Source organism: Cupressus sempervirens, chromosome 10, assembly GCF_028749045.1.
Source record: "Cupressus sempervirens isolate cs-2001-9-10 chromosome 10, ASM2874904v1, whole genome shotgun sequence".
Classification (NCBI taxonomy): domain Eukaryota; kingdom Viridiplantae; phylum Streptophyta; class Pinopsida; order Cupressales; family Cupressaceae; genus Cupressus; species Cupressus sempervirens.
In genome coordinates this window covers 391427127-391499215 of record NC_143127.1, presented here as the reverse complement: position 1 = coordinate 391499215, position 72089 = coordinate 391427127, and the positions used below count along the sequence as shown (strand labels likewise).

Below are 72089 nucleotides of genomic sequence, written 5' to 3'. Positions count from 1 at the left end.
ATTCACTTGTGTTTTAGCCGACCTTGCAATTGTAATTATTGGAATGGTATATATGTAATATATTATATCATTTGCAAGATGAATATGATATGGATCAGGGTATAAAAAGAGACATGTAATGTTTTGAAAAGTATAAATGCGAATCAGCAGAAGAGAAAAATATTCAGCAAGGTCTACAAGGAGTAGTAAAGATTTATCAGTCACAAGAGGTGATCTATACTTCAAAGATCTAATCAGCAAATCAAGTTTGTAAGTAGATCTACTATTTCATCCTAACAGGTGAATCAGTTTTGTAAATCCTTTAATAGGGTAGACTTAACAGTCTTTGTATAAATCTCCTAATAGAGTGCATACTTCAGTGTATGTTTGTAAATCCTCTAACAAGGTGGACCTAGCAGTCCTTTATGCTCCTAACAGGGTAGATCACCATAAGTGATCAATGTAAGCCTTAACAGGCCAACTTCATATTGCAGTAATGAAGTTTTGTGGGTATCATCCCCACCCCAGTTTTACTTTCTATTTGGAAGGTTTCTGGGTCACCAAATCACTGTGTACATGTGTTATGGATGTTTGATTTCTCATATATGCAGTAGATTAGATGAATAAATGGTGAATAGTTAAAATGTTGAATTGATCAAAGTTTTGAAGATACTAATTCACTCCTCCCCTCTAAGTAACCTATCATATCTTGAATATTTCCAACAATTGGTATCAGAGCATTTTGGTTCTCAGGACAAAGCTTGATAGCTTGAGCAAAGATCAAGGACAATGGAGATATTTAGACTTGACAAAGCTATTGAAAATGAAAAGCTAGATCTGAAAATGGCCTTAACTCAACTCAAAGAAGCAAAGAAGCATCTTTCTCAATCTCTGAAAAGAAGGAAGGAACTTGCAAGACAAATGAATGATCATGAGTATGTTGAAGAAAAGATAGAAGACCTTTTACCATCAAGCAGTTTAGATGAAGCTAATGAGGCTATTAAGGAACTCCTAGCAAAGAATGGTTCTCTACAGAAAGAAGTAAGAAAGCTTAAAAGAGAACAAGAAATCCAATCAATTAAGCTATGTGAAGTCTTGGAACAAAGAGACAAGGCAAATGAAGACTTAGAGGCAAGAAATAATCAATCCCTTCAGCATGAAGATCTTGTAGATCAACTATCTAATGCAAATGAAGAAATTATGAACTTGAGATCTGAAAATGAAAGCTTGAGGAATAATATGATCACTAAAAGACAAATCAATGAAAGCTTAAAAAATGACTTGAGATCTGAAAGACAAATCAATGAAAGTTTGGAAAATGACTTGATCACTGAAAAGCAAATCAATGAGAGAATGATGAAATCTCAAGTAGACATGACTCAATTAAATCAGCAAAGTGAGCAAAATCTTCATAGACAAAAAGGCAAAGCTGGACTTGGTTACAAGGAAGAAGGTGAAACCTCCAAACAAGGTGCCCAAAGGAATAAAAGACCTACTTGCAATCATTTTGGTAAGCTAGGTCACACATCAAACAAGTGTTGGAGCAATGGAAAAGGTAAATTCAATGGTAAATGCTACAATTGCAATCAGCATGGTCATAAAGCTAATGAATGCAAGGAAAAACCAAAATTTGAAGGCAATTGTCACAAGTGCAAGAAGCATGGTCACAAGGCATTCCAATGCAGATCCAAATCATTCAACCCAGCTAAACAACTTGTTAAAGGAATCTTTGGATGGGATTACAATACCTGGTGCAGATGTCATTATTGTGGAGAATATGGACACATTGGTAAAGACTGCTCAAGGCATCACTTAAGGAAAAAAGACACAATAGTAAGATGTTATACATGCATTGAACTCGGTCATATAGCTAAAAACTACATGAATATAGGAAGAGTTGAAGATGAAAAGAAAGCTAAAGCTGAAAACATTCAAAAGAAAATGAGGCATCAGTGGATTCCAAAATCTACCGAGCAAGATAGTTCAAGTGATGGCAATGTCACTCAAGAAGTGGGTGACTCCATCATTTCCAATTAGATTCATAAAGGATCTAGAACTGTGTCATCAAGCTATATCCAGAGTAGTTCCAAATGCAAGAAAGCAAAATGATCAAATCAATATTCCAGATACAAAAAGAATCAAAGAAAGCATATCTTTTGTCGAGTTGCATCTACCAAGGAAAGTCGGTTATAGACCTTACCGAGCTAGGTCGGGAGCAACAAAAGTTTTATTCAATCATCGTGTTGCAAGCTTCTACTGAGCAAGTGAATGATAGCCTGTCAAACACTATGTCATCTCAGCTACCTTCATACCAAGCATTTATGGCAAAAAATTTGTCAAAAGGGTAGAATTCGATTTCATTCTTCATCGTGATTTTAGAGCTAAGAAATTTCAAGCAAATTCCAAGTGACTCCAAGCAAATTCAAGAAATTTTTAAAGTGGAAAATCTATTTAGAATTTTCTTACACTTACCGAGTAGCAATGGCATCCGGGAGTAGCAGCAGCACCAAGGCAAAAAGAGGTTCAGAAATGCTAGTCAAAGGTGTGGAGTGGAAGGCACCAAATTTCAAGCTAGCTCCAGCAATCACAGAATCACTCGACATGAATGGAGCTCAATCGCAAATTCCACCTAAGGTACTTCTTATCAATGATATTCGTACTCATTTTAGCTATTATGTTCAAGAAATTGGAAACCTAGAGATGGACAATGCCCTAGGAGAAATGAGTGTAGACGGCTCTCGAAAACTCGAATACAAGCATCTTGAAACCAAAGGCTTGACTCATATCTCGCATATGCCAAGAAATTTCCAAACCAAGTGGATTAGGTATATTTTGAGTCAGGTGCACAATGGGAAACTATGGCTAGAGTAGCCAGTGTTAATTACAAAGAAGATGATTTACAAAATCACGGGTCTGCCTATGCTTAGCAAAGAAAAAACCACCAAAACCCTAGGACAGGATGAGTTGCAGAAGGTAACTTTAGCCGAGTGGGACGGTAGAGGTTTGAAGGTTAACACTGTATCAGATGTCAAACTAAGATTTGGCATTCATGTCATTGCCCACAAAATCTATAGCTCTAGTCGACTGAACAATGTACCTTGTGAGGCTATGGATTTGGCCTTCAAAATTGTAAAGAAGAACCTTGAATTTGACCTATCTGAATTACTGTTGAAATAATTAAACAAGAATATGGAGAGTATAAGGACTTCAAAGAATAATCCTTGCAAATTCAGCTCTCTATTGATCTATTTATTTTTCTATGTTCAAAAATAATTTCCATCAAAAGGAACAGTTGTATGGAGAAAAGACATTCCAATTTTGTATCAGATAAATGAGTTTGTAGCAGAAATGGGTAAAAATTTTGATAGCATCATGGATAATTATTTCAAAGATTTCAAGGAAAGGATGAACAACAGGTTTCAAATTCCTCCAAAATTGGTTGAAGATTATAGAGATGATGTATGCTTTGTGGTTGACTGTGATAAGGTATACATTCAGGCAGTTAGACCCCGAGTTGCATGGGTAAAACCTCTTCCTTGTGAGGTAAATATTGATGAGCCCAGGGACATTGTAGAAGCACTGGTGAATGAACCAGTAGACCCAAAGCAACAAATTTTTGGAACATATGATGAAGCAAAGGCTAGAATTGAGCTTGAAATCAAGCTACCCCATGCCATAAGCAAAGGCAAGAGGAAGATAGCCAAATTGAAAACTACAATAGGTCCTCTTATGCTTATTAAGGGAAAAGGTGAGGATGAAGAAGATGATAAAGAAGAAGAAGGAGAAGAAGAAAAAGAAGAACATGAATCTGAAGAGGAACAACCAAAGAAGAAATGTAATGTAATTATTAACCTAAGAAAAAGCCTACTGTAGTATTCTCCAGAAGAACCAGAAAATGCAAGCAGGAACTTATACTAGTCAGGCCTCCACCCACATTCAAGGAAAGACTTAAACAATTGGAAGAGGGAGTTGGCATCACAAATTTCAAGGCACTGAAACTTGAAACAAGAATTGATGCTAAGAAAATGCAGATTGAGGAATTGGTACTCAATAAGATGGGTAAATGGAAATACTCCCCGGACCAGCTTGCCTCTCAAATCTCCAAAGAACTGTTGGAGAGATTGCAACCGAGATGGGAGTCAGCCACCCAAATGGCTAAAGACATATATGAGAAATCTCTGAGGAATCTTCTACTGAGTCTCACTGGAGTGAAAATAAAGGCTGCAATGAAGAAACATGAAGGTAAAATGATGATTAGATTTCACACATGTTTGATTTTAATCAAAGACATTGAGCATGTTGTAAATGATGCAACAAACATGTGGAAGAACATCTATCATCTGCAAAAGCCTAGTGAAGATCCAGTTGAGATCAAGGATGATGATAGCAGTGATAGTGATGATTTTGATAGCACTCCATCCATCACAGTTACTCCAGGAGAGCTGCATGCACTTATGGAAGAAAAAGAGGAAGAAGACAAGGAGGAAGAAGCAAATGAGGAAGAAGAAGATCCAATAAAAATTGCAACAGAAGTGATTGTATCCCTTCCTCACTCTCCACCAAAGACTATTACATCCACTATGGAGACAACTTCTACAAGTGAGATTGTGAGCACAATTGCCACATCAATTGCTCACTCTTCACCGACCACCTCCCAGCTCCAAGTGTCTAAAAAAAATGTGCCAAGCACTTCATCTACCGAGCCGACTATTACTTCTTCAGCTACCGAGCCAGCCTCCTCAACTCCTTCATCAACAATAAGTGTACCAGTAAGTTCCACAATTTTGATTTCAGAAAGTTCTATAGTTTTGTTAGCATTGTCTACATCTACTTTAAATCCAAATATTTCAGATACTGCTATACTGAGTGTATCATCATTTTTGGGAAGTATTCCAATTTTTGATCTGGTTAATACTTCTATTGGTATTCAATCCTCAAGTCCTATCCCAATTTTTACTACTAGCCCTTCCATCTCCACTATTGTGTATGTTCCTAAGGTCAAACCAGTCATCACAGAAGTCAAACAAAAGCATCCATTAAAACTTTTGATCACTGGAAAGGAAATTGCAGAAGATGTTGACTTAGACACATAGATAGTGATTCTAAAGATTGACTATGAAAATGCTACCATTGAAGAGATGAGGTTAGCTAGTCAACTCATAGAGATGAAAGCTACGCAGAAGCAGTTAAGGTTTGAAAGGGATAAGGAATACAGAATAATTGAGAATGCCAAAAATATAATTACAGATGCTATAGGTGTTGAAGTAGATTCTACTCAACAAATTTTGATTCAGTTAGAAGAGGTTGTACATAAATTTAATGAGGATTCTTTCGGACAAGAAAAACTTATTGAGAAAGCTGAAAAGAAATTTGATAATAAGGTGCTAGAGCATATTGCTCAAAAGATAGCAATAAAGCAAGTTGAATTGTCAACATTTTTGGGAAATTTTGAAAATTCTTTTAATAATGCAGCATCACTTTTTGCTAAACTTTGTGATGTTTTTGGATTTACCAAAGAAATAAAGGATAAGTTAAATAAGATTGACATTGATATGCAATCAAGTGCCTCCAAGCTAAAGGTGGACTCCTCCACAATCTCCCATCACACCAAGATCAGATATTTGGCGGATGTTCAGGTAGAATTATTGAGAGAGGAAGCTAGGATCAAGTCACAACTCATAGACATCCAGAACATGATCCTTCCTATCATGGACACAATGCAAAAACATCTTGTACATTGCAAAACATTGGTCCAAGATCAAAACTTCTTAGTGGCTGATCACTTGATCCAATTATCAACAGAAGTTCAAATTGCTCTCTCCACCTATCAAATTTTGTAGTAGACTTGGGATAGTACTTTTGCTACCATTCTTAAGGTACATCAAGAATTTCTATCTCACTTTGGTGTAGCCATATAAATTGTATATATGTAGTCCTTTGGCATTATTGTCAAAAAGGGGGAGAGATTCAGAGATTCAACATAATAAATAAGGAGAGGTATCACTATAAGTGATAGGGGGAGTTAGCACACAATAAAGATTGCATGTGTACATAAGTATATTTGTATATGCAGCAGTTATACAAAGATCAATTTTGAAAAACCTAAATTCATTCAGTCAGGCTGTGTACATATGTTTTGACTTATAAGTGTTTTGTCACTAATGCCAAAGGGGGAGATTGTTGGCATTAAGTTATTATTTCCATTAGTGAAAACACTTATCTGTATCAGTATAGCTACCGAGCTCATCGCTCAGTCTATAATGTATACCAAGCATTTAGTGGTTACCTAGTACATTCATCACTTAAGCAGTTTACACCGAGCCTCGCAGTTCACACCAAGAATTCTAGTGTTAAGCGAGCTGAGTATAGCTACCGAGTGAATGTGCAATCCAGCAGTATCTACCAAGTTTACAGTGTTCACCTAGCTTCACAGTGCTTACCAAGTGATGGAAGCATAGTGCCTACCGAGTGATGGAAGCATAGTGTTTACCGAGTGATGCAAGCACAGTGTTTACCAAGTAATGAAAGTATAATGTTTACCGAGTGAAAGCAAGGTAAATGAAGGGTTCAGTTTTTACCGAGTGATACTATATCCACCGAGTCTCCAATGGTTACCGAGTTCAAAACTACGTTAGGTGATTAGTATGGACCGAGCCTTCACTTCTACCAAGTGCATGATGATGCCGAGTAATGTAGTGGACGCCGAGTATCAGAAGGTCACCGAGTTAGTTTAGTGAACCCGAGTTATTTATTGTTTGACCGACTCAGTAATATTTTGTTCACTTGTGTTTTAGCCGACCTTGCAATTGTAATTATTGGAATGGTATATATGTAATGTATTATATCATTTGCAAGATGAATATGATATGGATCAGGGTATAAAAAGAGACATGTAATGTTTTGAAAAGTATAAATGCGAATCAACAGAAGAGTAGAATAATTAGCAAGGTCTTTAAGGAGTAGTAAAGATTTATCAGTCATAAGAAGTGATCTATACTTCAAAGATCTAATCTGCAAATCAAGTTTGTAAGTAGATCTATTGTTTCATCCTAACAGGTGAATCAATTTTGTAAATCCTTTAACAGGGTAAACTTAACAATCTTTGTATAAATCTCCTAACAGAGTGCATACTTCAATCTATGTTTGTAAATCCTCTAACAAGGTGGACCCAGTAGTCCTTTATGCTCCTAACAAGGTAGATCACTAGAAGTGGTCAATGTAAGCCTTAACAGGCCAACTTCATACTGTAGTAACAAAGTTTTGTGGGTATCATCCCCACCCCAATTTTACTTTCTATTTGGAAGGTTTCTGGGTCACCAAATCACTATGTACATGTGTTATGGGTGTTTGATTTCTCATATATGCAGTAGATTAGATGAATGAATGGTCAATAGTTAAAATGCTAAATTGATCAAAGTTTTGAAGTTACTGATTCACCCCTCCCCTCTCAGTAACCTATCATATCTTGAATATTTCCAACACTAACAGGGTTAGAATCTCCTCATAGGGATACAAAATCTCCTAACAGGGACTGATATGTATTGAATGTATTTCATTAAGTTTTACAAGGAACTTATATATTAGTACATCATTTTGTGGGTATCATCCCCACCAGGGTTTTCCCTTTGATCAAGGGTTTCCCTAGTTAACAAATATGGTGTTATTGTATATGGTTATCTTCTTGTGGTAATTTCACTTGATGATTACATGTTTTAGATTTAATAAGGATAACAAAAGTTGGTTAGATTGCATAACTAATTCATCCCCCACCTCTCAGTTATCTTGGTGGATTTTGCTTTCTAACACTAGAAGCTTCAATAATTTTGGTTCATGATTGTTGATGTACAAAAAATAATGGTGTATTATTTGGTTACTTCTCATTATCCTCTTATTAGACAATTATGGAAGCATACCCCCTTAATTTATGGAAGGACCAAAACCATACAATTCTTCATAGAATGGAGATTTTGGCTCAACAAGTCTCTAGATCCCTCTACAAGAAACTTATGAGAAATATCTTTGTTACTACTTGTGTTGGAAGATTGGTTTGATGATGATATGTTACATTCATGACTGATTTTGTCATTGATGTCAACATAGCATGTTTGATGTCTTCTATGGTAACTAATAGAAGAACAATAGAAAGATCAAGCTAATACGGATAACTAGTTGAGCATGATAACCACCCAAGGTTATGGGAGATACTTTTGAGTATCTAGGATATGCAGTTAACATCGGAAGTAGAAAGGACAAGTCTAGAAGAAGTTATGTAAGTTTTGGTAATATATGTTTTGAGATAGAGTTTACAAAGGCATGTTCTGGTAAACTTGTTATATCTCTTAGAAAAGTTGATATCTTGAGGATCAAGGTTGAAGACATAGGGAAGACATATTAAGGATGATGTGGCTAAGCTCACTCATCATAATTTTGTGTGTATGAAAAGTTATTCAAGTTACAAAGTGGAAGATTTGTGTTATTGCTAAGTGTAACATGTTCTTCATGTGGTCCTATAATAATTAGTTGAGAAGGACTAACAACCAACTCAAGGAATTTTTTTATGGACTTGGTATAAAGGAAGGATATTTTCCTTTATCATGGTATGGAGATATGCAAATTATAAATGTTCAAAAAGTAGTAGAGAGTATGAAATACAAAGTTGAGCAAAGTAGTGCGGAAGTGAAGGAAACTTCATTGCTAAGGTTTTGCCGAGTGATTTAAGGTTTGATATTTGGAACCAAAGTTCATGACTTGGTCTAAAAGTTTTGACAGTGATTGGTCAGGTTGACAAGATAGAGGAAAGAACAAGAAAAGAAGACAAATAATAGTAAATTACTTGTTTGAGTAGTGAGCTCTTCTTGTAGTTGAAATTGCATGTTTGGGTAGTGGGCTCTTCTTGCATACATTATACCACAACTCCTAATAGGGTTGGAATCTCCTCATAGGGATTCAAAGTCTCCTAATAGGGACTCATTGTACTAAATTTTGTAATAGACTCCTAATAGGGTCCATCCTCTAACAAGGAATATTTATATTAGTACATCATTTTGTGGTGGTTTTCCCTCTGATCAAGGGTTTCCCTAGTCAACATATCTCATGTAATTATTTATGTGCATCTTTGTATGGTTGCTATTTACTTTGGTTGAATGGTTAAGTCTATTTAAAGAAGATAAGAGTTTTAATTGTTGGATAACTAATTCAACACCCCCCTTAGTTATCTTGGTGGACTATTGTTTCTAACAATTGGTATCATAGCCTCGTGACCTTGAAGAAAAAGTTTAACAACTTTGGGAGATCCATGGAAAACATGTTCAGGAAAGATAGTCTGAAGTTTGATGGAACAAATTCTAACAGCTAAAAAGAAAAGATGAAGATATATTTATTGTGTGGGTTTGGGATATTGGATCTTGACAAAAACAATGAAGAGAATCACTAAAGAAAAGGACTTGGAAACTTGCATCGGGGCAGAAAGAGATATTTTCATGTGTGACATGAGAGCTAGAGAAGCGCTATTGATTGCACTTCATGAAATTGAGTACAATTAAGTAAAATCACTTGATACTTCACATTTGTTTTGGAAAGCTTTGGAAAATAGTTTTGAAGGTGATGAACACTCTAAGAAGTTGAGGCTACAAAATTGGATTTGTGCATTTCAAGATACCAAGATGATGGAAGATGAATCTATAAAAACATATATGGGTAGGATATCATAAATTACTACAGGTATTAAAGCCCAAGGAGGAATCAAGGATGATGATGAAGTTATATGGAAGATATTGAAGATTCTAACACCACCATTCATGTCAGTAGTTCAGATGATATAGTTGTTGATATCATGCACCAAAGATTTCATAAAGGAAACATTGCTTGGAAGACTTGAAGCAGTTGAGAATGAACTTAGACAGTCCAGAGAATTGACTAAAATAGAGACAACCTCCAGTGCTTCAAGTATTCGACCTAACTTATCAAGGAGCACTAGTTATAGAGGAGATTTTGCTAGCAACAGCAAATCCAAAGAAGACAAAAAGATACATGAAGCAGTAGCCCTTCTATTAATAAGATAAAAAAGGAGGTAAGAAAATCTTTAAATCATAAGCCTAGAAAAGATAGAGATTATTTGTATGCAAATGAAGATTATGATTATGATGTAAAAGCATTGAGTGCTAGTGATGATGAAATTGGATTTGTGGCAATTAAAGAAGAAATTCCATAAAAGGTAGCTTTGGTATCATAGTTTGAGAAGAAATCTAATTGGATAATTGACAGTGGCTATTCACATCATATGATTAGTGACATGGACAAGTTTTTTGACTTCAAAAGTCAAGATGGAGGAATTGTCAGAGTTGGAAATAATGCAACATGTTAAGTAAAAGGTATTGGATCTATAACTCTTGATGGTAAAACTAATAGTGAGGATGTATACTTTGTTGATGGTTTAAAGAACAATCTTTTGAGTGTTGGACAACTAGTAGACAAAGGTTATTAGTTGCAATTCACGGAAAATACATGCATGATCAAAGTTAAAGATGGAAAGGTAATTGGAATAGGAACCAGATCTAGAGGTAATATATTTTAGTTGAATCATATTGAAATGACATGTTTGGTTGCAAAGATAGATGATAGTTGGTTATGGCATAAGAGATTCTATCATATGGATTTTGATAGTATTGTAAGGACAAGTAGAATTTTTGTTGTTAGAGATTTGCTAAAGATTGTAAAGCCTACTAGCACAATTTGCAAGGAGTGTGTTTTGGCAAAACATAACAAAGTTTCTTCTACCGCCAAAAAGTTTACCACTGCAACAAAGTTGGAAATTGTACACATAGATCTTAGCAGTCCTACAAAGACAAGAGGATTCTATGGTGAAAGGTATTTTATGATTCTAATTGGTGATTTTTCTAGAATGATGTGTGTTGCATTCCTTGAAGAGAAATCTAAGGCATTTGACAAGTTCAAAATATTCAAGAATAGAGTTGAGAATGAATCTGGTATGAAGATTAAATGTCTAAGATCAGATAGAGGAGGAGAATTTATTTCAAATGAGTTTAACATGTTTTGTGAAGAAAATGGAATTAAGGGACAACTATCAACTCTGAGAACCCCTGAATAGAATGGCATTGCAGAGAGAAGGAACAAGTCTATTACAGAAGCTGCAAGAGCCATGTTAGCAGAGAATGATGTATCCAAGAAATTTTGGAGAGAAGTTGTGAATACAATAATCTACACTATGAATAGAGCAGAAATCAAGAAAGACATAAACAACACACCTTATGAACTATGTGATGAGACTAGAATATGGTCTATTTTATCATTTCATTTTCAGTTGAATTTGCAAGCTTTATAAAAACTTTGATGTTTATGATAATTTCAGACAAATGTGTGCGTAATTACTTTCCAAGACTAAATTGAATATGCTATGAAATGATATGTCATTTGATTACAAAATAGTGAGAATGATGTTTAGTAGTTCTCCTACAACAATGTGACATAGGGTAAACTAATTTAGATGACATATTTTGAATTAGTCTTGTTGTATGTTATTACTTTGGAGGCACTAATATTTTGTAGATTAAAAGGTGAAGTCAACACAACTAAGTGGAGTCAGCAGCCTAAGCAAATGGTGGTAAATTTCATTGATGACCTTCCACATCACCAATTGTTTGGTCCATAACAACCCGTACCTATTTTCAGGAAAGCAGGAGTTAGAGAGAGAAATCCAAGGGTTGTGAGCTCCTAAATTCATGTTCTATTTGGTGCCAAAGTTAATACATCTCTTGTAATATTCAATGTCATCCATTGTTTCAGTAGTTGATGGAGTCTAAAATCTAGGAATTTTGTTCCTAGTTTGTGCTTAAATTACTGGAAGTCTGTGTTCTAGGGATATAATTAATTAGTGGTTTTTAGTAGAAGGAAGAAGTTTTCTGAGTTTTTGAGTACTGAATGTAATCTTGTTGTTTATCAGTATGTACATTTATTGTTGCTATGAATAAAAAGATTATTTTAGGTTTCCATCTTTGAGTAGTTCTACTTCACTTCTCTATGGGGGCCCACATAGTAAGTGAATTAATTAATTAGCATAGGATTTACCTTCAGTTAGTAGAACTAGAGTAGACTCTGTCGTTCCTGTAGCCATTGATAGCAGAATTAGTGGACTGTTCCTGCAGCATAGACAGTTGAAGTAGTTCACAGTTGTATTTTCATGCTTTGTTATAATAGATTTGATTCTTAGCTTTAGTGTAGATTTTCAATAGCATAACCATTTGAATTTTTGTAGAATAATTCTTAAGTTGAGAGAAGTTTGAAGCATGTACTTTGCAAACACCATTTCAAGTTTACGTCCTTGGTTGATAAATTAAATGAGTCCAAATGAGTTGGGTTAGAAATAATCAGGATGTCCAATCCTAGATTAAGTAGTCCATTGTTGTCGTATTTTGATCCCTTTCTTTGGCCAAGCATTTTAGATGTCATTGTTGGGGATGGTGTTAATTCAAAACAATCTTTGTAGTTGAACTTTTATTCCCTATACAATAGAGTTTAGTGTTAAAGAAGCATGTTATGCATAGAAGAAGAGACCACCTTAGGATATTCGTTCCTCATAATAATTAGGAAGAACCATCCAATGATGCTCATCCTAAACTAGATGAACTCCAAAGAGAGAACGACGAAGACAAACCTTTTGAAAATTTATTTGTTGATATTCAAGCTAAAATACATTCTTCATCTTTAGAAGAATCAATCCACTTGAATGAACTTTTTTTTGAGCCTACATATCAAGATAATCCACTAGCCATTGTTATATATCAAGCACCACCTCTTCCTCTAGGAATGGCTATGCCTACTTTTCCTTTTCCTATTCCACCTTAGCAAGGGAATCAAAATTTGAAGAACATACTTGTTGCTGCCCTTCCAAAATTCTATGGCTTTATTATAGAAGACCTTGAAACCTTTCTCTTTGAGTTTGACATTCTCTGTAGGAGCTATGACTACATAATTGATGCCCATAAGTTGAAGTTGTTTCCCTCTACTCTAAAAGAGGTTGCTCTAAGAAAGTTCAGGGGTTGGGTGCAAATGTTGTAGCAAACTGGATTGAAATGAGTAATTTGTTTCTTCAAAAATATAAAGAATATTACAGAGGTCAAGATATGAATGGGGGTGACATTTTTAAAATGTCACAAAAGGAGGGTGAAACCTTGGAAGACTATGTTTCTAGATTCTTGTTCAATGTGCAACGGAATACATAGCATAACTTAAATGAAGAATCTAAGAAGCATCTTTTTCTGAGAGGTGTGCAAGAAGAAAGCATGGAAGCCTTGGACCTAATGGATGGAGGAGATGTTACACAAAGGACTTGGAATGAAATCAAGGAGATATGCCAGAACTATTCAAGAGCTTCTGTGAAGAAAGGTAGATGACTAAGGAGCCTACCACATAAGACCAATGGTGGGTCAGGAGTATCTAAGATGGAGTTATCTAACTTACTGTCTTACTTCAAGCAAGATATCATTAATGATGTTGCTACTCAATTGGATACCATGCAAGCCTGAAGGAAAAATGATGAAGCTGATGCTATGCTTACTGAATTTTGCTCTCATTGCAAAGAAAGGAAGAAGAATTGCACATGCAAGACCATTGTAGCCATGAATGCACATCCAATGCCCACTGCGTTCAAAGCAATTGATGAGGATGTAGGAGAAGTGATTAATGTTGCTCAAAGATGACCATGGGCTTAGAGACAAGGTATGCCTCAAGACCATGTAAATAATCTTGGTTATAATAATAATTAGTGGCAAGGCACTATTCCTCCAAATTCTGCCCCGCAAGGACAGAATTGGAACAATACTTGGCCCAACCAGCAACCACACTATAACCAAGCCTACCAACAACCACCTTAGTATCCCCAACAAAATAATCAATGACCTCAACAAAATAACCAATATCCTTAGTGAGGCCCTAACCAACAGCTTATCTACCAGGGGAATTGGCAGCAACCACCTTAGTGGAGGCCTAACCAACCATCTTAGCAGCAAGCCCTGATGCCTCCACCTCAGTAGCAAGCCTTGATGCCTCCACCTCCAATAGCCATTGCTAGCCCACAGAAGCAACCACAACTTCCTGCTCAACTAGCACCGAATCCCAATAATAAGCAATAGGCTTATTCTTTACATATAAATGATATTCATCTAAGGTCTGGAACCAAGTTGCCTCCACCTAAAGGACCTATAATAATTGAGGTTTCTAATACTAAAAATGTTCCAACAAATTAACCAGCTGATGCTTCAATTCCCCCACCTATATAAGCATCTACTCCTCCATATTCGAAAAGGTTAGTTCCTGCAACTCCATCTAAACCAAATCCTGTAGCAACTGATCTCCTAGACTAGCTTAAACAAATGACTATCCAGATTCCCTTATTAGATGCACCTAAGGAGATTCCCCTTTACAATAAAACGTTAAAAGAAGCATGTTTCAAGCAGTCCAGTAGAAAGAAAAAGGATCCTCCTACTATCCATGTGTTGGGACAACTTTCTGATTTAATGTTGAGTAAAGCCTTAACGCCTAAGTATTCTGACCTAGGAAGTCTTATAGTTACCATACACATAAATGGCATCAAAATTCAAAATGTTTTGATTGATTTGGGAGTGTTAATTAATGTCATAACTAGATAAGTCTTGTTAAGACTTAGCATTATTGGATTAAGGGACACTCCTACAATACTTCAGTTAGCAGACAACTCAATTGTCAAGCCTAATGGTATGATAGAAGATATCATTGTAACCTTGGATTCCCTAGATTTTCCTTCAAACTTTGTTGTGTCATCACCTAGAGGCACCCTTGGACAATATCCAATAATCTTACGAAGACCTTGGTTGGCCATTGCAGATGCATGCATTGCATGTCGATCAGGAAAAATGACAATGTCAAATGGTGCCAAGACTAAAAAGTTAACTTTGTACTCTCTTGCACAACCACAACTAGATCTTGACCAAGTTTCTTGGCTAAACCTTGGTTATGATCCTTTAGAAGTTAATTATGTTCAATAGCTCAGGATGCTTGAGAGAAACCCATTTGTTGTATCCCAGGAAGAAGATAATATATTAGCTACAATCTTTACTAATCACTATGATTTTGAGGAGTCCACTTCTGAAAATCCTACTTGATCCTTACAAATTGTATTGCCTAAATGTGATGCACCTCAATCTCCTATAACACCTGATTACCTTTATACATTATCACCCCATGAAATCAAATCTCCATCAATAACAGAGGTTTTAATGATGGATAAGGTAAAGGGAACCGAGACTATTGCAGGAAAAGAGCTAAATATCAATAATAACCTTACTGCATCTCAAATGACAAGTCTCATTAAACTATTGCAAGATAGTCAGCAAGCCTTTGCATGGGACTACACTGACATGAAGGGTTTAGATCCTAGTCTTTGTACACGTAGGATATTTATAACTCAAAATGTAAGCCAGTGAGACAACCCCAGAGGAGAGTAAACCCAACATTAAAAGATATAGTCAAAGTAGAGTTACAAAATCTTCTTAGTGCTAGATTTATCTATCCTATTTCTAATAGCTAGTGGGTGTCACCTCTAGTTATTGTTCCAAAGAAGAGAGGAAAATGGAGAGTATGTGTAGACTACATGGAGCTTAATAAAGCCACTAAAAAGGATCACTTTCCTCTACCATTTATTGATCAAGTACTGGATAACCTAGCAAAAAGGAGATATTTTTCATTTTTAGATGGTTTTAGTGGATACAATCAAATCCAGATCTGTTGAAAAGATCAGGATAAGACAACGTTCACCTGTCCATGGGGAACATTTGCATACTCTGTCTTACCATTTGGATTATGTAATGCACCTACAACTTTTCAACAAGTGGTACTTACATTATACTTTTTGACATAGCTACTGATTGTGTTGAAATCTATATGGATGATTTCACCACTTATGGTGACACATTTGAACAATCTCATGCCAACTTGGAGAAGGTGTTAAAAAGATATCAAGAATACAACCTTTCTCTTAATAGTGAGAAGTGTTAGTTCATGATGGAAGGAGTTGTTCTTGGCCACTACCTTTCCTCTTTTGGAATTCAAATGGACCCTGCAAAGATTGTTGTAATTACTAATCTACCAACAACAACCAAGCAAACTGATGTCAGAAGTTTTCTTGGATATGTCGGTTACTACAGGAGGTTCATCAAAGACTTTAGTAAGCTTGTTGCCCACTTGTACAACTTACTCAAGAAGACAACTGAATTTGAGTGGACAGAAGACTGTATAGCAACATTCCAACAATTGAAGGATGTTTTCACTACAACACTTATTCTTAGAGGACCTAATTGGAAGCTACCTTTCCACATTCATACTGATGCATCTGATACTAATTTTGGAGCAGTTCTAGGACAAAAAGAACATACTGTTGAGCATGTCATTTACTATATTCATAAGAATTTGTAGGGTGTTGAGCTGAATTATACTATCACTGAAAAAGAATTGCTTGTTGTTGTGTATTGGCTTTATATCACAAGCTATGAGGTTTTTGTCTACATCGATCACTCTACTATAAAATATTTGATGAACAAACCTACTATTTCTAGTATATTAGCATGTTGGCTACTCCTCATGCAAGAGTTTAATGTGAAGATAATAGATAAACCAGGTCGAGCCAATGTAGTAGCAATTTTTCTATCATGACTTCAAGTACTTGATGATCTTGTAGCCATAGATGACACCTTCCCTAATGAGCATCTATTTTCAATAGAAATTTATAACCCATGGTTCACAGATATAGCAAATTACCTTGCTATAGGAAGAACACTACCACACTTTTTACCCAAGTAGTGTCGTCTCTTGGTGGAAAAGAGTTTCAACTTCTCATGGATAGTTGGGTTGATGTTCTACACTAGACCAGATCGAGTAACTCATCAGTGTGTGAGGGAAGATGAAACCTATGACATCCTGCGGGCATGTCATGATGAACCATATGGAGATTATTTTGCAGCAAACAGAACAATCTAGAAGATTTTGACATTTGGATACTACTGGCCTACTCTCCACAAAGATGCAACAAAGTATACAAGATGATGTGATCAATGCCAACGCATGGGAAGGCCCACTAAATTTGATAAAATGCCTCTACAACCACAGGTGGTGGTCACACCTTTTGACAAGTGGGGTATTGACTTTTTCGGTCCAATAAAACCCTCTTCTCATGGAAAATCATACATCTTAGTATGTACTGATTATGCAACTAAATGGGTTGAAGCAAAAGCTATGACACATGCTAGAGATCACAAAGTAGTAGATTTTCTATATGAATGCATATTCACTAGATTTGGAGTACCTAGAGAAATTGTCATAGATAAGGGAGCTCAATTCACATCCAACCTAATTGCAGAACTCATGAAGTACATGATCCATCATGGTACATTTTCCCCATATCATCCTCAAGCTAATGGTCTGGTAGAAATAACAAACAAAGAGATAGAAGCAATACTCATCAAGATATTTGTTATTCACAAATGGGATTGGGTTACTTGGCTTCTTGAAGCAATTTGGGCTTACAAGACAACATGGAAGAGTACCACTGGATTTACCCCATTTGAATTACTTTATGGTAAATCTGCTTCCATGCCTATAGAAATTGAGCACAAGACTTTAAAAACTACTTTGAAATTGGATGTTGATCTTTCAAAGGCTCAAGATGATAGGTTACTGCAGCTGAATGCCCTTGATGAATACTGCAAATCTGCCTTGCATAATACTGAGATAATTCAACAACAGCGAAAGAAATGACATGATAAGTTCATCCACAACAAGAAGTTTTGGCTTGGACCGTATGAAATCATTTCTATGTTTGAGAATGGTGCAGTGCAACTCTCTACCATTGATCCTGTTCGCTTTAAACTGCTTGTTAATGGGCACCGCTTAGAACTCTACCATAAGCTATCTAATCGTGAAGAGTTCTTGAAAAAATTCTAGCCATCTATTAATCCTACAATTCCTGCAGCAACTACAGATGAGTTTCCCAATTATTTGTCGTCCTCCCTCTAAGAGCATTTCACTCATCATAATAAACTACTTTCTTAGTGAAAGTATTTTTTCCGTAATAATTCCACCTCACTCCACTTTTTCTTGTCTTCCACCTCACCTCATCCTTCATCAACTTGCATGACGATATGATCTAACAACATGAATTACAAGATTCATACACATACTCAAGTTAAAACTTTTTTTAATGTGTTGTTCTATTTTTAGTTACCTTTATCACTAGCAATTGTAGGAGCCATTGCCTAATTTAGTTGGGGGGAGGGGTATTATATTTCATTCATTTTTTTTTTGTGATCATTAAATGTTCATGCTATTCTTTATATGCCACCACACGATAAAAATAATGATGTGATGTGACAATTACCTTTATGTCGCACATTTTTGCAAACTGGTAAGTACGAGTTCCAACTAAGGTACTTAATGTAGAATTAAGTGATCTTAAATGCTAAAATGTCAATTGCTTAAAACAAGTCCTATCACTTGTCTTCTTGTCTTGTTCCAAGCTTTTCCATTATTTAAATTACTCCTGTAGGCACTCTAGAGGAACAATGGGGGGTGATTTCAAAAGAAGAGAACCAGTTGACCATACAACATTGTTGGGAGACCTAGTTTGCCTACCTATATTTTAAGCTAGGGAGTGGATGAATTATATGTTCAAACTGTTTGCATGGGATGAGGAGCTTACTTTATAATTTTTGCAGACACTAAGGGATGGTTTTGCCACAATCAAAGGAATAAGGGTTTTGTTTTCACCCCAAATTATAGCTGAGATAATGGAATTGCCTCTAGCAAGAGAGGAGTTTTCAAATGCATTAGATCTAGTGTTAGCTAGAGCCCAATTTATAGTGCACACAGACCCATGGCTTTAGATAGACCAGAAACAAGGTACAATCCACACATCTTTACCAGAAATGTTTAACCAATGTGCTATCTATATTGTGAGATATTTTACTTGTGAGGGCAGACATTTATATTTGCATGCCACACATTTCGAAATTTTGAGCTGCTTAAGACATGATGACTACCCTTTGAATGTTCCTCATTTTATGTATCACATTTTGTTAAAAAGAGCTACTATAGTGCAAAAAGGAACCCTGAAAGATGTTTTGCACCATTGTTTTATTAAGCTCATCATAGAAAAAGCCCTCAGGGAACAACTTGGGATATCTTAGGATGATTTTATTTCAAACAAAGTGCAAAACCCTGTTAGGCAACCTATAGAGCAAATTAAAGAGGAAAGAGAACCTTAAGAAAATCTCGTAAACCCAGCACCAGGCTCTTCCTCGTCTAGACCCAAGAGGTCACAGAAAACCCCAAATTCCACTCCTGTAGCTTCTACCTCTAGGTCGGGTCCAACATCTGATAATGGTAAAAGGAAAATTAAATTTTCCCCAAATACTGGCTCTCCTGCAGTTCCTAGGGTTTATAAGAAGAAGAAAGGGAATGTATGGGAAACATCTCTAGAACTTTTTGCACTTCAAAGATAGTAGAAGTACCCCTCAAGTGTAGAACTTGAAGGAGCCAATTGTCTGTAAAACTCGATGAGGGTGTGTCTTTTCAATCCCTTGTGTTCGAAAATGTAACTATTGAAAAAGAACAATCCTCTTCTTCTGACAAGGATAAGATCATCATTAAAGATTGTTCAAATTAAGAAAGTGCAGAACATGTGCTTGCAGCAGTAGGAACATCCTCTATCCAGCTGCCCATCATTTCCATAGATTCAGACAATGACAACAGTGTATATGCCAGAGTTGCATGCTCTCCTCTTGTTCTTTAGAGGAGAGAATTTCATGAAAAAGATATTGGAATAAATTTGGAAATAGTTAATATTGTTGTTGAACATATTCTTTCACAAGGACTTGATGCTTTAGCCTCTGTAGCCTACCAAGTTGTTCCTTTTGGTCCTTCAGCCGCTTCACATGTTAAGCATTATTTCATAGTTATCTAATTAGTTAATTCAGGAGAGAGAGAGAGAGAGAGAGAGAGAGAGAGAGAGAGAGAGAGAGAGAGAGAGAGAGAGAGAGAGAGAGAGAGAGAGAGAGAGAGAGAGAGAGAGAGAGAGAGAGAGAGAGAGAGAGAGAGAGAGAGAGAGAGAGCCTCGACAAAACCATCTTCAATCAAACTCAAGATTTGATTGAAAAGGATATCACTACCATGATTCTTGAATTGATGTCTTCTCGCTCTCCTTCTCCTATTTATACTCTCTTTTTGAAAGAACAATTTATCAATTATCAGATGACCTATGTAATGCAAGGTAAAAGTTTAACATTGAATACTCCTCAGGAATTCTTCCAAGCTTTTCATATTGCCACTGTAGCCAACAAAAAGTTTACTTTGTGAACTCTTTTTACATAAGTTAGCAGTCCCTAACAATAGAGGTTGGAATCCTCTGCTTTATGTGGGTGATATTCAACTCAGGGCATTGATGTCTTGGATCCAAAATGAAGTTAGCAAAGAAAATCAGGCCCGCCAGTATAGAGAATTAGAGTATGAGATTCCACTTTTTCTTAGGCCTGAAGCCAAGGATGCCAGAACAATGTACTATGATTGGTTGAAAGTTGCTCAATCAAAGTCCAGAAATTGGATCATTTCTCCTTTAAGGGAGGCAACCTATCAAGAATATAAAGCTATGGTAGAAACAAATCTTCCTGTACCAAAGTAGGTAAATCAATGGCACTAGATAGGATTGAGTGAAGACCTGTAGAAGAAGGAATCTCATTCTCCATTGAATCTTATCATGGCTACTCAACGAGCACCCTGGTACATTAAGCTAGGGGAAGAAAGGAAAAGCGATTAGATCCCTTTAACTTTTCAACCTCCACTGCTATTGTCCCCATTGCTTGCTAATAAGCAAGATTTAGAGAAATTTGACATGACAAAAGAGCTCTGTAGATGGGAAGGGTACAGGAAGAGTAAAGGCTTTTATTGGAACTATGCTACAAGAGGTAAAGGATAGAGTGTTCCCTCAAATTTTAGGATTGTTGCGAGGGTAAAAAATTTCATGTTTCCTTGAGGACAAGTCAAAGTTTCAGTTGGGGGGAATGATGAGACCAGAATATGGTCTATTTTATCATTTCATTTTCAATTGAATTTGCAAACTTTCTAAAACTTTGATGTTTAAGAACATGATTTTTATGATAATTTAAGACAAATGTGTGCATAATTACTTTCCAGGACTAAAATGAATATGCTATGAAATGATATGTTATTTAATTACAAAATAGTGAGAATGATGTTTTTCTTCCTTAGCTAGGTTGGGTAATTCTCCTGTATCAATGTGACATAGGGTGAACTAATTTAGATAACATATTTGGAATTAGTCTTGATGTATGTTATTACTTTGGAGGCACTAATATTTTGCAGATTCAAAGGTGAAGTCAACTCAACTAAGTAGAGTCAGCAGCCTGAGCAAACAATGGTAAATTTCATTAATGACCTTCCACATCACCAACCATTTTGTCCATAATAGCCAGTACTTGTTTTCAAGAAAGTGAGAGTTAAAATAGGAAATCTAGGGGTTATGAGCTCCTAAATTCATGTTCCATTTGGTGCCAAAGTTAATACATCTCTTGTAACATTCAATGTTGTCCATTATTTCAGTAGTTGATGGAGTCTAAAATCTAGGAATTCTATTCCTAGTTTGTGCTTAAATAATTGGAAGTTTGTATTCCAGGGATATAATTAATTAGTGGTTTTTAGTAGAAGGAAGAAGTTTTCTGAGTTTTTGAGTATTGAATGTAATCTTTTTGTTTATTAGTATGTATGTTTACTATTGTTATGAATAAAAAGATTATTTCAAGTTTCCATCTTTGAGTAGTTCTACTTCACTTCTCTGCGGGGGCTCACACAGGGAGTGAACTAATTAATTAGCATAAGATTTACCTTCAATTCATAGAACTAGAGTAGAATCTACTATTTGTGCAGCCATTGATAGCAAACTTAGTGGACTATTCCTACAGCATAGGCAGTTGAAGTAGTTCTCAGCTGTATTTTCATGCTTTGTTCAAATAGATTTGATTCTCAGCTTTAGCGTAGATTTTCGGTAGCATAATCATTTGAATTTCCATAGAATAATTCTTAAGTTGAGAGAAGTTTGAAGCATATACTTTGTAGACACCATTTCAAGTTTATGTCCCTGGTTGATAAATTAAATCCAAATGAGTTGGGTTAGAAACACTCAGGATGTCCAATCCTGGATCAAATAGTCCATTGCTATAGTATTTTGATCCCTTTGACAGATGACAAGGGTATCCTAAAGGATATCCTTTGATAGATGACAAGGATATTGTATACAAACTGAGGAAAGCATTGTATGGATTGAAGCGAGAACTTAGAACTTGGTATGCAAGGTTAGACAAGCATTTGACAAAGCTCAGATATAGCAAAGGTATGGAAGATAACAATCTGTATTGGAAAGAAACTGATGATGGTTTGATGATTTTGATAATATTTGTTGATGACATTATATTTGGAGGTAATGATGGAGAAAGCAAGAAGTTTGTAGAAGAAATGAAGAAAGAATTTGAAATAAGTATGATAGGAGAAATGAAATATTTCCTAGGATTGCAGATAGTACAAAATAAAGAAAGAATATTTATTTCTCAAACTAAGTACTTAAAGAACTTATTGAAAAGGTTTGGTTTGGAAACATGCAAACTTGTTGGAACACCTATGGTAACTGGACACAAGTTTTCAACAAATGAGACTCCTATTGTTGAGTAAAAGAAGTACAGATCTATGTTTGGAGGTTTGCAATATGTGACTCACACAAGGCCGGATATAGCAAATGCAGTTAGAATTGTTGCAAGATTCCAAGTTGATCCTAGAGAAGCACACTATGCAACAATAAAAAGGATATTTAGACATCTAAAAGGAACTTCAGACTTTGGATTATGGTATGATAGACCTAATGATCTTACTCTAAGTGCTTATACTAGTGTAGATTGGGTAGGTAGTATGGATTACAGAAAGAGCACCAGTGGAGGAGCCTTCTTTCTTGGAGGAAGATTGGTTTCTTGGTTAAGCAAGAAGTAGGATTGTACATCTCAAAGTACAACAGAAGCCAAGTATGTTGCACCAGCAAATAATTGCAATCAAGTTATTTGGATGAAGCAGATGTTGAAGGATATAAGGATAGAAATTAGTGAACATGTTGTTATACATTGTGACAACACAAGCACAGTAAATATGTCTAAGAATCTAGTGTTGCATTCGAAGACTAAGCACATTTCTATTAAGTATCACATGTTGAGAGAAAAAGTTTCTAAAAAAGAAATCAGATTGGATTATGTAAGCACAAAAGAGCAGATTGCAAATAGATTCACTAAACCTCTTCGCAAAGAGACTTTTGAGTATTTGCAAGGTATGCTTGGGATTATGCCCCTCCCCAGATCAGAATAAAAGATGTAAGAATACATCAGTCTAGGGTAACTGAGCATCATTGTTTGTCTCGACTAGATGCTGATGCTTCCTATATGGGGGAGTATCTGTGATGGATAGAGTCATTTAGGACTCTTGTTTATATTGTTGTGAACAATGTCTTTTGACACTTGAGTTGAACAAGTATCAATTGTTGCAGAGTTCAATGCATAGATGTTGGTTTCAGAAACCTTTGACATTGATGTCAATGGGGGAGAAGATTGGCATGAAAAACATCATACTATGGGGAGAAAGATTGTAGGAAAACACTATCTAAGAAGAAAAGTTTGGTATAACAGTTTAGTTCAGGTAATGGGGTAGAAGATTGGCATGAAAAACATCATACTATGGTGGAGAAGTATTGCAGGAAACATTATGCTAAGAAGAAAAGTTTGGTATAATAGTTTGGTATAGAACAAATTGAGGTATAATAATGGGGAGTATGATTGATGAAGAGGATTTGAAGATTCTTTGTCTTTTTGTTGGTATTCTTGGAAGTAGATGTTTTTCATCTATGTTGCCATCAATGCCAAAGGGGGAGATTGTTGGAAGATTGGTTTGATGATGATTTATTACATTCATTATTGAGTTTGTCATTGATGTCAACATAGCATGTTTGATGTCTTATGTGGTATCTGACAGAAGAACAACAAAAAGATCAAGTTGATACGGACGACTAGTTGAGCATGATAATAACCCAAGGTTATGGGAGATACGTCTGAGTATCTGGCATATGCAGTTAATGTTAGAAGTATGAAGGATAAGTCTAGAAGAACTTATGTAAGTTTTGGTAATATCTGTTATGAGATAGAGTTTACAGAGGCATATTTTGGTAAACTTGTTATATTTCTTAGCATAGTTGATATTTTAAGGATCAAGGTTGAGAACATAGAGAAGACATGTTAAGCTCACTCATCATAATTTTGTGTGTACAGAAAATTATTCAAGTTGCAAGGCAAAATATTTGTGTTATCGCTAAGTGTAATGTGTTTTTAATGTGGTCCCATAATAATTAATTGAGAAGGACTAATAGCCGACTCAAGGAATTGTATTTTGGACTTGGTATAAAGGAAGAATATTTTCCTTTATCATGGTATGGAGATATGCAAATAAAAAATGTTTAGAAAGCAACAGAGAATACAAAATGCAAAGTTGAGAAGAGTAGTGCGGAAGTGATGAAAACTTCATTGCCGAGGTTTTGCTGAGTGATCTGAGGTTTGGTATTTGGATCTAAGGTTCATGACCTAGTTTACAAGGTATGACAGTGATTGGTCTAGTTGACAGGACAGAGGAAAGAACAAGCAAGGAAGACAAATAACAATAAATTACTTGTTTGAGTAGTGAGTTCTTCTTGTAGTTGAAATTGCATGTTTGGATAGTGGGCTCTTCTTGCATACATTATACCACAACTCCTAACATGGATTCAAAATCTCCTAACAGGGACTCATTGTACTAAATGTTGTAATGGACTCCTAATAGTGTCCATCCTCTAACAAGAAATATTTATATTAGTACATCATCTTTTGGGCATCATTCCCACCGGGGTTTTCCCTCTGATCAAGGGTTTCCCTAGTCAACATATCTGGTGTAATTGTTTATGTACATCTTTGTATGGTTGTTATTTACTTTATTTGAATGGTTAAGTCTATTTAAAGAAGATAAAGTTTTTAATTGTTGGATAACTGTTTCACCCCCACCCCCGCCCCCCCACAAGTTATCTCGGTGGACTATTGTTTCCAACAACTTGACCTTGGCCTTCCTTTGGACTCCTACTTAGTCAAGTGAAAAAATTGTGAGGAATTGGATCTTGTTTGACCCTTATTCAAGTTTTGATAGTTTTAAAAAATGATGAGAAATAATAAATGGATTCCCCCAAGACCTAGATTACTCAAGATGATTTTTGATGGGACTATAAGATAATCCTAGGGAAATATTATAGCGGGCCCCAAGTGATAAGGAAAAACTTGGTAAGATGGTGGTAATTAATAATAGTAATCTTCATGGAAACACACAAATAATCAAGTTAAAGGGATGACCCTTCTATGGGGTTTTAAAATTGCCCTATAGGTGACAAAATTATAAGGAATTGGGTCTTTTTATACTCTTATTCAAGGTTTGATAGTTTGAAATTTTTTGAGGAAAATTAATAAATGGATTCCCCCAAGACATGGGTGATTCAAGATGATTTTTGGTGGGATTGAAAGACAATTAAAATGAGACCTGAGTGATAGGGACAAGCTTTGGTGAGATGGTGGAAACACACAACAATAATATTTATAAAAGCATGAATAATCAAGTTAAAGGGATGACCCTTCCATGGGGTCTTAAAATTTCCCTCTCAATTGGGATTAAGCTCATGTCTATATAAGGGGATTCTGAACTCATTTTTGATGTTATGCCTGGCTAGAGTAAATTTGTCTATTGAAGGGGTTGTGGGATATATCCACAAACTTATTTTAGGCCTAGCTTTTTTTGAAATTAGTCATGTCTTTAGATAAGGTAATACAAAATTAATGCCATGGTTGTATTCGGTTATCATACTCAAGGTTTGAGATGTTGGGCAAAGAAAATATTCCCTTTCATATAATGTTCAAATGCTTAAGGGAAGAAAGCTCACTTACTAATGTTGATGGATGAAATTTAACATTGGCCACTGCAAATACTAACAGACATGGGATTATAGAGGCATGAATTTTGAAGGCTTAAAGTAGGCAAGTTTTAATTTGAAAATGAACTTGAATGGGAACGAGTGACTTGGAACATTACTTGGTGACATAGACTAGCTAAAGAACCTGGGGCAGTCAAGTCATATTTAGTAATATCAAGTTAATTTACATGGAAAGAGATGGATTGTATAAGTCATGTGAACATGAAGGAGGGTCCTATAAAGACGTAATGGAAATTTTGATAGTGATGCACAATTTCTTAATTAATGAATACATTTTATATATAAAAAAGGTGTCGATATTTATATCTTAGGAAAAATGCCTTCATGAATCATGTAATCTTGTTCACATGAGTGAAGTGTTTTGATAATGAGACATAAAGCTTACAATTCTATTTTTAACTTTATTCTTTTGTATTAGGTTTCCCTAATTATATTCAAGTATATATTTTTGATCCCTGGGTGGACCTATTTGTAGATCTTTTCTTTGAATTTCTTAAGATGGGTGGGGACTACATTTGTATTGATCTTGATAAGCATAATGAATTCAAAATTATGCAACTAAGATGAGGGTTTACATTAGTGAAATTTTCTACCTCCTGATCCTTTTGAAATCAATGAAGAAGTGATAACACAAGCTATTATGTTGTCTATGAAGGATAGAAAGTGGAAGAAAACAAGTTAGGTGGAAGACAATGAAAACCTTGATTGATTCCTCAAAGGAAAAAATACTCTAGTCAAGATGCATGATGGCAATGAAAGGGAGCAACCATTGTCACCATGGAGCCAAGTCTTTTTCATCATCGTGAAATACTTTACCTTAGAAGATTGATTTAAAATGAATTATCTATCACATGCCACTTCTAAATCACTTTAGGAATCATGACCTTATTTCATTTCTATTATTCCTATTAAAATCTCTTAAGATATTTATTAAGGAAGTGGCAAAGGCTTCCAAAAAAAAGGGAAAAAATCCACTCCTCTACTCCAGTGCCTGATTTATAGGTCATATACTTTCACTTGACTCTTTGTCTATTAATACCTATTATTTTCCAAGAAGCCCCTTGTTACAAGTGCGGTTGTTGTTACACCAAAAGATTAACTTGTTAATACTTGATACAACCATTAGACTTATAGAGTCCACACAAGGCATTTAGTTCCTTGTCATGAAACTTGAGGGGAAAAATGACCATTCCACCAACAATCTCCCCCATATTTGCAACCAAGCTTTGCTACTACTTGTTACAAGTGTGGTTGTCTTTGCACCAAATGATCAACTTGTCAATGTCTAATACAACCACTAGACTTATAAAAGCCATAGAGGCAACTAGTCCCTTATCATGAACCTAGAGGAGAGAGTCACCAATTATTTCAACACCCCTAACTCGAGCTCTGCCCACTTGCCAACATTATTGATTCTATTGGCCTAGATAGAAAGAATCACATATGTCATTCCAGTGCTTTAAATTGGCTTCTAGATTAGGAACTCCTAAAATATCCACACCATTTGTGATTGCTCCAAAACTCTGTGGTTTTAAACGAAAAGATTCTAAACCTTTGACTGCCAATATTAGGAAAGGAAACCCCCCAAGTGGAAATGACTAAATTATCCATTCAAGAGGTTATAAGTGAGAAGGAAAATGTGAACAAGAAAGAACACATTAAAAACAAAAGTAATCCACGAGGACCCCATAAGGTGGTAATCGATTGAATAGACAAAGGTAAAAAAACCTAGTTGGTTAAATATGATTTAAAGGAACAGGGAGATAATCAAGGAGTAGTAAACCTATGGGGAAGGGTGAGACAAAGGAGAATATTGATAGGGAAGGAGGTGAAATATAGAAATCATTGATACCTAGAGAAATCTACAACTAAGAGATCCACTCACATTTTTGATAGTATGAAAATGAAGCTTGTAGACTTAACTAAGGATGTAATATTGGAGGATGAGAATATTAACACGACTGTTGTGAAAGGTAACTACATTGATTGCCAAACTATGAACACTAAGATGATTGTGCACTAAGGATTAAGTTAGGGGGGATGAAAACCAAGGTTCTTAACCTAGAAAGGAAGTTGTGGAGTATCTCGAGGTTCAACCTCTATGTGATGTATAATTTGACAAACTCCCTTATGTCCCATGGAGCAAAAAGTGATGGGACAAGATGCTAAAAGTGAAGGAAACTACAAAGAACGATTCAAGTTTCATACAATTAAAGCTATGTGCTCCATCAATCCAAATGTGATATATAATTTATTGTTTGCGTAGCTCTCTTTGTTTTCGTATTGTTGTTAATTTTGTTCTTCATCTACTCGTTCTTTTTACCAGAACTCCTTTATTTGTATGTTTGTTAGTAAATTGGAATATGGTTTCCACGAGTTTACTGAACTTTAGATCCAAGATGAATATTCCATTTGCTTACAATTTGCTAACAATTTTAGTTGTCAATATGTTGCTAGACTACATGTTATCAATTATAGCTTACAATTTGTTGTTTTTCTCTGGTACTAATTTTTGATGTTAGTGTGCTATTAGTTGTGGGTTGTTAGTGAAACCTTTGGGTTGTGGTTTGTAAGGGACAACACCCTTTGCTTTGTTGCTAATTAATATAAAAGATACTAGCTTTTATAGTCATGAAAATAATTGAGGACATCAATTTTTGAAGATGTAAATGCTCTAGAATAATATTTTGTAGATTATTAATTCTTGTTAGGTATTTAAATTGAAGTTCTCCTAGCGCTTCCTTAAATACAAATTACTTTCCATGATTTTCAATACAAGAGAAAGGTAAATAATGAATGCAACCAAATGTCTTGAGATATAAATACATAATAAAAAAATGAATGGATGAGAGTTGACAATAGTTTTAGATTTGAATTTTAAAAATTAAGTCCATAGATATGATGTTGATTACATACTTATATATTTGGTTTAAAAAAATAAAAATCATAATATTTAAAACTAATAATAAATTTATTATAAATATAATAAAATATAACAAATATAATAATAGAAAATATATAAAAGTTATCACAAATCTAAAAATTAGAAAAGAGGAATATACCATTTATCAATATATAATTATATTATAAGTCATTCCATTGATGGGAACCATAAAGAAATGTAAATTAACATGAGTGGGAAAATCTCAGTAACCAATCAATCATTATATTTTATTTATATAACGTTTCCTATTAACAGGAATTTTTTCTTTTTCTTTCGTAGCATCGAAAGCGTTTGGGGCAATCAATTTTGTTTACTTTTCATCGTATTTTATCGTAATTAGTGCTCCTCATTGAATGACTTGGCCAAATGGAGTCAGTGAAGACTATTTAAATTCCAGCAGCTCTCTCATTATGCGGAAATCTTGCCGCGGTTTCAATTTTGAGCAGCTGTGTTCCTGAATGCGGTGATAGCGGCATCCAGGAAGAATCATACGAGTGAAAAGAACGAAAAAAAACTGGGTTGTAAAGCGGCGGGGGTTATTAATGCAGCATGATGTTAGTTCGATGAAGAAATCAGGGAGAATGTTGAGAAGAGGAAGTGCCCATCTGTCTAAGGGAGAGGGGGGCGATACAATGAGTGCTTATCTGAGAGTGAGGGACTCTTTGGTGGTTTTACTATGCCTGGCGATAGTTGCAGTGCCATGTGTGGTTCTGTACAGGAATCCCAGGCCTATAGATCTTCTCAGTCAATCCACAGTTAGATGGCGGATCAGCTACAATTTTAGAAGAGTTGATGGGGGAGATAATATGGTAAGTTTTTGACCCTTCGCTAATTGGGTTTGTTCTATTTTGGAAATTGTGTTCCCCCAAAATGGTAAGATGCATAGAATTTTAGTGTCTCTTGGTGATTTTAAAAGGGGACTCTTTGGAAGGGTTTTTCTGGGCTGAACCATCGTCACCTACTGCTGGATGTGTCCTCCATACCGAAATTTTAACTTTCGGAAAGTTTGATAGGTTTCAGGTTATGTAAATGTCCCTTGTGGGCTGTAACCATTTTTTCCCTTCTAAAATGAAAAGAAAGGAATTTATCAAAATCAGTAACAGAAGATCCACCTGCCCCCCAACCCACAATTCTTGGACAATTAAACCTACTGTTCATCAACAATTTTTGGACTCTTAGACCTCCTGTTCATCAACAATTCTTGGTATACCCACTGCGCCCTCCCAATGCTTGGAAAAATCATATGTCAATAGGGCTACTGTTGTCCCAAAAACTAATTTGGGCTTTGGAACAGTAATAAAATTATCCCTTCCCTTCATGTTTCGGCTGTTACTTGGTAGGATTTTATAAATTGAAGCCTATAAGCATCTTATTGAGTCTCAAACTGGGATATATACCATATATATACATCAACACACACCTACATCTGTGCTTTGACACACACACACACACACATAGACCTGTATGTTTATCGATATATATCTATATGTACACACACAGATATATCCACATATGCACATATATACATGTCTATACATGCACACACACACACACAAATATCATAAATCAGGTGTATCAAATCTACGTAATCATAGTAACGAGCAATCCATAGCTACTGAAAACTTAAATGAAAATATCTATCTTCTAATGTACATATGCTCAGATGTTCTTGTTCTAAAGCTAGACATATGCTAAATGCAAAATCAGACTATCTACATTGTAGTTTTTTTAACAAGTATGGGAATACAATTCTATTGATTGAAATAAAAGCCTAGGTATACCAACAAACATAATTTTTAACTACTTGGTCAGAGAATGGCAATACCTATGCTGGCACGTTGCTCCATACTATTTAGCAGTAGTGTGTTTTTTTTCGAAATCTACCCCAAATACCTCATACAGATGAATTGCCTACGCTTGTTTTATCAATTCACTTTACTAGTGTGATGCCTATATTCGTTCAAAAAGACTGCCAAATAGTCAAACAAGCCTTAAGATGTTTAAATTCTGTAAGATTCTGTATATTAAATTTAAGCTAAATGAATGAATCTATGGCCATCGCTAACACAGTTAAAGTTAACTCTGCACAAACTGAACAGTAAAACTAAGCATTTTTGGGTGTTATATATCAATCTTGTTACAAGACAGCCCTTCTCTTTTGGCCATCTACTAATAAAGTGGAGGGATCCTGGGCATAACAACAATTTTTTTATGTGTGTGTCTATCTTATAACATACATTTCTTTTCTATATATATTCGTCTATCTTAGAAGACACATTTATTATATCTACATATAGATATAAATATACCTTATAACATACGCTCAGGATCCCTACACTTTATTAGGAGAGTGCCAAAAGGCAGACTAAAAGTATTAACTGTAATTTCTGGAAGAAAAGGGCTGCTTATCTTATATCAAGGCTAGTATATAACTACTCCCAAATATGCCTAGTTTCAGTTTGTGCATAGTTAAAATGTGATATTGATGGAAATGGATTCATTACACACACACACACACACATGTGATTCCTACCACTTGTGATCCCCACAAGCCACATCAGTTCCTGCCAAGTTGAGCCAGCTAACTTGCTGATGGAGACCCAGCTCAGGACTTTGTAAGTGTAATTCTCTGGCCTTAAGTTAGTATGGCTAAATATATATTTGACCTCTCTTAGACTAGACACTAACAGTAAACCTAATTTATGAAATTATAGAACTGCGACAGAACTTATCTTTATTGCTTGACAATAGGAAGTGGACTTTATTGTATTGGTTGGATTTGTCAGGGAGGCCTTCTTGTTGTGTATGGAGGTCACAATTGGTTTGCTGAAGGGATTTGATAGCTGAGCTTGCCAGGTTATCTTGATTAATCTGTTAACGTTGTTATTCATATTGGGCATTATTGATTGCAATGGAATTCAAATTACTGGCCACTTCGGGGGTACCAGGCAAATGCTTCCTCCCCAAGCTGGACAAAGGTAAAATTGTGAATTTTAATCCACACATCTGGAGAGAGCCTGAAAATCCCGTCATAAAATGGGTGATTACTTTATAGTAAAGAAGGTCAATAGTCTGGAGTAGGGTCTGGGTTTGAAATTTTGAATGTAAAATATTTCCAAATATGCTGGCTGGGCACGTATTTCTTGAATGAATGCAAATCCAAATCAATTAGAAGTTGTTTGTAAATTTCTTTCCCTTTTCGTATTTCATTTGAATTTGATTGATGGCAACTTTTAGTGCAATTTTAAACTAGTTGTCTGACAGAAATTTAATCCTCTTGGCACTGTAGACAGCTAGATTTATAACCCTCAATATGGACCTGACTACACTGACTACACTTTAATTATTAATAATTACAGTATTGATGAGAGAAAAAGAGGAGCTTTTTATGATATATGACATAGCTTGATTTTGAGATTGTATTTTTGCTTCTACTGAAATTACAAAATAGAAAGAGAGAGAGGTATTGCTTTAATGATTCATTTTCTACCTAGATGGCCAGGTAAGCCTGGATACAGGGAGACTGCCAGCCCAGAGTGAGAGATTTGTAATTTGCAATGACATAGGTCTTTTAAAGGATTCCAAGCATTGGGGGTATTGACCTTACAAGCATTGTAGAAACCTTGTCTTTTAGAAGCCTGTACCAAGAATATAAGAGAAGAGTAGAGTTTATGAGATTTATGAGTATAGTGAGATTGCTTTTTTGGAAATAATGAAATGGTTTTCCTTTCATATTTATCCCATAAAGATGTTGATGGAGTCAGCCATAACCTAAAGTGTCATAGATTTTGGAGTACTCAATGGCCTGAAGTGTCATAGACAGCAGATTTCTCCACTATGTCATGTCCCCCTTTCAAACCAGCCTATAAGGAATTACTTTGGGCTGGCTGGTTGGAGCAACTGGCAATAATCATTGGTTATGAGGAAATGACGATTATGGAATTAGTCTGACTACTGCATATATGTGAAAGCAGAATGATAAGTATTACTCATCCATATTAAGGGTCTGCAGTTCTAGATGAATCAGTTAGCGGTTTGGAGGACTTAGTCCAGCTACAAAAAAAGACTGACGGGGATCGAGTATAGAGATGAGATGGGCAGTGATCATTAGTGACTCAACAGTCTCCGATTAATTACTATTAGTCATGCCCATGTGGATAACAACCAGCTGACATTCAAGGAGATGTCAATGAACCAAGTTAAATATCAACTGCCTATTAAACAATGTTATTTAAAAGAGTTGGCAATTACATCCAGCAACTATCTAAGGGAGATGAGAATAGACAACTACTTGCAAACTATTAGTTATAATACCAACTCGATACACCAGCATGTTAATGTTGCAGAGATGTACGATCTTAGTCAGACATCATTTATGAAATGAATTAGGGGAGCAGTGCTTAATAATGCCTAATCCTGTTATGAAGAGATTGATCTAAAATGGAGGTGACTATTCAAACCTCAAGGGTTTGACACCTCTTGGATTCAACAGATATAAGAACAAGGCTCAAACACATTTGTTGAGGAAGAAAAAATAAGAGAATGTAAAATATGTTAATTTTTTAAGAACCAGAATAACATAACAGATAATAGATAAATTAAGAACACAAATACACCAGAGATATCTTAGGAAAACCCTCCTACTAGAGAGAAAAAACCCAGATACACCAAAAGAGATTGCCTTGTTAAAAGCTTATAACTCAGAATACAATGTTCTCAAGCTGATCTAACCAGTGATTGCTAATTCTCAGCAATTACAAAACATACTAGAAAACACACTGAAGTGATAAAACTCAGATCATATGTCCAAATCTGAGACACACACACAATGTTCACTGTAGTAAAAAAACACTGCACAGAAAAACTCTTTCTTGTCACCTCACAGGAAACAACAAAACACTTTAAATATTTAGAACAGTCACTGACATTCACTCCACAATCTAATAATATTGTCTTAACAAGAAATATGATAATCTGTATATGCCAAGAAAAATGGCACCAGCGGGCTACGACTTTTCATTACCTGAAGATAGCTATCGCCCAGAATTGAGAAAAATGATGCTGTATATAATAGCAACAGTTGCATAGCAATGATACATTATTTACACAAACATGTGTCTCTACGAAGATAAACTGTTTGTATTCAGGAAACCTTTTGAATTTCCCGAGCTACAAGAGAGTAAAACTCATCAAAAGTGAATGCCGATAATAAAGAATGGAGGAACCTTTGAATTCTGGATGCTGTCACACATGTACAAACAGCAGTTACCAATAAAGTGTCGTTTTATAAGCTGGAGTTGAAGACTCTCCATTGTCTTTAATGATCATCCTAAATGACGTGACTCCTCAATGTCGAAAAATGGTGAGGCAATAAATGATATGTCCAACGACTGCCACGTACACGTGGCTTTTCAATTATCAACAGTTATGTGACCATATGAACCATCAAATGCTGATGAAGTCATCATAGGTACACGTGATATCTCCTGCCACGACATAAACATCAACACTCCCTCTTAATGAAGGAGATGTCATTTACAATTTTTTATAAAATGGAATCTCTCAACATGGTAAACATGATGTACTCCCATATGTGTTAACAACAAAACTTCATCACAGATTCTCTCAACATGATATTGTCATCTTAACATGATGTTCACCATGGCTACTCGTAGAGGGTGAATAAACACAAGTGCTACTCCTAGAGGGTGAAAAAATACACATGCTAAGTCTCACATGACATCCACCATGGCTACTCCTAGAGGGTGGAACAAGGGCTTTCACCTCAAACTTCTCTCTCATTAACACGGGTTTGCACCTCGAATTTCTCTATCAGAGAGAAGAATGCATTGACAAGGGCTTGGACCTCTAACACAGAGAAGAATGAATTACAAGGGCTTTCCCCTCGAATTTCTCTGTCTCAGAGAAATGTGCATTACAAGGGCTTTCACCTCAAATTTCTCTGTCTCAGAGAAATTTACATAACAACGGATTTCACTTAAAATTTCTCCGTCTCAGACAAAATGCACTGCAAGGGCTTCACCTCAAATTTCTCCCTCTCAGAGAAAAATGCATTAAGCTCATAATAAGAACAACTGAATGCTGAGACTCCCTCTCAGTAAGGATTCTCTCTCACAAGGGACTGCATTCTTACAGATATTGATTATAATAGATTATTGTTGGCTCCAATATTAGACCAACAAATGAGCATTTGAGGCCACACTGCTTCTCAAGCTTGCTGGTCAACTGCGAAGGACTTGGCACTCTCCTCCTGCCACTCAAAACTCCCTCTGAATGCCATTTCTTCCTCTTCAAAGAAACTGAATGCAAAGATAATCTGTATAGGTTCTTCCTCTTGAATGAAGTTATGCACCATCAACTCAGTCCCATGGCTGCAAACAGAGTCCTTGTAATTGTTCATTTCTACATCCTACAGGACTCCTCACTGCATGTCTTAAGCTCTTCCTCCTTTGAATTCCATATGCAATTTTGGATCATTTAATCATCTTCCTTTTGCTCCTCAATCCGTCCTGCATTTTAGAGAGGTTAGTGATAGTTCATAGAATCAAACTAATCTGAAGAGAAATATACAGATCAATGCTGAAGGCACACATGATTCATTATTCTCAATATTATTGCATGAATTAATCACGACTATATTCAAATATACTAACATAAAATACTTATCTCTTTATTGTCTAAACTTCTGCACAATCCACCAGTTGTTCTTTGCTGATCTTTATTCCTAAAGATTCAAATCCTTTCAGATAAGAAGCTTCTTCTGAGATTCTACCCTCCAAGGCTCTTTAGCTACTTGTTTTCATAAGAATCCCTTATCCTTTTTGTGAATCCCATTACACATCATAAATTCTTAAAGTATCCAATTGTTCTATTCTGGTTCTGGATCCTTACTTAGACCTGCTCTGATACCATGTTAAATTTTTAAGAACCAGAAAACAGATAACAAATAAATTAAGAAAACAAATACACTAGAGATTTCCTGGGAAAACCCTCCTACTCGAGGGAAAAACTCAGCCACACCAAAAGGGATTCCTTTACAAATTTCAAAGCTGATTTAACCAGTGATTGTTAACTCTCAGCAATTACGAAACATACTAGAGATGATGTATGTTGCAGACACTCAAGACAAAGGAAAACACTAATAGTAAACACGCTGATGTGATCAGACTCAGATCATGTGTTGAATAAATTTGAGACACACACACGATGCTACTGTAGTAAAAAATCACTGCACAGAAGAACTCTTTCTTGTCACCTCACAGGAAACAACGCGACACTCTAAATATTCAGAACAGTCACTGATATGCACTCCCTGACTTAGGATTATTGTCTTAACAAGAAATGTGATAATCTCTCTATGCCAAGAAAAATACACCAGTGGGCTAAGACTTTTCATTACCTGAAGACACCTATCTCCCAGACTCAAGGAAAACAATGCTGTATATAATGTCGACAGTTGCATCGCAATGATACTTAATTTACACAAACATGTGTCTCTATGAAGTTAATTTGTTTCGATACAAGAGACCCTTTGAATTCCCCGAGCTACGACAAAGTAAAACTCATCAAAAGTGAATGTCAATAATAAAGAAAGGAGGACCTTTTGAATTCAGGCTGCTGCGACACATGTACAAACATCAGTTACCAATAAAGTGCCGTTCCATAAGCTGGAGTTGAAGACTGTCCATCATCTTCAAAGATTGCCTTAAAAGATGTGACTCTTCAATGTCCAAAACTGGCAACGCTATAAATGATATGTCCAACTCAACTGCCACATATACAAGTGGCCTTTCAGTGTTCACTTATCAACAGTTATGTGAGCAAATGAACCATCAAACATTGATGAAGTCATCTCAGGTACACATGGTATCACCTGCTGCTACAAAATCATTAACAAAATATATTTGCTACTCTTCACAAAGAAGAGATAAGAAAGGAAATGAATCCTTTACATTGCTGGCAAGCATTGTGTGACAGCAAATGATGCTGTAGTGTATCTGTGAGTTAGATACCCATTTATAGAATGTTATATTTGAATTTTCTATCGATCTATCTATCTATCTATCTATCTATCTATATATATGTTAATAATAATGAAATCAGAATTTTTACATCAGTTAATATTTTATATGTATGTATGCATTCATAACACATAAAATAATGATATGTACATAGCCTATTCCTTAATCACTCACTAATACCGTTAAGAGGATAGGTTGGTTTTGTTAGGGAGAGATGTATTAAAACCTTACAAAGTAGAACATCTATTTCAAATGCCTTAAGGAAATAGTCCTGAGATGGGTATGAACATGCATCCATAATGCCTTGAGGGCGCCTACTTGTAGATTTGTGTACAATTACCCTAATCCCCATCCTTCCTAGGGTTGATGTTTAGGAGAGAAGTAAGGAATTAAGTTTTAGGTATGTGTTATGAATTAGAGATTGTTTCTTAATTCAATTTGATTCAACATAGTGATGTATGTTAACCAAAGAAACGAGAATCACTGCGATTCGTCCGATTCAGGTGATTCAGCGATTCGGCTTGAGCTGGCTGATTTTTTCTGACTTGCAAATTGTGACTCTCAAAATACCCAGAAAGCCTTCAAAAGAATGGATAAATAATTACAAATTCCGTCCTTTCTCTCATTCCTGCGTCTTGTAATGAAACCATGATCTCTAAGTACCTCCATTCCTATTAATAATAACTCCTTCCTTCCCATTAATAATGCCATAATCAATGCATGATATGACGTCCTTGGGTAAGTTTTCATTTCCCTGCCATGTCATCCTCTGATCACACCTCACCACTACATTGGCAATTGAATCTACCACACTATTTGCTTCACAATAGACATGAGTTATGTGATATTTGTCCATAGACTTAAGGATGTTGATAGTTTCCCTAATGATATTGTCAATAGTCCAATAGGGACTAGAAGAACCATTTAGGCAATTGACTATGTTCATTGAATCCCCCTCCAACCAGAGCTTAGAGACCCCATTATCCTTAGCCAATTTAGTAATCTAGAGGGCGGCCATTGCCTCAACAAAGTGGTTAGTCTGGATTCCCAAGGGAAGTGCCACCGGAGCCAAGCAACAACCATGATGGTTTCTTATCACTCCCATGATTTCAAGTTACAGTGTTACTATTTACAATTTCACACTTTATTGTTACAAATACTTGTTTCATGGAACATTTGATGTCATTAGTTTCAAGCTTTCATGGATTTTACATACATTTATGATTTGAAAACATTTATAATTCTATATATCTATGTCAAATGACTATGTTTTCAATTTCCTTCAACCATAATTTACATTTTACGTATGTGATGGATTTAGCATTTATGTTCCTTGTTTATGTATGTTAGCTTCTATTTGATGATGTTATAGTGTGTTTAAGTTATATTCAATAAAGGGTGCATGGAATAAGTTTCAAATTGTTAAATTTTCTAAATTTCAAGGGTATTTTTTACAATGCCGATTCATGGGCGATTCATAACCGATTCACAAGTCGAGTAGGCCTTGCCAATTCCAAGCCGATTTCGAGTTTTGGTTCTTTGATGTTAACATTTGGAAGTTAGCAATCTCCTAGTAGGGAATTTTAAATAAATTACCATTTCCAAGCACAATTCAAACCCTAATTGGGAATTCTAGGGTAAATCAAGTAAAGTTCTAGTTGGGGACGTTACAAATGGTTTGAGCTTTGCTCCTGCCATCCTGCAGGGTAAAGATGAATCAATGAATCATTAGTCAACAAGAAAATGTGTTTGTTGTGTGTATACTCTCTGTATGTTTTGTGCCTTCATACACTCATGTGTATACTTTGTATTTTCACGTATACGTTCCATGTGTGGTTATACTTTTGGTTGATCTAGAATAAGAGAATAACTAGAGTGAACCCAAAGATACAAATTTATGGACAAATGACGGTCAATTCAAAACATTTACGATGCCTTTACAAAGACAGCCTTGACCCTTTTGCTCTGGAAGATGAAAGAAAACTTGTCTTAAAGCTTTGCCAAGTCTCTACTATCAAATCATAATTTGCATTCAAAATATAGGAGAAAACATATATGATAATATCAGAGTAGCGCACTGAAGGATGGATTACAAATAGGTCTCTATGAACATTGAATCATTGCTTGAGTACAAGCTATTTTGGGGAGGTAAGGACTGTCAGGTCTCTATGAACATTCAATCATTGCTTGAGTACAAGCTATTTTGGTGAGGGAAGGACTGTCATGTCCCCCATTTGAAACAGCCATTAAGGAATCATGTTTGCACTGGATGGTTGAAGTGACTAGCAATAATTATTGGTGTTGAGGGAATGGACATTAAGGAATTATTTGACTACGGCATATATGTGAAAGCAGAACTAAGTATTATACATCCATATTAATGGTCCACAGTCTAGATGCCAGAGGACATAGTCAAGCTACAAAAAAAGACTGATTGGGGTCAAGCATAGAGATGAGATGTGCAGCAATCATGAATGACTCAGCAGTCATCAATTACTAAAATAATTAATCATGCCCACTGTGGATAACGGCCAGTTGACATTCAAGGAAGTCATTCTACCAAGGAAGATATTGTAGCAAATGATGTGGTAGCTTATCTATGAGCTTGATAATGGTTTAGTAAATTATTTACACTATCAGACCTCTCAGTCCACAGTGAGATGTAAATTGGAAGGAAGTATGGAGGTTTCCTGAAGAATCCTGGAGTTTGGCCAGTGTCAATCCCTTGTCTGCACTCTCCCACTAAGTGGACACTTTCAGCAGGCTGATACACCTAGGGTTGACTTTGTCATATTTGATTCCCATTCCAATAGTACCCTTCAGATATCTCAATATGTATTTAGCTGCATGTAAATGTATCTTCTTAGGAGCACACATAAATTGACTCAAGGTGTGAGTTGCATAGCATATGTTTGAACGAGTATTGACGAAATACATCAGGGATCCAATAATTTGTCTATCGTAAGTGGGATCTGCAGCCTCAGATTTGTTCATATCATCTTTTAGTTTGTGTAGATTTATTTCCATAGGGGTAGCTGCCGGTTTACATTCCATCATTCCAAATTTGGTTAAGATATCAATTGTATATTTTCCTTGGTTTAGTATAATACAGTTGTCTTGCTGCCAGATTTCTAATCCCAGAAAGTAGTGAAGTAACCCTAAGTCTTTCATTTCAAATTTTGTAGTGAGTTCTTGCTTACATTTCTTTATAAGATGTTCCTCACCTGTAATTAGCAAATCATCAACATATAATACAAGAATGACCATATCATCACCTTTAGTTTTGAAGTATAGATTTGGGTTAGCTTCATTTTTGGCATATCCTAATTTCAATAGGTGATTATCTATTCTTTCATACCAGGCTCTGGGAACCTGTTTGAGTCCATAAAGTGCTTTCTTTAATTTACAAACATGAGTCTCGCTGTCATAAGTATTGAACCCTTCTGGTGGTTCAATGTAAACTTCTTCTTCAATCTTACAATTGAGAAATGCTATTTTGACATCCATCTGATGATCTACTTTCCATCCTTTGGATGCTGCAATTACTAGGATTGTTTTGACTGAAGTATACCTGGCAACAGGGGCAAATGTTTCTTCATAATCAATACCTTCTTTCTGAGAGAAACCTCAGGCTACAAATCTTGCCTTGTATTTTTCAATACTACTATCTGAAGCATGTTTAATCTTGAACAACCATTTGGAAGAGACAACTGATTTGTTCTTAGGTCTTGGTACAACATCCCATACATCATTTTTCAATATAGAGTTATATTCCTCAATCATTGCTTCCTTCCAAGATTGATGCGAAAGTGCTTCTTCAACATTAGTAGGTTCAGATTTTACGAGTTCAGATGGTAATGCAACATAACAAGATTGATTTCTGGTTCTTTTGCTTTGCTGAATTACTTCATTTGGTTCAACTTGATTTTTTGCTAACATTTTTCTAGCCCAAAGGGGTCTCTTCTTATTGATATTGTTGATGTTTTCAGGTTCTATATGATTAGACATGGATGAGAAGTCAGAATTATCCTCCCTCTCAATTTTTGTAGGTTGATTTTCTTCTGAAATGTATTCATCACTATTACTAGAAATTTTAAAGGCTGTGTCTTCTTCAAATATTACATCTCTGCTAATTTCAATTGTCCGTTGCCCAGGAATGTAGATCCTGTATCCTTTTGTAGTTTCACTATATCCAATGAATATTCCCTTTTTCTCGGAAGGCTTCAATTTAGTTCTTTTCTCTTTTGGTGTGTGAATATAGACTGGACATCCGAATATTCTCAGGTGGCTTAAATCTGGTTTAATGCCTGTAAATACTTCTATTGGAGTGGTATTTTCTAATATGGAGTGAGGGCATCGATTTTGAATGTAGACAACAGTATTGGATGCTTCAACCCAAAATGAGTAATGAAGATTTTGATCATGTAACATGGCTTTGGCTGATTCAACAATAGATCTATTTTTTCTTTTAGCTATTCCATTCCGTTGAGGATTATAAGGTGCAGAAAACTCCCTCTTAATCCCAACAGAAATACAAAAGTTTTTAAAGATATTAGATGTGTATTCACTCCCATTGTCAGACCTTAGGGTTTTGATCTTTTGACTTGATTGATTTTCAACTAAAACTTTAAACTCTTTAAACTTGGATAAGAATTTAGATGACTCCTTTTGTTTCAAAAAATAGATCCAGGTTCTCCTAGAGTAATCATCGATGAAAATTATATAGAAAAGACATCCATTAAGAGAGGGGATTGACATAGGACCACAAAGATCTGTATGAATCAATTCAATAATGGATTTAGATTTATGATCACTTTTGGGAAAGGAATGTTTAGTATTTTTACCTAATGCACACCTTTTACAAATATTTGAATAATTTGCTTTCAGATTAGGTAGACCTTTTACAATTTTACCTATAGATGATAAGGCTCGAAAGTTAAGATGACCTAGTCTCCTATGCCAGATTTCAGAGGAATTTGACTTATCATTACTAAGGGTTAAGTTTAAATTAGGATTTTGATTATTACAAAGCTTATAAAGACTTCCATCTTTGACTCCAATGGAGATGGTGTTCTTAATAGATGAGTTCTTAGTCCAAGATAGAACTCTATCTTTTTGAAATGCAATTCTGTACCCATGATCAGCAAGTTCGAAGATGGAGACAAGATTTCTTTTGATCCTTGGTACATATAGGACGTTCTTGAGTTGAAGTGTGATTCCATAATTCAGTTGTATAGAACAAGAACCAATTCCTTTAATAGGGTGAGATGAATTATCTCCAATAGTTACTTCTTTTGATTCATGTTTTGAGAAGGTTTCAAACTTATCCTTAAATCCGGTGATGTGACAAGAAGCTCCACTATCTATGATCCAGATATTGTGATTAGTGTTTAATTCTCTTGAGAGAGCTACGAGGAATGCATAATTTTCTTTATCCATTTTCTCAATATTTTCTTCTTTAAATTCTGCTAAAGCTGCTTGAATTTTCTGCTTTTCTGGACATACATAATAAGAGTGTCCAAGTTTAGCACATTTAAAACATCTAACTTTGGACCAGTCGTGTTGTTTGTGAGATTTGTGAATTTTGTTGAAATCTTTCTTGTTACCGTTAAACTTTCTTTTCTTATTTGATTTGGTGTATAATGCTTGGATGTCTCCCTCTTAATTTGAACTTAGACCTCTGGAAGCTAGTCTAGTCCTCTTGAGTGCATTCATTCTTTAGTTGATCAAATTTATGAAGTTCGGGTTGTGAACTTAAATTTCGTATGAAGGTTTCCTATGACAGAGGAAGACCTCTAAGAGCAATCATGCTTAGTTCCTTATCATTCACTTGGTTTTGCATAGTTGTAAGTTGATCTTTTAATTCAGTAATTCTTAAGAAGTATGAGGTTATGGATTCTCCACTTTTCATCTTTATATAAAGTAGATTTTGTTTTAAAGTTAATAATCTACTTGTATTGTTAATTTCAAATGTATTTTGAATAGAGGAGAACATTTCAAATGCAGTTTTAAGATTAGCTATAGATGGAAGTATATGATCCTTTACCGAGTCTATGATGATCGCCATTGCTTTATTATTATGCCTTTTCCATGTTACTTTCTCGAATTCATTTTCAGGCATGGGTAAATTTGATTCAATGTATTTTTCTAATTCCATCTCTCTTAGCACTACTAATAATCTGATTTTCCAAGATGAGAAGTTTGATGCTTCATCTAGCCTATCTTCTATTCTTATGTGATTCACCATTTTAATGCTTTGATTTTAAAACCTCTTTCTTTAACTTTTGAAATTCAGATTAGAATGAATATTTTGCAAAAGTTTTCCTATCAGTAGAGCTCTGATACCATGTTAATTATTGTGGATCTCTGATAGATAAAACAATTATAAATAAATGCTTGCAGAGAATATCTTACTTGAATAATGTAGAATATATTTACTTATCTTTGGCAGCGATCTCAGTAATGTATTTGATTATCTTTCTCCTTCAGCAGTAATCGTAACATTGGATTACTGTGTAAAAAATTGATGGTGATAGCCGAAAGTAATGTTTACAATGTTGATGCTGACTGCAGGTACTTGAATGCCGTGTGATTGATGCTTTCCCTGCGGCAGCTTATGCACATAAATATAAGGGTGAAAGACATGATTCCGAAGAGTCATGTCTCTACGTGGCCACGTAGAGACATGCCTCTTCGGAGGCATGTTAGTTTAAATAACAACCAATACTTTGCATAAGTTAGTGCCCGATAACAAATCAAGGCACGATAAGAATTAACACCCGATAATAACAAGGCACAATATGTATTGACACCCGATACAAGGCACGATAAACATAAGTGCCTGATCATTATGAAGTCTACCGATTAATCAATAACATGAACTCAGCACTGCTGTTAATTCATGAACTATTACAGCGATGTAAGCATATGTATGTGTATACGTACTTATATATATGTATATATCTCTGTGATTATGGAATCAGCAGTAGTTTCAGAATATCAATTAATTCATGTTTTGCTTCTTCTGATGTTAAACATTAACGAAGAGTGTTAACTTACTAACTTACTAACGTATTTTGCATCCTTGTTTCCAATAACATTTCTGAGATACTGGAATGAAAAGGGATGCCTCTTCTCCATTCCCAATTTTCCTAAATGGCGGGACATAATGAAATTCTACAAAACATTTGTGGGATGTTTGGTCATCCTCAGGATGGCCAGGGACGTTTGAGACATTAGTTGATTGTCTTGAGGATGTCCAAGCACCTGACATGTCCCTCGAGTGCCGTAGGGATGTCTTGCCATCCTGGGGCCTAGACAGAAATAAAGCTTTTTTGACCAAAAGAAAGATTTGAATTTAATTTTAAGAAGTTCTATGTATGCCAAATTATATACAAGCAAACAAGATGGTACAGTTTGGAAAATTTTGAATGCCCTTTGTTCAATTTTAGAGTAGCGCTTTACAGGATGTTCCAGTAGATGTACAAGACAGAACAACTTGATGGTGTCTGTTTGTCTTGGTGGGGGGTCTTTATTTGTAAATCTGAGGACATTTATATGTCTTGAAAAAGTACAGATGATTATCTAATTTCCTAATTACATGGTTTTTCTTGACAACAAAGACTTATATTAATAATATTCTATTATGCAATGCAAACCTTCAAAGAGAAACAGGCGAAGCCACGAAAACCTCTAGAAGTTTTTGAAAACTATAGAAGGGATCTAAATCTCCAGTTACAAAGCTTTGTCTTTTGAGTAATAAGGCATTGCTGATATAAAGTTGAAACTATGATTTTGAATCATGATATGTTATTTGAGCCATATCTGTTGCATTTTGAATCTTTGGTTTAATTTTAAGATTGAGTTTGATACATTATAGGAATGCCTAAAATTGAATTTTGGTGTCATGTATGGATATGAGCTGCTGTCCCCAAAATATTCCACTTGCCGTTCCATTATCCCTGTCCAACGTAATATATAGCATCAAGATCACATTTAGAGACCAAGGAATACCATTATCTGCTAAACTGTACTCAGCAATGGTTGTTTTTCTCTTGGCAAAGCAGAATCATGTTAGGGTCATGTAAGATCTTCTTCAATCTATGATCAGAAACTTGTCCTCTATGGCATGGGTAACGTCCAGCATATTTCCTTTCCATTAATCTTGCACAGAAGTAAATCTAAACCTCTAGCAAAACCAGCCACAAAGAAGCTAACAGAAAACCACCATGAAACAAATGCTAGGAAAGTGGAAACAAATACACTATTGCCATTGCATCACAAGAAGCCACCCATTTTATTAGGATACAAACATGGTACCAAGCCCACCGACCTTAACCATAGTTGGCACTATCCTGGCACGGGCAATGCCATCTCATCGTGTCTAATTGACACAGGATCTCTCATCATGGACTTAAGAGGCAGTGTCACCACATCTTTCATGGTGGCATGTCATTTAATATGAGTCCAATTAACCAATGACAGTTCTCAACCTTTTCACTTATTAACATGAGAAGAGATATATATCAATTCCAATGTTGGCTGACAAATCTATGAACTTATATAAGTTAATTTGCCTTGAAAACAATTGGAGAGTGAAATAGAGACAAACTGATTACAGGTAATAATGTTTTTTCAAGCAGATTACACAATGGCAACTGGTCTTACCAACCTTTTCACTTATTAACATGGGAAGGGATACATATCAATCATGAGGTTGGCTAGCAAAATTTTTAACTGCTATAATTTAACATATGGTTTGTAAATAATTTTTTTTAATGTTATTTAATGTTTAATGTTACAATATATATTTATTATGTTTTTAACTAATAATATTTTAGTGTTCTTATTTTGTATTTAAAAAATTGAATTTAATATATACTTAATTTTTTTATAGTTAAAAATAAAAAATAATGTTTTTATTTTTTTCAAAATAAATGTAGTGATTATTTATTTCATTTCAAATCTATAATGTTTTGTAATATTAAACTCTTTCGAATTTTATTGGATAATTATTATATTTAAAAAAAATTAAATTTATATTGGATGTCGATTATTTTTCTTTTTTAAACTATATTGAACTTTATTCGATTTTTATTGTTGCTGAACTGGAACTCAAATTCAAACCTTGTGACTTAGCTTCTGAGTATGCCACTGTTCTACTAACAATTATGTTTTACTACTCAACTTTTTTGTTTTCTTTTCCCCAAGAGAAGAGAATCACCTTTAATCATTCCCCCGCATGAAGACTGTATAATGAAACTGTGCCATTCTGACCAGGATTCCATGTAGAGGCCTCATTGAAGTTAAATTTTACCCATCTTTAGGGCGCAGGCACCAGGTACTCAGTTGACTTTTCTTCATTTTGAGTCTTGACCATAAACCCATTAATGACGGGATCTTCCCAAAAGAATGTTATGTTGCAATGGACACTCCAGAACCATGAATTTGACTCAACTTTCTTGGGACTAATCATATGAAGGCAATTGTCATGCTTTTGTGTCTTATTATCATGATTGTGTAACCTTGAGGTTATTATGACTGTATCCAAGTTTTTTGATAAAGTCCATGGATGTAACATGTTTGCTTACCCCCTTATCAATGGTTGCTGTTCTATGCAGATTTTAATCAGTAAAGTGGAATCTTTTGTGTTAAGATTTTCTTAGGAATGATATGGTTGGTGGAAGATTGTGTTTTTCGTTGATATCAATACAATTGACGTAGGCAATGTTTGTCTATGTATCAATAGTGTCCTTGTGCAATGGGGATCTGCCTAGCAGAGGGTTGAACTTTTGTAGTAAATAGGGGATGACAACTTGTTTATGGTAGATATTTTTTTTTGCATGAGCTCTGTTTTGCTTGGTGTTAAGATTAAGTTTGGCCATAATTTGAAATTCACCTGAATTGGACCAAATTTCAGGTAGTTGTGTAAAACAGTAATGTTTTTGTATGTTATGGGGGGTTGAACCATCAATGTGTGGTTGAGTTTGGGAGTGTTGTATAGTATCATGTGTGTTGGACTGAGGTCAGAGATGATATTAAGAAGGTTGGGTGGAATAGTGTGCTCACTGTGAAACATCTTGGTAGAATAGTACCTGGTGTTGTCAGGTTGTTGAGTGGGTGGTTTGTTTTTATATTGAATTTTGGCAGTGCATATATCTTTTTTGACATAGGGGATGCTATCATTACCAAGTAAGCATATTGTAGTGTGTTTTCAATTGTAATGCTGGCATTGACACTATGATTGGGAAAATGTTGTTGTTAGATGAATACGTTGGCATTGTGTGGCCAAAGGTAGTAGGGTGTGTGGGAGCCTTAGATTTTGTTTTTTCTAATTGATATAATTTTGTTTTTCCATTTTTTTTTTCTAAATAATAATGGTACCCAACAAATAGTTCCATTTAAATTCTCGCAAATCTCAACAGTTTTCAGTAGATTGTTTGTATAACTTCAGTGCCACAAACAAAATTAGGTGGGTTCATAACTTTAAGAAGAGATTTATTGGGATCCCATATGTAAGATGTTATTGGGTCAGATCAGAGTTATTATTTTCCTTTGATTGTTTCAAGTTGGGTAGAAGCTGGGGGATTGCAATACATGTGGTACTATTGGTGGTGATGATTTCACGAGTTGGGTGGTCCCATGTAGGTTATAGTGTGGAGGGGGAGATGCCACAGCCGTCTTCTTTTTTGTTTGAAACTTGTTTTGCCTTTTTGCTTGGTCCATGGCTTCTCTAAGTTATGTGGGTTAAACTGAATAATTTCTTGTTGTAGTTTGGGATGAAGGTTATTGATGAAAGTAAGGAAGAGAGTTTGTTATTTCTTTGTTGGTAACAAATTCATGAAGTTTATTGGTGAAATTCTTGAGTAAGTCAAATTCTTGGATAGAAACCCGTAAGTTGTGCATGACATTCTAGACCATAGTCTATAAATGCCTAGGAAAAGAGTTTGCAAGCTGCTGGACGGTATGGTATGAAATGAATCTTTGTATAGAGAAAGAAGGTTTTGATGTAAGCAAGTGGATTGTTGGTTCTTGTGAGTGAAACCTGGTTGTTGGTATGCAATACCAAATTTTGAGATGTGCAATGAAAGGTGCTGAGAGCAATGCTTGGAAGGATTTAGTTACGGTGACATTTGATGTTGATACAGCATTGGAAAAGGTCATTGAGGGGTAGGGATTTGTTCAATTGCTTTCTGTTGGACTTTGTGCTTGTTTTGCTTGGTTTGCTGAAAAGCTAAGTTACTGATTCGAATCCAGATGCGGATGTGGGTAAGAGAACCCAGTATGTGGATACATGAATCTTTTTTGGGGGGTGTTTGGGTGTGTTTAGGTAGGTAGGTATATATATAGATATATATTAGAATAACACACACACACACACACGTAAGTGAGGGAAATATACAAGATTAAAGCATTCGATAGTATGATACTCATAGTAACATGGGGACCCACCCACTACCCCCCCTACTTTTGCACCACGTCCCCAAGACGAGGATGCACTGGGGACTTGGGGACTCCATTCCCTCGTCCCTAGCGGCACCACTAGATTCCGCTACCTCCGCCAAGGATGGAGGGACGTCTCGATGTTGACTATTTGCTGGTTCAACTATTTATGTTCAATGTTTGATGTTCAAATTCAATGCAACGTTCAAATATTTACTCTTTTACATCTTTATATGTTGTATTGCAATATATCTTTTCATAACTAGCATTTTAACTATATGTATAGTATATACAACCCCTTCCGTCTCTTGCCACCATCACCTTGCCATGCCCAAATTAAGGCCCCTCTGTCCCCTTGTTCGGAAAAAGGGTAGTTAGAAAGTTACCGGTGCAGCGATGGTTGTGTCGTTTCATTGCACCGTTTCGTACATTATAAATGTTGCGAACACTTTTATATTTGGCATCATAATCAGAGTCATTGTCATTGTATGGACATCATTGCTGTGTACGGAAACATTTTGATAATGAACAATAATTTACATTATTTGTTTTCTTTCCTGTTTGCCACGGGCTGAACATTTGGCATCGTTGCTAGTTCGAACTTGGAGTAGTATGGAAGCACGAAGATAAATGGGAAGAACAGTGCAAGACAATCGAAAGACAAATGATGATGGCGAAACTAATTCTTTTGAAGGAGAGCATGAGGCAGCAGAGAACTTTCGAATCCTGTATTGCGTAGGGCTGGAAACATTTGTGCGATGGGGAGTCGAGGAGAATGGGGTTACCACAGATAATGTGTGGGATGATAAGCACGCGAGCCCTACTACGACCAAATTTATAGACCAACTCCCTCGTCTGATTGCACAAGCCTACGTGGCACAAAAGCGACATCGGGAAGAAGCAGAATGTGAGGAGTGTCGTAAGGAAATCCTCAAGAAGTTCTATTAGGAGAGAGCTGCACGACGGCAGAAAATTGAACCATGAGCCGTTGTGCCGTGGTGTCTAGGGCACTCAAGTCTATAACTATCATCGCATAAGTTGACATACTATGTATACAGAGTAAATAAATAAAAGTGTCCTATTTTGTTTTATTTTATGATGGTTTATGTGAGATGCCCAATCTTTTGAATAAAAATAGAAATTTGAGGGAGGAAATCGACGAGTTACAAATTGTGCGTGGCGAAGCCAAACGTCGGCGGAGAATAGGGGCACTCGGAGGAATTACCTAGTGTGGTGGTCGTAGTAGGGTTCATAGGAACCAACGAAGGGTGCCACAGTTTGTTGGAGCGGCGAGGATGGAGCAACGAGGAGTTGCTGGAGGAAACTCGACATGGACTAGCAGTGCTTGAGGAGATGAAGGAGCAATTTTTACATTCATCACATACACCACTACGGGAGGGAGCTTGCGAAGAAGTAGGAGAGGAGGCGAGGCCAATAGAAAACACCGGGGCAAGACAAAGTGTTGGAGCGGCACTGCACGTTGGTCAGAGTAACTCGCTGGGGCCAACTTGGAATAGTTTCGTGACACAATCGAGTGGTAGTGGTAATCAACAAGCAAGAAGCGCAATGTCTAAAAAACAAAAACTCTCGAAGTTCACAGGCGATGGGAAGGAGGATCCCTTTAGCCATTGCTGTATGTGCAAAACGATATGGATGGCCAATTCGGTCATGGATGTGGATGAATGGTTGAATCAATTTCCCACTAGCCTACAAGGAGTGGCGGTGGATTGGTTCTTTGACATGGACAAAGCAAAGATCTCCACATGGATGATCTGAAGAAGGAATTCCAAGCCAAATTTCGACTGCTTCATGATGATAACGAGGTTGTAGCAGAAATCTACAATTGCAAGCAAGGGAAGAAGGATACAGTTCGAGCCTACAATCGAAGGCTTAAAGATCTGAGCCGAATGGGAACTCAGCCGGTAGATGAGTTAAAGAAACGTTGGTTTGTAGAGGGCCTCCATGGGGCATTAAGAAGAAAAATGAAGATTGTTCCACCCACGTCATATACTATTGCATATGACCATGCCCTGAATTTGGAAAGTGAAAGTAAAACGGCAAAGAAAATGAAGAGAAGTAAATTGTCATCATCCTCTGAAAGTGATGAATCCTCCGATGAGGGAAGTAGTGCCATTAGCGAGGAGGAACCCAGCAAGAAAGTGCAAGCACTTCAGAAGGACTTGGAGCGAATGCGCAAGGGATTCAAATCAATGATGGGAACAGGTGGCCGCATGGAGGAAGGAGATATTTGGTGCACGAATTGCAAGGAAAAGGGCCATTCAAAAGGAGCATGTCCAAAGAAGGCGATTTGTGACATCTGTCAGGTCCTAGGGCATTCTACAAAGGAATGTCTGTTCAACATGAGGACTAGGAGCCAACAGATATTGTTCACACAAGAACAACCATCCACTTCCTGCACAAATAATGAGACTTAGGGCAAAACTAATGCCACATCCAGCAGCTATTAGAACAATTGCCAAGGACAAGGTGGAAATGACAATAGAAATTGAATTCAATATGACTCGAAAGGGAGGCCCATAATCCAATGCCGAGCATGTAACTAGTGGGGCCACTTCGCCAAAGAGTGTACAAAGAAAAATCACTCCATAGAAGTTATGTCAATGGTGTGGTCCAGGGGACCACGAAGATGCAAACTGCCCAAAACAAGTGAATTTCATTAACATCGACGAAGAAAAGGTTCTGGTTGTTACCCACAACTAGGCTAAACAGGCCACCTATCCTGATCCTCGCACGGAGAAGCAAAGGCTACGGGAGGATGTGGAGAAAGCAATGAACATTGCAATGGATACGAAAGAGGCTGTTCCCTGACGATCGGAGGGAGAAAACAACTGTCAATCAAATCCTACAAATGTAGCTGCTCGTCAGAGTCCAAGATCTGTTACAAGTAGTATTGCAACTCAGAACGACATTGTTGAATACCCATGCGACCACAGCAGAGACGAACAGACAACCAACGACAAAGATGAAAGGACAACCAATGGTACTAGGAGGGTCGACGAAAGACCCCATGTTGCTTACAGTTAGTAGCGGTTGACATCCGGTGGTGGTCAAGATGGGAATCCTCAGAACCATCCTGACGGACACCATCGTGGATGGTGGGTCCAGGGTGAATGTTCTCCCCGAGGAGACGTGGAGGAAATTAAGGAAGCCGAACCTATGGCTGTCTACATTCAACCTACTTGGCGCTGACCAACAAGGGATAAAACCCCTCGGGACCATGGTGGCCCAACAAGTAACTATCAGGACGCATCCATTTGTGCTATACTTCGTCGTAATCCTATGAAAAAGGGATATGATGCCATTGTGGGAAGAGGATGGTTGGTGGCCGCGAAGGTAAATCATAACTGGAAGAAGAATACTTTGATAATGGAGAGTGGAGGGTGGAAGTTTGCAATCGATCTTCAAACACAAATGGTAAAGCGAAGAAATGGCCTCGTCATCGGAGTCTGAGTCTGACGAAGAGCATCGGAGAGATGAAGGTAGAATGAATTCAAACGACAAGGGCGTCTTAGAGTTGGAGGAGTGTTCGAAAGATGAGACAAGCTCACTTAATGGGCTTTTTCATTAGTAGATGGAGGACTATGAACTCTTCCATATGTACATGCTGGGTGTGGAAGAACCCAAAGATGAGGTATTTCCACCACAATTCGTGGAGTACAGAGAGGGAGATGCGGAGATCAATGAGAGTCCTGCCCATTCCTTCGAAGGGAAGGAGATAAGATACGAGGAGCCATTCGTAGAAGTTACAAATCTTGGAGACGCAAAGAATCCAAGGAACATACACGTGGGGGACGACTGGAACCCAGTACTAAAGGCTGTTGCATTCAAAAATTTTCTTGAGTACAAAGATGTATTCGCCTGGACGTACAAAGATTTAAAGGGTATCCCACCGGAGATGTGTGTCCACTACATACAGTTGGTACCTGGAGCCACTCCTATGCGGAAGCGCCCGTACAGGATGAATAAAAACTACGCCGCCTGTGTAGATGAGGAGATACAATGCATGCTGGAGGCCGACATAATATTCAAGGTTCAAACAAGCTATTGGGTGTCACCTATTGTGATATCAATGAAGGACGGGATCCAAATCCAGATATGCGTGGACTTTCGGTGCCTCAATGCGGTAACAATAAAAGATCCCTTTCCAATTCCATTTACCGACACCATTCTGGAAGAAGTGGCCGAACATGAGATGTATTCCTTCACGGATGGATTTTTTGGCCATAACCAGATTTCCATTGCGGAGGAAGACAAACTGAAGACTACTTTTGTGGTGGGGGATGGCGTGTATGCGTAGAACCGAATGCCCTTCGGATTGTGTAATGCACCCGCCACGTTCCAGAGGATCATTTTGCATATATTTGATAAAATGTTGATTGGCAACTTCTGCGCCTTTCTGGATGATTGGTCCATTTTTAGTGGACAAGACAACCATTTAAAAGCACTTCAGGAATGTATGGAGAGGTGTCGACGGGCGAGGCTGGAATTAAATCCAAAGAAATGCGGATTCATGGTTCCCTAGGGAAAACTACTTGGACGTATCATCTGTAAGACGGGACTAAAGACCGTCCCAGATAAAGTATGGGTCATAGTAGAAATGGAAGCCTTGACGGACATATCTGGAGTGAAGTCCTTTCTCGGGCATATTGGGTATTACAGATGATTTAAAAAGAACTATGCCATAATTGCTTTGCCTCTAGACAAGCTGAAACGAAAGGGAGAACTATACATTTGGACATTCGAGCAGGAGACCGCTTTCTCAGAATTGAAGAACAAATTGCTAGGAGCGCCCATACTGGTGTATCCTAACTGGGACAAGGAGTTCCATCTCCACGTGGATGCATCAAACTTCGCTATTGGTGCGACGTTGGCGCAGACTGGTGATCATGCTCTTGATCACCCAATGTATTTTGCAAGTTGGCTACTGTCAAAAGCCGAGAGAAATTATAGTACCAGTGAAAGGGAGGCTCTTGGGATGGTGTACTTGGTGCAAAATTTCAGACATTACTTGTTGTCTACACCATTTACTTTTTTCCGATGTACCTAGTAAACAAACCAATCATCCAAGGCAGAATCAACAGATGGTTGTTGCTGCTCCAAGAATTTACCTTCACCATCATTGTGCAACTTGGAAAGAGTCATGTCATTGTTGACCAACTCTCCTGGCTCAAGTCTAGGGAACCACTGAAAGGGGTCAATGACGAGTTTTCGGATGCACATCTATTTAGAATCACCATTCTTCTGGAATGGTACAAATCTATCAGCGAGTATCTGTCAACATCTCAATTTCCAAGAGAGATGCCACCAGGCAAACGGCGAAAGTTCTCAGAAGCCGAACGTTTCAATTAATAAAAGGTCTTCTCTATAAGATGGGTCCTAATCAAATACTACAATGATGTGTCATGGAGGAAGAAGTGCAAAATGTTCTAAGGGAAGCACATGAAGGACTGACAGGTGGCCACATGGGACCTAACACAACAGCATGGAAGGTTTTGCTTGCTGGATTATGTTGGCCCACTCTTTACAACGATGCACGGGAATGGGTGTTGAGTTGCGACACATGCCAGAGAACTGGCAAACCGATAAAGAGGGACTTCATGCCATTGAACTTGTCCCATGCTCAGGAATTATTTGAACGTTGGGGACTAGACTTCTCGGGTCCCCTGAAGGTGAGTAGGGCTCGGCGTTGCTGCTACATAGCGATAGCCATAGAGTATCTAACAAATTGGGTAGAAGCATGGGCACTACTTGATAATTTTGCAATCAACACGGCCAAGTTCTTGTACGAACAAATCATCACCCGGTATGGTATACCTATTCAGTTGACAAGTGATAGAGGTAAAACTTCGTCAACCATGTGATTCGATTATTGACAACAGAATTCAAAATTTTTCATTTATTTTCAAGTCTATACTATTCGCAAGCCAATGGTCAAGCGGAGGCCACAAATAAAATTCTGGTGGGCATTATATACAAATTGTGTGGCGTCGAACAGGCCGACTGGGAGGAGAAGCTACCTTCAGCTCTGTGGGCCTACCATACCACATTTAAAGTCACAAAGGGACAGACATCATTCCAATTGATGTTTGGTCAAGAAGCGTTGGTACCGGCTGAATTTATGGTTCCGAGCTTGAGAATTGCAATCGACAATAGACTAGGAGATATGGAGAGTTTGCGAGAATGCCTCTACCAATTGAACAAACTGGACGAACGTAGATTAACCCCGCAATGGGCAACAAAAGTGGCATTGACTCGTTAGAAAGTGTGGCACGATAAACATTTGAAAAGGACGAGGTTCCAGCCAGGCCAACTCGTGCTTCGGTACAATGGCTGTAACGAGATAAAACTAGGCAAGGTCAAGGTTAAGTGGCTGGGACCATATAAAGTAAGAGAAGTCGGCAACAACGGATCCATCAAATTGTGATGGGTGCGAGATTCTCGAGGCCATCAATGGATTGAAGCTAAAAATCTATCAGGAACAACAAGGAGGCGAAGTAAGTAATAATCGCTCAATCAGACCGAGATATATTAAAAAAAAAAGAACAAAAAAAAAAGAAAAATAAAATTAAGTGTGTATTCTGGACATGTGGCCGTGGACACCCCGTCTCATGGATACATGTGTCTCGCGGTGGAGAGTTATTCCCATAGACAGTAAAAAACTCCCGCGGACCGTAGGATAATAATAAAGCATTCAGCCGCAACATCATTCAAGTAGGAACAAAATACTCAACCTCCTTAGATGCAATGAAATATTCATCCGCTGGAAAAAATTAAAAGTTCCGCCATATAGCTGCGTGTTAAAAAGAAGCTTTGCTGGGTGCCAAGGTTGTAAAGGGAAATTGTAGCTGTAGGAGTCAGGAACCAATCGCAGCCGTAGAGTTTCTTAAATGCATGCCATGAAGAATGTTTTTCTTGCCAAGGTTAATTGGTGCAAGTAAGTCAGCCATGGGAGGAAAAGAAAGAAGCTACGGGAAGAAATGTATTGAGGCATATTATTTGCAGGAAGACAAAAGAAGAAAAGAGGAGAAACCCTAACTATTATTTGGGACATTAAAAAGGTAAAACAAGAAATCGTTATTATGGAATCTGCAAGAAAAGAAAGCAGTCAAAAAACCAGTTGAAAGCAAATATGGAAAAGAATGTGAGAGTCTTGGCTTTTGGAATACGAGTTGCATGGCCAACAACATCCAGCAGTAAGAAGCAAAAAGTGCAAGCTGACCTCTCACATCTCATGGTCCAGTTTGAAGGATTAAATGATAGTGAATGTCGGAAATGGTGGCAGGAAACTCCAGACACAGAGGTAATTAAACAAATTTTGGTACGAGCACAAGTACATTGGGCAATACAACTTCTAGTATTTTCCGTTCAGCTGTTTGAAATAATTTTACGCACTATGATAGAATTGTACAATAGGAACAAGAGAACTAGTACATTTATTTACAAGTAGCACCGTATGACACTTTCCTTCAAACTGAGGAATTTCAGTAGGGTCTTTGGCATTTCGGGCCAAGGTTGGAAAGTGGAGATCAAGAACCGTAAGTTGTCACAGGAATGAAAAGAATATTGGGTGAAATAAGTAGGTTGCGATCTCACACTAGATGAAATGGAGTTGGTGGTAAAGGGTGCCAAGAGCAGAGGGCTACGAAGAGATTTTATTCGGGAGGACCACTGGAGATGTATCATGGATGTCATCAAAAGCAGGTTGACAGGGGCAATTCAGGCTTAGGATTTAGCTTTGCTGCAGATTACATTCATGAATGACATCATGAATGGTACCGTATACGATTGGGCCACGGTCCTCGCCGACAGGATGAAGGAGTGTATGACACTCCAACACCTGACATTCTTCATGCCGCACCATGCCATTGGTTTGTTTTTGGAGGTAGCCCTTCATCAAGTGCCACTTGACAATTTTGAAGTCCCCCTTAGGGGGAAGTTGGCACCAGGAGAACCCTCGATATTTTATTGGAGACATTTAGACACAGGTGGGACCGTGGCTGGGCAGAAGGTGTTATAGGGGTTGGAGGCATATAGAGACACTGACAGTGGAAGGGAGGACACTACCGAGAGCAGTGGGGCTGAATCCGTGGAATAAAGTACTTCGGTGGAAGTTGGCAGCGACACAGTGGTTAGTGGGTCCACATTCTTCACCCTTTCCTAGTTGCCAACTTCGGCGCCCCTGACCGCCACCACTTTGCTTATTCCTCCGTTTGGCCAGAGACATGCACCAGTGGTTGTGACTTCATCGACGGCCATGATAGAGGTTGTCCCACCGACGACCACGATAGATGTCCCACCGACGGCCACGACAGATGTTGTTCCACCGATGGCCACGACCAAGGGCATGCCTCCGCAGAGTTTTTTCCTAGACTCCGTTGCACCAACAGAGCCAACCTCAGAGATGGTAGAGTTGCCAGCGCTAGAGCCCGAACCTCAGGTTCAATTAGATGTTATTGGCTTTGATGTTATGGTCACCATCTCATCCTCTTTGTTGGTCAATGCCGCCCAACCAGTTGTGACAGGCCAGCTTGTTGTGTTAGCCCAACCAGTTTCACCAGTACAGCTAGCACAGCCTGATGAGAGCATTAAGCCGACATAGGCAACACAACTGGAGGAGATGGAGGTGATGGATAGAGCGAGTGCATTCTCGCGACAACAGTTTTGACTCATTCTTGTAGAGGTCGGTCCTTCCATTTAGTTCCCGAGGCATGGAGGGGTATCCTCAGGACTAGTTGTCCTATCGGAGCCACAGGAGGTGGGAGTTCCACAGACCGAGGATGCGCCGAGAGAGGCGGAGGCCGCACCAGATGTGGACGTGGCTACCGTAGGAGAGGCAGAGATGGATACTGATGGGGATTGATTGCTCGACGATGTGGCGAAGGAGGATTATGGGTCAGATGAGGATAGATGTAGGGATTACTTCAGAGCTATGTGGGTTGAGCTAAAGAAAGGACACCATTGCATTACAAGCCTTGACTCATAGGAGAGAGTTGCATTTGATCTGAGCTTATATTCGGGGCGTTTGTCCTGAGCGGTTTTGTTCCTACTTCGAGGACAGGGGATGGCCAGCAGTTGAGACACCAAAGATGTTGGTTGATTGGGCCACAGAGCTTGAATTGGGACTGTGCACACCGATGGAGAAGCTGGCGCATGAGATAGTGGGGTTGTATAAAGGTATTTATTATGCTCAAAGGCGTGCATAGGCGGACAAGGCATCAAAAAAGATCACAGTTGAGAGATCTCTGACAATAGAGAGGGAGACTAGAGAGAAGCTAGTCGTTGGCTTGGTAAGTCAGTAGATAGCGTGGGTAGCCGAGTGCACAATGCTTTTGCGAGACAAGGAGATGGTTGAACAAAGACTGCAGGCGGCCGAGCAGGAATTGCAAACCGCTAAGGCCCAGGCTATGGAGGTAGCGCTTCTTTTGAAGGAAGCAATAGAGGTTAATATGCAGACTCAAAAGGATTTATGTATCCGGACGGATCAAGTGTATGAGTTGCGCCGACATCAGAGCTCTTCAGGGATGCAACCTCCTCCCTAGTCTATATTATTTCTATGTTGTATGTTGTCTCCTATTTTGTTAGATTTTGAAGTCGCCAAGAGACGACTTTTCTTTTTTGGGGGGGATGCTATTGTTCGGAAAAAGGGTAGTTAGACAGTTACCGGTGCGGCGACGATTGTGTTGTTTTATTGTACTGTTTCGTATGTTATAAATGTTGTGAACACTTTTGTATTTGGCATCATAATCAGAGTCATTGTCATTGTATGGATATCATTGCTGTGTACGGAAACATTTTGATAATGAATAGTAATTTACATTAAGTATTTGTTTTCTTTCCTGTTCGCCATGGGCTGAACACCTGTCCCCTCGTTCCATTGTTCCCCCCAACCCCAAGGCGGTGTAACTATGATGATACTTTACCATTGATAGTTCACAAATATAAATATTAAATGCCAATTGATAGTTCATAAATATTAGAATAAGCCATATCATATATGTCTATGTTCATGATTTCATGATTCCAATGAAAATCGGAAAATCATTACTATTACAAAATTTAGTTCATGATTCATCAATCATCATAAGGATTATCAAAAGAAAATTGAGTGCTAGTCATCCAGGTGCGTCTAGATGTGCCTAGGTGCCCTCGGATGCTCATAGGGAGCACCTTTTCTCCTTGTGAGCATCTAAGCGCACCAGCACCCGAATACGCACCATAACACACCAGCACACAAATACATGGGCAGGGTGCACACACTCAATAACTGAGCTGAAACGTGTTGGCTAGAGCTTGGTTTTTTAGCGTGTACAAATTTATCATGGAAATAATTAGGGCGTTTTTGTCAAATCAATATTGGAGTTTGAGGCTAAGGCATATCTAATGTTTGATTATGTTTGTGGGTTGAGGTTTCACCATTACTTCGTTTGATGGTAAAAAAATCATGAATGTATCTTTAGGAGAGACTTACGATTGAAATTCTTTTCCAAAGACTGATTGTAGGTCGATAAATTCATTGATAGAAAACTGAGAATTGTGCATATCATTGTAGAGCATAGTTTATAAATGTTTTAGAAAAGAGTTTGCAAGAAACTGGAGGGTTGGTATTTCAATCCTATCTTTTTATAGAAAAGATAAGTTTTTGATGTGAACAATTAAGTATAGTCTGTAATTGTTTTAGAATAGAATTTGCAAGCAGCTGGAGTGTTGGTACGTGTCAAATCTTTGTGTAAAGAAGAGAAGTTTTTGATGTGAGCAACTGGATTACCATTTCTGTCAATCGTACTACTCCGTGTACATGGTCAAGTTCTGTTGTAGAGAAGGTTTTGATTTGAGCATAGGTTCTAACAATTTGAGATGTGCACAGACATTCCAGGCAGATCTTGTGGTTGGTATCCCTGTACCTTGATTTTGAAAATGTTAGCATCACCTTGGGCTCTGGTCCTACCCCATACTTGTGTTCATTTCTTCTGATAACTAATTCATTATGTGTTTGTCAACATTTTTCAGTTACCTTTCAGACCAGCATTTTCATGTTCCAGCCATGTATATGTTTCATTGCACACAGATTGGACACTAAAAATAACCTCCTTTCCCAAGTTAATAAAATGTAAGACGAGAAAATATGTCAACTGAAAAGCTGGATTCAGAATCACTCTTTGCAGAATGGCTCCTGGTAAATTGGTCCAAACACTAATCATCATTCTGTAACCTAGCTTGATATGTTCCTTTTTGACCTTACATTTGGATTAAAATAGCAAATGACCTTTTGCAAATGTCTTCTGCAAGCCGCTAGGCTAACCCTTCCTTACCTGGTTATTGCTGATGTGTTCACAAATGTGTATTGGCGTAGGCTTTAGGACATGTATATTAGTGTTTGCTTCTCAAATTTCATGACACTTGTGTATTATTTGTTGAACTATGGAACTCTGAGAGACATTGATGGACAAGCATATTTAACTGGTGAGTCCCAGTCCTGCATTATAACTTTGCATGTCAAGTCGTCATATTTGGATCAATATCATTTGACATAATTGTTACAAAATCTGCTTTCTGATTTGCTGTTATTTAAATACTTAGAAACCATTTGGTGAGGAGCTGGAAACTTATAATGGTGATGAAAGAAATGGTTTTAGAATTCAGTTCTTTTTTCCTAAGAGAACATTTATGGGATGTTAAAAAAATCACATATTTTTTCTTTTGTTTAAAACAGTATGCATTCATTTGGCTCAAAACTGATAAGAGAAATTTATGCCAGTGATTTTTAATTACTTTTGGTGATAATTTTTGCTACAAATTATTTTTATTGATGCACTGGGACAGGTAGAAATGTGCAATAGTATGCAGAAAGATTAATAGATGTTAATAGCAGCAAATTGGAAGATATTCATCCACTTTGAAAAAAAATAAATTTGTTGGTAATTTTTAATAGTAAATATAGTGTTGCAATGATAGGTTATAATTTCAACTGCTTGAACTTGTAATGCAGAACAGAGAAGATGCAAAGCTCAAGAAGATTTTGAGAAAGGCTGCAATGCCAGATAAGACGGTGATCATTACCACTTTGAATCGTGCATGGGCAACTCAAAATTCAATGATTGATCTTTTTCTTGAGAGCTTTCGTGCTGGGGATGGAATAAGTAGTTTTTTGAATCATTTAGTAATTGTGGCCTTGGATGAAAAGGCATATGATCGATGTGAACATATTCATGCATACTGTTTTATGCTTGAAACCGAAGGAGTTGATTTTTCTGGAGAAAAGTATTTCATGACTGATGATTACCTGAAGATGATGTGGAGAAGAATTGATTTTCTGAGGACTGTTCTTGAGATGGGCTTTAACTTTGTTTTTACTGTAAGCCTCTGGTCTTACTATGTTATTCGTGCTTTTATTTATGTCCATTATAATTGGCTGTTCTCATTCGTGATTGTTCAGTAGCAAACAACCATGCTTATATTGTCTTTTCTTTTTTTCAATCTTCTTTTTCACAGAAATACACAAAACGTAAAATTCTAACAGCATCTAGACTTGGAATGATGTTAAGCCACATTGGTTTTGTCAATAGTGGGATCTGTGGTTTGCTAATTGATGAATTTTCAAAGCTATGCTCCAAGTTCTGTGCTGAACTTAACAAAGTTTTGACATAATTTTTGTCTCTCTCATTGGGATTATTTAAAAGCAGTATCAATTGTTCTAATTGTAATTTGTGATGCTAGAGGTTGCTTTCCCTTCTCATTCCGACTTCCAAATGCAAGATGGTGCTCAATTTCTTGATGATGTGATTGGGCTTCAGCATCTTGGTTTTGAATTTGCATCCATTAAGCCAACTCTTAGAAGGCTGATGTAATTTTCACCATCATTTTATATCAGATGTTGAAAGCATCTCCATATTGGCCACTAAAGCTTAACCTTAGTGGACATTGGCTTCTAATGAATCCATGTGATCGCGATTTGATTTTTCTTCTTTGTTTTACATGACCCTCTATGGAAAGAATATTAACATATTATTTCAACCTTTTAGTATATTCAGTAGAATCCTTCCCTTCTATTCAACTAGTATGAATGTAACATTTTCCCATAAAATTTCTCCCAACAGCTAATTATTTGGTTTTTATTGCATATTATAGAAACTTTGTCAAGATTTAATGTGATATACATGGTCATTATTACTCAAATTATTTAAATATAATTAGTGCCTAATTAGTAATTTGTAACTTTGTAAAACCATGATCAAAATCCTTATATTTTTAGTTCAATGTTTGCCCAGGACGCAGACATAATGTGGTTCCGAGATCCATTTCTCCATTTTTCACAAGATGCGGATTTTCAAATTGCTTGTGACCATTTTAATGGAAACCCTGCAGACTTAGATAATAGGCCAAATGGAGGGTTCAATTATGTGAACTCTAATAATCAGACAATAGAATTCTACAAATATTGGTATATGTCAAGGGAATTGTATCCTGGAAATCATGATCAGGATGTACTAAACATAATTAAATACGATGAGGCAATTACTGAAATGGGACTCAAAATCAGGTTTCTAGATACTGCTTACTTTGGTGGCCTTTGTGAACCCAGTAAGGATTTGAATAAGGTATGTACGATGCATGTGAACTGCTGTTATGGGCTGAACAATAAACTTCATGATGTGAGGCTTATGCTTGACGATTGGAAGTACTTTCAGTCTCTGACAGTAAAAGAAAAAAGATTGCAACCAGCGAAGTGGCGAGTGCCTCTATTATGCAGGTTTGTGTGCTGTATTAGAAAGTCATATTCTATTTGTTAAAGCATTGAACCTTAAATCTTGATAACTTGCTTTTTCTTTAAATCGTTATTGTGATACACATCTTTGTTTCAGTATCTTACTATCTAGTTTTCTTGGCTAGTTGTGGCTGCTGAATTTTTTCTTTTTAAAAAGATATGTTTTTGAGTGAGCATATGAAGATTCTTGCCATCTGTTTTTCTTGGAGGAAATTGATACAGGATTGAATTAAATGCAGGAAGAAGCCTTGAATCGGAGTTAGCCAACATGTTGGCTATGTATATATATCTTTGGGTTACTCTCAGATTCTGATGTTGCACTGGGAGGCCTTGAGAATTCTTTTGTAAGTTCATATCATATTTATGAAAATTCATTTTCTTGAATGAATTTTTTGTTGTAAAATGCACCCCGCTTTTTATTCTCTCATACCCGTTGGGGCAAAGAAGGTATCCTAGTGGACAACAATAAACGATTATGTATGTATCTATTGATAAGGGCAAAATTTCCATTTAGCTTTCCACCAAAAGAGAGAGTAGATAATATTAATATAGAAATTTGGGCATTAAAGCATGTGTTTCTATAAGATTAGAGCACTTGGTCCCATATGGAAAAATTCCTTGCTGGACCAGTAAAAAATGAGAATCCTTACGAGCAAAGATTTATTGTCATTGTCAGTACTTGAAAGGATGATTTCTGATTGTGATGCCTTATTCAATGAAGCCAAACATTAAATTTTTGTAGTCACATTTTTGTTTCCTCAATGGTGTTGATGATATTAGATCTATAAATATGCCTTTTGACTACTGAAGTACTCCAGATCTGTATGATATAACTCTCTTAATGAAGGATATGACATTCTTTGAGTTTTAGTGGTGTATTTATCCTTATAAAGTGAGGTGTTCCAAGGAAAATTTCAAAATGTCTCCAGTTCATATTGTTTGGAGTTTTTCTTTGAATTGTAAGTTGATTGATCATTTTAGAAGATTAAAGAATGATGTTCATGCAAAGGCTGTTAACAACCTAGGGAATTGTAACCATCAAAAGCCAGTGGCATTTTTAATGTATTCTGAGTTGCCTTCCACATGATCTGGTGTGAGCCACAGAGGTTTGTGGTAAGTTTGGCTTACACTCTCCTGATACCTATTGACCCTTGGTTATACCCATATGTAAAGCATATCTGTTACACTAGAACCATGCCGTCAGAGTTAGGGAAGTCTCATTGTGGTGAGTAGTGTCCGGGTCATTCTCTCAGGACCACCCTCCATTAATTCTAAAATACAACCTTCCACGAAGCGCACAATATCTATTGGACATGAGCTTTGAAAATTGTTTTTTGTATGTTGCCAAGTCTGAACTGTGTTGACAATAATTGACAGTTTAAACCTGAATTAAAGATGGAACTGAACTGTGAAAATGTTTACTTAACTGTTGATTAGACATGCTGATTTTATTGAACAGAAGAACACTAGCACAAATTCTCTGCTGCAATTCAGGATTGTGTCATTATATTTTTAAAATTTCTTGTTCTTGTCTATTTATAGAACTTTCATACTCTTGAGTCTTATCTTTCCACCTAAGATACTGATGCGCCTAGGAAAAGGCCGGATGCGGGTGTGGATGCGTTAGGAAGCTGCATGGGTGCTGACAAAAATATGGATTTAATCACCAGAGGTGAGTGTACTTTCATTAATTATGACCAGGCATTTCCTTCACACAGTCAAATCAAAGTCACCCTATACTAATTTATTTATCCTCCGCCACCAGTAGGTAGGTAAGGTAAGTCAGTCCATACTCCATCCATGCTGTGTTTCCAAAACAAAATCGTACTCGCAATTCGTTTGGGACTTTTCTAGATTTTAAGATTACAAGTGTGTCGAGGAAAATGTTGGGAAGCATTACTCCTAACCGTGCATGCAAATCCTTTCAATTCTTAAACACAAGGATTGCTTTTTGGACTGTACGTGTTGTGAATGACCTTCTGTTTCAACACCTGAGAAAATCTTGAATGCGGTTAATTGCCAGGGTCAATGTAGGGAAAGCCTGTTTTAGTTTATAGTTGCTAAGGATGCTAATCCGCCCATTAGTGTTGAAATCGTCATTCAAAACAATTTATGTTAACATGGGGCCTTTTGCCTCCTCCGCATTTGACTTATTTCACATGGCAGGTTTACTAGATTCCTCATGTCGTGGTCCACATGTCGACAGCTCTCAATCAGCTGGATAATGTTTGTATATTAAGTTAATTATAGTGTGTGTATATATATATATATATATTTATATAGGGACGCAACCAAATGCATCCAAACTTCATCCCCCCTCCTCCCCCCACAAAAAAAAAATCTGCGCATCAGAACCAGCATCAGTAACTTAGCTTTCCAATACCTGGCTCTATCTTGGATTCCTTAGTAAGTATTTAACTTTCTTCATTTACCACTATGAATTCCTATTTGTTTGCATTTGGCAATAATTTTGTTGGGTCCGACTCATTGACTTTTATGGTTTTCTGTTATGTTCAAAACTCATCAGCAGTGGCTCAATCTCATCTGCTCACTGTTGTACTTAGTTTGCCGTTCCTATCGTGAATAATGGTGTCTGTTACAGTAAAAATATTTCCCTCTAGTTCATTAAAAAATTTAATGGACAAGAGGGTAAGTAATTTTGTCATCCTAGCATCAAGTAACATGGACAAACAACTTGTCTCGGGGCATTTAACACGAATTTTCTTGGTTAGAATGTGTTTGCACCTTTGAACTTTTTAAGACCATAATTCAGGAGGAATAATAACAAGAAGCTTATGTAGGAGAAACAATGTGAACACAATCTGAAATGAAGTAGAAAGCAATAATTACACTCCTAATATAATTGAAGAATTTACCTTGAGAAACCACTTCAAAAAGAGAAGGATTTACTTTGAATAACCCTTTCAAGAAGAAACATAATAGAAATACCATTTCTGATATCAATTTGATCCTTCACGATTCAATAAAATATTTTATTACCTGTGGTTAAACTCTCATTTATGTGCAAGCATTCATAAACACATTAGTGTAGAAATACCTAATAAGCAATAGAGCCACATTAGTAAAATAAAAACCATGGGCGGGGTTAAATTTTTATCTTTAGGTTATTGTCTTCCCAATACTTTGAAAGCATTCCAATATGTTGAATACCTCATAAAAGTGGCTATGCACATAATTAGTAGTTGATTCTTTTTCTTGATTTTTATATCAATAAAAATCACCAAGCTATGAACACAATCATAATCTACGTCATGATCTCTAATTGTCCCAAACAATATCTAGAGTAATCATAATGAATATATTATCTATGATCTTTAATCGCTCGAAGCAATATCTAGAGATGTCCATAGAACTAACATAAACATTCATTACTCATGATCTCTAATTGTTCGAAACAATATCTAGAGATGTCCATGGTAACAAATGAGTTCATTATCTATGATCTCTAATTGCCCAAAGCAATATCTAGAGATGTCCATGATAACAGGCCTATTATTTGCAAGTTCGTCACCTTTCATTGCATATTTGATGTGACTAAACAACAATAGTAGCATAAACTCACATGAATTGAAAAATTTTAATTTTAAAATTCAATAGTATAAATTAATCATATCAAGTTTTTCTCTAAAATATTTCAACTTCACTTTAGCAAGAGGCTTGGTAAAGATATTAGCTGTTTGTTTATTAGGATTGATGTACTCCAGTTGAATGATTCCTTGATTCACCATATCTCAAATGTAGTGGTAAGGAATTTCAATATGTTTGGAGCGATTGTGAAAAATCGGATTGGTTGAAAGTTTGATGCAACTTTGATTATCACAATGAATCACAATGGGCTTCAAAGGTCTTTCAAACAAATTTGCTAACAACTTCTGTAACCATACCGCTTCTCTAGCACCTAAAGAAAATGCAATGTATTCTACTTTGGTGGAACTTAAAGCAATTGAAGTATGTTTTCTGTTGGACCAAGAAACCATACCTAATCCTAAACTGAAGTAATATTTAGAAGTACTCTTACGTTTTGTAGAACTGCTTGCCCAATTAGAATCAGAATATCCATGAAGTTTGATGTTGATTTTATCATATTTGATTTCCATTCCAATAGTACCTGTTAGATATCTCAAAATGCATTTAGCTGCATGTAGATGTATCTTCTTTGGTGCACACATAAACTGACTTAAGGTGTTAGTAGCATAGCATATGTTAGGACGAGTATTCACGAAATACATTAAAGATCCAATAATCTGCTTGTAGTAAGTAGAATCTGTAGGTTCTGATTTGATCATATCATCCTTCAACTTGTGTAGATTTATTTCCATAGGAGTAGCATTTGGTTTACATTCCATCATTTCAAATTTTGTTAAAATGTTGACTGTATATTTTCTTTGATTCAGAAGAATGTAGTTATCTTGTCGCTTGACTTCTAATCCAAGAAAGTAGTGAAGTAGACCTAAGTCTTTCATTTCAAACTCTGCTGTGAGTTCTTGTTTGCATTTCTTTATGAGATGTTCCTCCCCTGTTATTAAAAAATCATCAACATATAACACAAGAATAATCATATCATCCCCATTTATTTTGAAGTATAAGTTAGAATCAGCTTCATTTTTAGAATATCCTAACTTCATTAGATGTTTATCTTTTCATACCACGCTCTGGGAGCCTGTTTGAGACCATAAAGGGCTTTCTTTAATTTACAAACGTGAATTTTGCTGTCATGAGTGTTGAATCCTTCTGGTTGCTCGATATAAACTTCTTCAATTTTGCCATTAAGGAATGCTGTTTTGACATCCATTTGATGAACCTTCCATCTCTTGGATGCTGTAATAGCCAAGATGGTTCTGATTGTAGTATATCTAGCAACTAGTGCAAATGTTTCTTCATAATCAATGCCTTCTTTTTGTGAGAAACTTCGTGCTATCAAACCTGGCTTTGTACTTTTCAATGCTGCCATCAAATGCATGCTTAATTTAAACAACCATTTGGAATAAACAACTGATTTGTTTTTAGGTCTTGGTACAACATCCCATACAACATTTTTTAGTATAAAGTTATATTCTTCAATCATTGCTTCTTTCGAAGACTGATTTGAAAGTGCTTCTTTAACATTAGAAGGTTCATTTTTTATAAGTTTAGTTAATAATGCAACATAACGCGATTGATTTCTTGTTCTTAGCTCGTATCACTTCATCAGGTTCAACCTGATTTTTTTCTATCATTTTCCTAACCAAAAGTGGCCTTTTTATATTGTTGACATTTTCAGAATCTTCATAATTTGACATAGCGGAAGAGGATGGTTCAATATCATTCTCCCTCTCAATTTCTGCTTGTTGATTTTTATCTACTTCAAAAATAGATTTAGTAATGGATTAATCACTGTTTCTAGAGATATTAAAGGCAATATCTTCTTCAAATTTCACATCTTTGCTAATCTCAAATGTTCTTTGACTTGGAATGAAGACCTTATATCCTTTTGTTGTTTCACTATATCCAATAAGTATCCCCTTCTTTTCAGGGGGTTCTAGTTTTGTTCTTTTCTCTTTAGGAATGTGGATATAAACATGACATCCAAATATTCTGAGATGGCTTAGATCAAGTTTAATGCCCATAAATACTTCTTCCAGAGTGGTGTTCTCTAATATTGAGTGTGAACATTTGTTTTTAATGTAGACTGCAGTGCTAGATGCTTCAGCTCAGAAGGAAGTATGAAGGTTTTGATTGTGCATCATTGCTTTGGTGGATTCAACAATTGATCTATTTTTATGTTCAACAACTCCATTATGTTGAGGATTATATGGTACAAAAAACTCCCTCTTAATCCCAACAACAATGCAAAATTCTTAAAAATATCAGAGATATATTCACCTCCATTGTTTGACCTTAGGGTTTTTATTTCTTGTCTTGATTGATTGTCAACTAAGGCTTTGAACTCTTTGAATTTTGATAAAACTTCAATTGATTTTTTTGTTTCAGAAAATAGATCCAAGTTCTTCTAGAGTAATCATCAATAAAAATTACACAGAAGAAGCACCCCTTAAGAGAAGGTACAAACTTAAGACTGCAGAGATCAGTGTGGATCAGTTCAAGAATGGATTTAGATTTGCGAACACTTTTAGGAAATGATTGTTTAGTATTTTTGCTTAAAGCACACCCTTTGGGAATACCTAAGTGATCAGTTTTGAGACTAGGTAAATCTTTTACAATTTTTCCTATGGATGATAATGCACGATGGTTAAGGTGACCTAACCTCCTATGCCAAATTTCGGTGGAATTTGAAGTTTCATGACTAAGAGCTAGGTTTTGATTAATACAAAGTTTATATAGACTGCCATCTCTAAATTTGATGGAAATGGCTTTCTTGATATTAGAGTTCTTTGGCCAAGATAGAACTTTGTCCTCTTGGAATGTGATTCTGAATCCTTGATCAACAAGACTAGAAATAGAGACTAGGTTTTTCTTTATTTTTGATACATATAAAACATTTTTTAGTTGTAGGGTAATTCCTGAATTTAGGTAAATTGAACAAGAACCAATTCTTTTGATAGGATGAGTAGAGTTATCTCCAATGGTAACTTCTTCTGAGGCTTGTTCAGAAAAGGTTTTAAATTTGTCTTTAAAATCGGTGATGTGCTGAGATGCTCCACTCTCTATGATCCAAGTGTTGTGGTTTGAGTTTAATTCACTTGAAAGGGCTAAGTAAAAAGCATAGTTTTTTCTTTCTTTTTTCTCTACACCCTCTCCTTTGATTTTTGCTAAGGTTGCTTGACTATTCTTCTTTTCAGGGCAAAAGTTATGGGAATGACCAATTTTATCACATTTAAAACATCTAACTTTGGACCAATCATGTTGCTTATATGATTTGTTAGATTCCCTTTTGTTGTATTTGAATTTTCTTTTCTTGTTTGATTTTATATGAAGTGCTTGAATTTTTCCCTCTTGATTTATACTTAGTCCTCTTAAGACTAATCTAGATTCTTCTTGTGTGCATTCATTCTTTAATAAATCAAATTTAGGGAGTTCGGGTCGAGAGCTTAAACTTCAAATAAATGTTTCCCATGATAGAGGAAGAACTCTTAGTGCTATCATGCTGAGTTTTTTGTCATCAACTCGATTTTCCATTTTCGCAAGTTGATCTTTTAATTCAGAAATCTTTAGAAAGTATGAAGTAATAGATTCTCCATTTTTCATCTTTATATATAGTAGATCTTGTTTTAGGGTTAATAATCTACTAGTATTGTTGATTTCAAATGTATCTTGAATAGTGGAGAACATCTCAAATGTAGTCTTGAGACTAGATATAGATGAAAGAATATGATCTTTTATAGAATCTATTATAATTTTCATTGCTTTGTTATTATGTATTTTTCATGTTATTTTCTCTGGTTCATTTTCAGGCATGGATATGTTTGTTTCAATATTTCCTCTAATTCCATTTCCTTTAATATTGTCATTACTCTAATTTTCCATGATGAGAAATTAGATGCACCCTCAAGCCTATCTTCTAGTCTCACATGATTCACCATTTTAATAATATAATTTAGCTTTTGAAAAGATTTGAGATTTTAATTCTGAGTAATAGCTTTTCTTATCAAAATGGCTCTGATACCATGTTAGTTTTATAGATCCTTGATAGATAAAACTATTACAACAAATATGGATAAATACTCTTACTTGTATAACTGCAAAATAGATTTGATTCTCAAATGATGACTATTCTGAGATTGCTAATATGACAATGATCTTCTACAATGTCTGCAAATAATCTATGCTGTAAAGTGAATATTATATTTGTCTTTCAACAATGAATACATAGGAGATAGTTTAGAATGATCTTGAGATGATAGTGCAGATCGCTAGGATTTATAATGCTGTAGATAGATATTATCCTCAACGATCTACCTATACTTATATATGGTAGTGAAGGGCCATGACCCCCGTAGAGTCATGACTCTACGTGGCCCTTGGCCACGAAGAGTCATGCCTCTACGTGGCCCTTGGCCACGAAGAGTCATGCCTCTACGGAGGCATAACTAACTCCACTTTAGTTTAGAGTAAACCAATACTGCATAGTATAAATAGTCGACAATAACACAATGCCATTGATAATATATCACTTGTGATGTTCTCCAATATAAGGCAGTCTGTCGATTATATAATTTGTCGATAAGAATATCAATCGCATGTTTATGGTAATCATTAACAACTCATATCTCTGTGTGTGTGTGTGTGTGTGTGTGTGTGTGTGAGAGAGAGAGAGAGAGAGAGAGAGAGAGAGAGAGAGAGAGAGAGAGAGAGAGAGCAATAATAATTATAAGAGAAAGAGAGAGAGAGAGAGAGAGAGAGAGAGAGAGAGAGAGAGAGCAATAATAATTATAAGAGAAATATGACACAAGTTTTCATATAACTGATTACTTTTACAGACACTATATATGAACACTAGCTATTGCAACATCGAAGTGATGGAAAGTACATCAGATGGATGTAAAAACACCATTTTTGAATGAAAAAATTACAGAAGAGGCAATATTTGGAGCAACCTGAAGGATTTGAAATTCATAATCCTAAAGTTTTTGTTTGCAGGCTCTAGAAAGTTCTCTATGGGCTTAAATAGGCTCCAAGGGCTTGATATGAAAGAATTAATAAGTATCTCACCAGTTTAGGATTCTCCAAGGATGATGTTGATCCAAATCTCTATTATAAAAAGGGATAAAGATGATATGATAATATTGATACTATATGTTGATGATTTACTAATAACAGGTGATAATCATCTTATAAATTAATGCAAGAAAGATCTAATCAGAGAATTTGAAATGACTCCTTCATTAGTTCCTAGGATTGGAAGTATGACATAATTATGAGAGCATCATACTTAATCAAGGAAAGTATACATTAGACATTTTGAAGAGATTTGCACTGCAGACCTATGACTTCTCCTATGGAGACTAATCTATACAAACTTGAGGAAGCAACAATAGAATCGGTCTCCATAGATTCTACTCTTTATAGACAGATGATTGTGTCCCTTATGTACTTGGTAAATACAAGACTTGATATTTGCTATGCTGTTGATGCCGTAAGTCAGTTCATGTGTGAGTCAAAGGAGATTCACCTAGTTGTTGTCAAACACATAATGAGATACTTACAAGGCACTCTTAGTCTTGGGCTCAAGTATGAGAAAGTTGACGTGGATCTACATGGGTACATAGACTCAGATTGGACTGGAAGTGTTGCTGATAGGAAAAACACTTCATGATGCTGTTTCAGTTTAGGCTCAATGATGATATCTTGGATATGCTAAAAGCAGACATCAATAGCATAGAGTTCCACAAAAGCTGAATATATTGCCGCAACAATGGCCTCTCGAGAAGCAGTTTGACTTAGAAAGTTACTTGTGGGATTATTTGGTTAACCCATTAATCCTACTATTATTCATTGTGATAATCAGAGTTCCATCAAGTTTTCTATGAATCTAGTTTTTCATGTTAGGTCCAAGCATATTGAAATTCCTTACCATTATGTAAGAGATATGGTAGACAAGAATACTATAAAATTAGAATACATTTGCACTGTAGATCAAACAACAAATATTCTTACCAAACCTCTCTCTCGAGTGAAGATAGATCACTTCAGGAAAAGACTTTGTATGGTTGAATTGTAATACATTTGTATTATTTAATTAATAATAATTTTGAATTAAAATTATTATTGTTAGGGTATTGAGTGTTATGAGCTTTA

At 36.4% G+C, this 72089-nt stretch overlaps 1 protein-coding gene across 1 annotated transcript; it reads left to right on the top strand.

Moving 5' to 3' along the window:
• Nucleotides 1-29421: 29421 nt before the first annotated feature.
• On the top strand, nt 29422-63078 carry LOC149534314 (uncharacterized protein At4g15970-like). The gene is made up of 4 exons (XM_089807652.1): nt 29422-29875; nt 60558-60923; nt 61837-62318; nt 62573-63078. The coding sequence occupies exons 1-4, from the start codon at nt 29609-29611 to the stop codon at nt 62583-62585; spliced, it is 1128 nt and encodes a 375-aa protein (XP_089663778.1). The 5' UTR covers nt 29422-29608; the 3' UTR covers nt 62586-63078.
• Nucleotides 63079-72089: the final 9011 nt, after the last annotated feature.

Coding starts and splice junctions, on each gene's coding strand:
- LOC149534314 (XM_089807652.1), top strand. CDS start 29,609: ATGCAGCATGATGTTAGTTCGATGAAGAAATCAGGGAGAATGTTGAGA. Junction 29,876..60,557: donor TTGATGGGGGAGATAATATG/GTAAGTTTTTGA, acceptor CTTGTAATGCAG/AACAGAGAAGATGCAAAGCT. Junction 60,924..61,836: donor GCTTTAACTTTGTTTTTACT/GTAAGCCTCTGG, acceptor ATGTTTGCCCAG/GACGCAGACATAATGTGGTT.